Raw genomic sequence first — 72,089 nt, forward strand, 5'->3', positions numbered from 1 at the left:
TGCTCCTGCCAGGCCATTGGCACAGGTTTTCAGAACCCTACCAGGTACACTGTCGGGGTCTGTCACCTTGTGAGGGTTCACCCACTTGACATCAGCCTTTGAGACAGAGATCACAGGGTCACCAGATGCAGCAGGAACTCACATAATGTAGTTTTATTTTACATTTCAAAGCATGTATATAAACCATTGAGCTCACCTAGGAGGGATGAATCACTTCCATTCATGATGCTAGGTTTCACTCTGTAGGAAGTAATCGCCTGCAAACCCTGCCAGAACATGCATGCATCTGATTGTCTCTGACCTCAATTGGAATAGTTTTTTTGCTTTTAAGATAGCCTGCCATACGTCGTACCTGGACTTCTTGTATAGATCTGGATCACTAGTCTTGAATGCCATAGATCTAGCCCTCAGCAGACTACTGACCTCCTGGTTCATACATGGCTTTGGATTTGGGTATGTTCCATATGTCCTCGAAGGCACACACTCATCCACACAGACTTGATGGAGTCGGGGACAACTGTAGTCTCAAAGGTGTATCCGTAAATATTGTCCAGTCCACTGACTCAAAACAGTCCTGTAAGCACACATCCACCTTGCTTGATCATTCCTTCTTGGCCCTCACCACTGTTGGTGCAGTCTTTAGGCTCTGCTTAAACACTGGGAGTAGAAGTACAGGCAAGTGATCAGACTTTTTGAAGTGTGGGCATGGGAAGGCACGGTAAGCATTCTTGACAGTGGTTAATGGTGGTCAAGAATGTTGTGTATTTAATATATCAGTAATATTTGAGTAATATTGTAAATATATTGTTTGATTAAGCATTCTTCATTGCTTACATAATTCATTATAGATTATATGTAAAAGTATGTGAATGGCATATGTCATTACTTCACCATGTCATACGTGCATGCCTCACTGAAGTAAAAATAAAGTAGACACACTCATCCCAGTTCCAGTGTTTTCCTTTCAATTAGTCTCTAGAGTTAAAATAAATCCGAGATGACTACCTACCTGTTGAAGAACAGTGAGTCACTCGAGTTTAAAAAATCGCAGCTTGTTTTTTCCCTTCAGAAGGGAAGAAAGAGATATTAGAATTTTTAAAAAGCACAGATCATTTTTATCTTTGGAAGGTGCGAGAAAATCAATTGAGTTAAAAAGAAAGACAGAAATCAGATGAAATTCATGGGTTCATAAACAGTGAGTACTGAGTGATAATAATGCATTTTTTTAAAATGCAGAAATGGCTGGCTACATGGGAAAGATAGGTGCATTCAATTGCACAACAAGTATCTGGCTGAATTATACTGAATGAGTTAAGCAGCATTTTAAAGCAAATACAACAACCAATGAGAAAAGAGTGCCAATTTTGCTGAGTGTAATTGGTGCAAGAGCATACAGTTTGCTTAGAGGTTTAACTGCTCCAACCAAACCAGCTGAAATGAGCTTTGATGATATTGTGAATGTAAGGCAGAAACACTTTAGAACCAAAACCATGGGTTATTGCAAAATGCTTTAGATTTCATTAGCGAATCAAAAGGAAGAGGAGACCATTTCAGTTTACTTGGCTGAACTGAATAAATTGTTTGAGAATTGTTAGTTCAGTGACGGGCTTAATGCTGCAGTGAGCATTTGTTTAGCTTGTGGAATCTTACAAGAAAGTATTCAAAAAAGGCTGCTGACTGAAGCACATTTAAAAGAGCCGTTGAAATCGCTGTATCGGTTGAAACAACAGAAACTCAATTGAGTTGCAGTCAAGAATGAAAGTGAATATGAACAGAATTGCAACATCTAGACAAAGGCCTGCCTGGCTGAACCAATTGTGTAACTGTTCTGACAGGAGCTCACATACACCAGACCAATGCAAGTTTAAAGGTGAAATTTGCAGAAAATGGAACAAAGTAGGACACATACAAAGAGCACGTTGGGCAGACAAAAATAAATGGACTACACAGGGAAGAGAAAAAGATAAAATGTCAAGCTGCAGTTTTAAAAAAGAGCACTAATCAGCATGCTGTTGATGAAAAATCTGATAATGATGAGAAAGACACAGTACTGGGTACCCTTAAGAATTCAATGTGAAAACTAACAATACACAAGCAATATGGCTTGAACTAGAACAGAACAGCAAATTAACTAAGCTGCAATTGAACACTGGCTTAGCTGTTTCAGTCATTCCACAAAATGAGTTTGAACGGCATTTGAAATGAATCCTAAAATGAAAAGATAGCTAAGGACTTATACTGGAGAAAATATAACTCCTGTGGGAATGACATTCATGACAGAGAAATGCAACAACCAACAAGCCACAATGGACTTGTATGTGGTAAAAACAGGAGGGCAGCATTGTTGATTTGTGATTAGCTGAGACAACTCCAACTTAATTGCTGTAGAGTCGATAGAAAGCGAATTAAAAAAAGGTACCAGATGATGCCACAACGTGTTCAAGGATGGCACTGCAAAACTCAAAACTCTAGATGACATCATTGCTACTGGTGAGGATGACAAGGAAATTTCTCAAAAATCTCAACACAGTGTTAAAAAGTTCAGAAAATTATGAGCTCAGAACATGTTGCGACAAGTGTAAATTCTTTAAACCAAGCCTCACTTACTGTGGTCACTCCATTGTTGTATAATAATTACACAAGTATTCTGAGAAAATTCAAGATGTGGTGGATGCCCTAAGGCTGAAGAATGTGTCACAGTTGTGGTCCTTTTTGGGATTTGTCAATTACTATAACAGGTTCCTGTCAAATCTGGCTACTGTGCTTCACCACTTGAACTCACTGCTACACGTCAGGAAGAAATGGCAATTGTCAAAGCAGTGTGAGGTGGCTTTCCAAAAGGCAGAGGAAATTGTGATGTCAGACACTCTACTCACACATTCTGATCCACTCATTCAGTGAAGCTTACCTATGGTGCCTCACATTAAGGTATCGGTGCGGTCATGTCACATGATGTGAGTGATGGAAGTGAACGACCCACAGTCTTGCCATTGCAGAGAAGAATTACATACAGATTGGCAGAGAGGCCTCTGGTCTGGAGTGTAAAACTTTTTAACCAATACCTGCATGGCAGAGAGATTAACCTTATTACTGATCATCAGCCACTAGTGTCCATTTTCAATCGACAGAAGGGCGTTTCACTAACAGCAGCAGCACAAATGCAGAGATGGGCGCTGTTTCTTAGTGGTCACAAATACAAAACTGAATTCAAAAGGACAACTAATCATGGAAGTTCCGATGGGAAAGGAGATACCTGTAAAATTTACAAAAGAGGACACTCCTTTTGAAGTATTCTCCCTAATGCTAATCAAATGTCTCCATAATACAACAGACATGATTCAAAGGGAAACCAGAAAAGACTCCACAATATCTCAGGTTTACACAGCAACCCAAAATGGCTGGAATGTGGAGCAGAAATTCCAGATCCCACATTCTTATCAGCACCAGCACGAACTTGCTCTTGATGGGGGTTGCCTTAGGTGGGGATTGAGAGATGTTTTACCATCCAAACTGAGAGCTAGAGTGTTGGAGGAGCTACATGCTGGTCATCTAGGTATGGTCAAAGTGAAAGCATTGGCTTAAGCTTCATCTGGTGGCCTGGGATAGATCAGCAGATCGAGCAGCTGACCATGCATTGTTTGGGATGCCAACACGTCCAGAAGACAGTGACTCAAATAACCATGTGTTACCATGCATGTGGTTTACAGCAGAGCATCTCTAAACCCCAACATGTTGAACCTTGAAATGATGGACTACAGCAGTGGAAGGCCATGAACATACAATCAGTGGCCACTTTATTACTTCCTGTGCCTAATAAAGTTGTCACTGATTGCATATATAGAACAAATCAGAACTCATTGGTGAAGAGAATTAGAGATTTTCACAGTCCTTAAAATCGTGTTCCTAATTCCACCCTCAATTATCCTTGCTCTGATTTCGGGATAGTGCCCCCTTGTATTTGTTTCCTCGTTGGAAGAAATCGTTTCTCTGTATCTACTCTATCGAATTCCTTTAATATTTTAAACACTGTGATTATATCAATCTTCCAAACCCATGGGAGTACAAACCACTGCCTGCAGCAATTTTATGCTGAATTGTTTCACTAAAACATAAATCAGATTTACATGAGATAAAAAAAGAAGTATAGCAAAGAAATGCATTTATGTAGTGTTTTTAAGAACATTCCAAAGAGCTTTACAGCCAATAAAGAACTTTTGAAGCAGTGTCACTTTCATAATGCATGAAATGTAGCAACTGTGGATTTAGACAGAGCAAGCTCTCACAAATAGCAATATGATAATGATCATATAATCTCTTATAGTGCCATTGATTTAGGCATAAATGTTGTCCCAAAAAATCTGAGATCAGTTTGTTGACTCCAATGGAGCCTAATGAAATCTTTTTTCATCAATATGACTGAATGTTTGATTTAGCATTGTTCCAGAAAGATGAACCTTCCAACAATGCAACATTCCTCACTGCAGTGTAAGAATAAAATCAGATGATTTTGTGCTCTAGTTTCTGTTTTTGAACCAGCAACATGCTAACACAGGAAGAAGACCATAAGAAACAGGAGCAGAATTAGGCCATTCAGCCCATCGAGTCTGCTCCAAAGTGTGCTACCTATCAGGCCATGGCAGCAAAGAATGATTCAGCAGCCTGAGCAGTGTAGATAAAAGCAATAAAATGAAATGAAGATAGTTTGTGCTAATGGGTAAAACTATGGCAAGCATATACTATATGTCAGCAAATGGGAGGTCATCCACTTTGGTTGTAAAAATGTTGGAAATCCAAAAATTGTTTGGATCTAAGTAGAATTGGAGATCCACCTGCAAAGATACAAGAAATAATCAGCCAGAATATTGGAGTATCTAAAGGACTTGAATTCATGTTGTAGAATGTTATAATAGGGCGGCGTGATAATGTAGCAGATACCACAACAGTTTACAATACCAATGAATTGGGTCCAATTCCTGGTGCTGCCTGTAAGGAGTCTGCATGTTCTCCCCATGTCCACATGGATTTCCTCCTGGTGATCTGGTTTCCTCCCATATTCCAAAGACATATGGGGTTAGGGTTAGTCAGTTGTGTTGCATGCATATGTTGGTGCTCCTCCAAGTGGACCACAACCTCAATGATCCAGAGAGCTGTACTGGCTGGATCCAAGGCTTTGTGCTTTGACTCTCGGTAGGGTCACTCATGCCAAACAGGTCAAAGGGTAGAGGCCAAACTAAGAGTGGTCCATAAGTCCTTAGGGTTCAGGGGTTCAGCTCAGGGTTAACAACCCTGACCAGTCAAACAAAACTGCTACTGATACAGCAATGAAGAATCCTTGTACATCTAAGTGTGGCGGTATTCCTGAGCCTCCACCCAGGACTTGCATGACAGCCAGTAAACCAAAAGTAAGCTACTGACATGATGAAGGAATCCCTAAACATCGCAAGAGATGGAGGACCTTCATTGCTGCTCTAAATACTAGCAGCATAATGGGCAAAAGAAGGATATGTTTGTGCTGGTTGCATGGGGACACTTGCAGGTTGCCCCCAGCACATCCGCAGACTGTGTTGGTCGTTGATGCAAACAATGTATTTCACTGTATGTTTCAACGTACATGCGACAAATAAAGCTAATCTTCAATCTTTGGGTGTAAATCGATGGGACTAGGCGGTATAACAGTTCGACATGGACTAGATGGGCTGAAGGGCCTGGTTCTGTGCTAGTGTTCTATGACTCCAAGACTCAATTGTAGCATTCCAGAAGAATTCTATACATGCTTTAGAAAAGATAGTTTAGCCCGTGGGGGAGAGTCACACAGGTTATGCAGATTGACAACCAGACTATCATACGGGGTGGCGGGGGGGGGGTGCACAGGGAGCGGGCCCAAATGCAAGACACAGATACTGAGGTACCAGGAACAGGACTAGGTGTGTCAAGCAAGCAAGGGAAGTGGAGAAGAAACGACGCTGGACAAAACACAGGCCCTGGACGAGGCTAGGATACAGGGCTTGGGCTAGGACTAGACTAGGAAAGCGGGACCTGGATGAGGAACTAGGAAGCTGGAACCTGGACAAGGACTCTGAGCCAGAGACTGGACAGGGACCCGGAACCTGGGTCTTGACTCGGGCTTGGAACCTGGATCTAGGAGAGGACAAGACATGGCTACAGGAAGGGAATTGGGACTCCTGGACAGATGAGGGAACTCCAGCACAGGACGAGGGAACCCCAGCACTGGGCTGTGCGAGGCACATGGACAGGATGAGAACACGAAGCCTTGACTTGGTTGAGGGAGACAGGAACGCAGAGCCTTGTTCGAGGGAGAACAGGAACATGGAACACAGAGCCAGGACCCCTCCTTGGGAACAGGACTTGGGGCTGGGGCTCTACACAGAGTCAGGATCCCTCCTAGGGAGCAAGACGTAGGGCCGGGACTCATAGACAGAACACAGAGACAGAACTCCACTCAAGGTAGCGGCAAACGGCCAGACCTACCCAGCGGAGATGAGGGCACAAAGAGACGGTTTCCCAACTCAAGGTAGCGGCAAATGGCCAGACCTACCTAGTGCAGGCATGGACACAGAGACAGATCTCAACTCAAGGTAGCGGCAAATGGCCAGACCTACCTAGTGAAGGCGTGGACACAGAGACAGTTCCCAACTCAAGGTAGCGGCAAACAGCCAGACATACCTAGTGGAGGCGTGGACACAAGCGAGGTTGCAGTCCAGGCTTCAGGCAAAGGTTTCAGGCGAGGCTTCAGGCGAAGGTAGCAGGCGAGCCTTCAGGCAAAGGTAGCAGACAAGGGCTACAGAAGGAAGGGGAAGGGAAGGGAACAGTCCTGCCAATGAAGTTGAACCCAGGAGCTATTTATGTAGCCAGCCCAAAATGAGAATCATGTGCCTCAATTAAGGCACACAACAGGACAAGGGAAAATTGGAAAACCTGGAATACGGATCAACGGACCAGACTGTGAATTGGAATGCAGACTTCACGGACCAGACCATGACACAGACTCTGAACATAAAAATGTAACTACAGGAAACTATTACACAAATGAGGATTGTATTCCTTGGATTTAGCATGTTGAAGATAATCATTTTTAAGTGAACATGACATCATGGAGAACTGATAAAGTAAACAGAGAGAAACAAATTCCTTACTTCCTCTGCTTGTGGTGTCTACAAGCAGACACACAATCTCAAAATGAAAGCCATATTTTTCAGAAGTTAGGAAAATTTTCTGCGCACATGCGATGGTATAAATCTGAAACGTTCTTCTGACAACGGTGATGATGCCAGATCATTTATTTATTTTGTATCTGAGACTGAGAGAACTTTGTCCTGAATGGATACAAGATAAATTGCTAAATAAAACTGGGTCACAGATCAGCCATGATCTTATTGCATGATAAAATAAGGCTGAGGTGCAGAATAGTCTTCGCCTGTTCCAAGGTTCTCTCAATAGATTATGTTAAACCAATGGCCTCATCATTGTATTTTGTGGGAGAATTCTCTCAAGTCTTATTCTTCGCATAATGCAAAGCAGGGCTTTAGAAGAATGAGGGGGGATCTCATTGAAACCAATTGACTACTGTAAGGCCTACAATGAGAGGATGTTTTCAATAGTGTGCGGTCAAGCACCAGATTGCACAGCTTCAGAATACAAGGACATTCTTTTAGAACAGAGATGAGAAGGAATTTATTTTACCAGAGGGTTGTGAATTTATGGATTTCATTGCCACAAATGGCTGTGGAGGCCAAGTCATTGGGTATTTTTAAAGTAGAAGTTGATAGGTTCTTGATTAGCAAGGGCTTCAAAGGTTACAGGCAGAAGGAAGGAGAATAGGGGTAAGAGGGAAAATAAATCAGCCTGATCAAATGGTGGAGCAGACTTGATGGGATGAATGCCTAATTCTGTTCATGTGTCTATAGTCTTATTATAGAATGGACAACCAAAGTAATTCATCACAAATTTTAGTTCCTGTTTCATCTTCATTTGAAAGAATTATCTCAGGACAGGCCAAGAATTTAGATCTTTTCAGGCATACCAGCTGCTTTTCCAACCAGAGAAGCCACGAAGGCCTTGAGAGATCACATCAGTCTCTCAGGCTACCCATAATTGCCATGGACGACACAGTCTGACAGCTACAAAAGTTGGTTAACAAGCCAAGAGAAGTTGATTGCCTTTACTGCTCAAGTTGATGCACTGCCCAATTTACCACACGACCATTTGAAATTGATAGTGAAAGCGTGATTTTCAATTTGTAAACAATTGTTTCCTCTTAACAAGTACCATCAGGGAACTCAGCATGATACGGCTATAAGGCAGGCCTTTCTACACAACTTGACAGGAATCATATTGATTCCCCCCTCCCATCTTACTTTAATGCAGACTTAGCCCTACTGCAGATTTATTGTGCTTGGCTTCTCTGAAGATCATCACCACTGTTCCCTCTAAGCTGTGCAGGTGTGTGGCAGTGCAGTAACTGAAATGTTCCCGCACACATAGCCTTTGTTGCCACGCAGCTGGAATTTTTAAAATATAATGTTAATATAGATTTGAAATCTCTGTTAATATAATTGTGAAATACACTGTAATTCATTATATGTTAATTAATATAATCCATAAATTTTCTAAATAATAATCATATCACAACCATTACTTTGGAACATTTTAGAACTTCAATGTATTTACATTGTCAGTGCTTCAAGTTACAACACTGCTATAAATTTTAACAATAAATACAGCATGGAAGTTGGTAGCTCATTGTTAACAAACTGCTGGCCTACTGCATGCTGGCACCATCTAGTCAAAACATTTTACTTTTGCAATTGTGCCTGTCTGTTGTTTTCATTGCCTAAAATTGTTTACTTTTATTGTGAGTTGTGGTTTGTGTTTATTTGATGAACATATTATAAAAAAAAGTTTAATGTGCCGCGCAATTTTCAGGCCGTGTAAAAATTTCCTGCTCGGAGTAATGGTTCGTCCACTAAAGGGAACATTGATTATCACCTTGTCATGGTAGAGAGCACTGTGAGTTTCTGAGATCCCGAGTGTGATGCCTTCTGGAGTTTAGCTCCTGGTAGGGTCATGCATGGTGGTAAGTTCAAGAGAGAGGTTCCAGACAGAGTGTAATCCAATCACAATGACAGTAACAACAGAGGAAGGCTACAGCAGTGAAGAGTCACTGTGCAGTGGCTGTCCCTGTACCAGTCTCCCCACATTAAACAAAGTCACGTACAGGAATTCTCCATTAAGGAAATCCACCCTACAACCCATTTGGAGAACATCATGCTCAATCCGGGTGATTGTGCTATTGCTGTGCTGTGCTGGGCTGGCCTGGCAGCATAGTGGCTAGCATAATCGCTTTGTAGCACCAGCGATCACTAGAAAGTGACTGTGGTAACCATTACGCTACCAGGCATAATTTGATTCGGGGATTTGATTGCTGCAGCTGTCTGTAAGGAATTTGTATGTTCTCCTTAAGATCATGTGGGTTTACTCCAGGTGCTCTAGTTTCCTCCACATACCAAAGATGTACAGTTAGGGTTAGTGAGTTGTGGCCATGCTACATTGGTGTTGGAAGCACGGTGACACTTGTGGGCTGCCCCCAGCTCGTTACAGAAAAATAATGCATTTCATTGTATGTTTCAATGTACATGTGACAAATAAAACAAATCTATCTATTTTTCTTTCTTTCTGTGATGAACCCCAAAAAACAAATAAAGTATCCACATGACTGGAATTTGCTCTCTGAAAGGGCAGTGGCCATAGAAACTCCCATTATACTGAAGAAGCACCTAGCTGTCAATTTGATTGGCTGGAGCCTACAGCACTAATGACTAATAAATAGGAAGTACAATCACCCATAAGTTCATGCTTGGCCAGTGTGCACACAATGAGCTGATGGGCCTTCTTCTGCTCTGTAAACTTGTCTGTCCAAACGATTCCCAGGAACAATCAAGTGAAGTGAAAAGCTCATGTCACTCTGCTCTGACATCATTTTACATGGAAATGCCTCATTGCATTTCTAAATTTGCCATGTTCTGTTAATTGGGTCAAAATTAGAAGACACTTAGCCCTTGACCATAAGGTGTTAGAGAGTGAAGCTTTCCAGAGCCAACTCACTTTAACAGGCCCTCATTAAGGCCAGAAGACAAAGCAAACCTTCATCCATGAGCCTGGGATGGATTTGAACCCGGAACGTAAAGGTCAGTATCCAACACACTGCATCATTCAGTTCTTCATCCACTTTGCATCCAATCAACTGAAGAAAGGAAGGCCATCATTCATTACAGCTTCATTAGCTCAGGAGGAGGCCATTTGGTCCATTATGCTCTTCCCTACTCCTAACCCATTACCTAATATATATTAACATTTACATTTTAATATATTCATGCAATAACTTTTTTTTACCAGTAGACGTCACCAATAATATTTGATTAAGAATCACAATTGTAATTTATATATTGCTCAAAAAATGTATCCCTCGTGTGCACCTTTTCAATATTACAATGTCAAACGTGCTGTGCATTAATATCTTATTTACTTTAAACGCATTAGCCTGCAGCTTCAGCCTTCTACTGGCAGGCGAGTGGTGTGTGCCTCAACAGAACAGCACAATGAAAGGTCATCATTTAATGTGAAAATAAAATCACACTTTGTAGACTAGCTCATTCAGAAAATGCCCTCGGCAAAGAGTGGCTCTTTACATTATAACAGTTCTTCTCTCTTTCCCCTTTGTAATCCAGCATTTGGCATTCCAATTGAGTACTATACTCAGAGACTCACATCTTCTGTGCTGAACTTCTGTGATAGTTTGCAGAACCTAGCCCTGTTTTTTATCACTCATTCTAACGAGGGCAATATCGATATAAATTCTAAATAATGAGAGAGATTTAACATATGCAGAATCTAAGCAGAATTATGGTTGATGTATCAACTAATTAAGAAAATCTCTTTGCTATTGTGCAAACTTTCTAGCGTGACACTGACATGCATAATCCTGATCTTGGCTTCATATTTTACACCAATTATGCATGTTCATACTGCTCGGTGTGCTGAATATTGTCAATCTATTATCTCCTTTGAGGCACCATGAAAGAATCCTCAGCTTTCTCTCTACAAATGGTTTTGTGCAGGGATAGAATTTCTGATTTCACACTCCTATCATGGAGCCTTGATCAACAGAAGATCTTGTTGACAGACCACAATTTTATGTCCATTAAAATTAAAGGACTGGGCTTGCTAGGCAGTGTGATGATTTCCTGATGTAACATGAATCTCCACCACATTAGGAAGGTGCAATGCAAACAGTCATCCTGCTGCAAGCTACGTACTTTTAAAAGAATTGCAAGTTTTCAAAAAGTGATGTTAATTTATTTTCAGGGTAACCTGCAAAGTGTGCAATGACAATATGTCAAGCAACTCCTCTACACAGCTGTTGGAATCCTGATTGAGCATTTCCAGAAACTTGTTAACAAATCTTCTGCTTTTCCTTTGCATTTTGTGGTGAGTTTCACAAGCCACTTGCAAACTTTAGCCTTTATGATTCTTGGAATTGGAATTGGCTTATTATCGTCACGTGTTGGGAGGTAAGCGAAAAGCTTTGTCTTGAATACTGTACATGCAGGTCAAATCATTACACAATGCATTGAGGTGGTACAAGGTAAAACACTATAAAAGTTCAAAAGTTCAAAGTAGATTTATTATCAATGTACATACTGTAAATGTCACTATATACAACCCTGAGATTCATCTTGTTGCGGGCATACACAGTAAATCCAAGAAACACAATAGAATCAATGAAAGACTGCACCCACTAGGATGGTAAAACAACCACTGTGCAAAAGACAACAAACTGTGCAAATACAGTCTAAAGCAAAAAAATATAGTGCAGGTTGAGTATCCCTTATCCCCAAAAATCCAAGATTTCAAAACCTTAGAAATCTAAAATTTTTTGAGTGCTGACATGCTGTCACAAATGGAAAATTCCACAAGGCACTGAGAAGGATCCTAAGCATCACGCAGGTCTCAACACTCCATAGACAGTTCTGAGAAGTAATCTCACATGTGTAATGGACAGAAGTTAATTAAAAATAGAAAAACACTGTATCAAGTGAAAAATGGAGATCTCGATTGTGTATTGAAAGAGTGGATTCATTAGTGCCAGAGTGAACAAATAGCAACTTAGCAGTATGCTGATCATGAAACAAGTCAAGATCTATGAACTGAAAATTGAAGATAATTGTTTATAGTCAGCAGTATGGTTGTAGAAACTTTTTTAAAAAAGCATGGCATTAAATTTTTAAAGACCTAGAGAAATTCATTGACGTATTTGCCAAGCATTTTTCACTGATGAAAATACAATAAGGAATGAGTCTATAATTCTGATTCTTTTTGTACCTTACTTAAAACCTAAAAAAAAGTAAACTACAAATACAGTGTACTGTGAACTTCTAATCAAATCACAGCATCATAGGTGGAGACTGAAATCCTGACGTTGTTTATTGTTTGTTCAAAAGTTGATTTAGGTATTCTCCCGATGCTGCTTTTGCTACCCTGCACACATTATATTTTCATTATATTAATGGTATGTAATAACTTTTACTGTTAAGTACATACATGTGATAAACAAGTGTAAGACAAAGACTGCTTACTGGCAGCACAGAAATTCAGAGCAGGAAATGATGGCGATCTCAAGGTACGTATCTCTTTATAAGGCCATAAGACGGTAAGACATAGAAGCAGAATTAGGCCATGTGGCCCATCAAGTCTGCTTCACCTTTTCATCGTGGCTGATCCCCAATCTCCTGCCTTCTCCCCATATCACTTCAGGCCCTGACCAATCAAGAATCCATTAGCTTCTTCCTTAAATGTTCATACAGACTTAGCCTCCACAGCTGCCTGTGGCAATGAATTCCAGAGATTCACCATTTCTGGCTAAAGAAATTCTTCCTCATCTTCATTCTAAAAGGATATTCGTCTATTCTGAGGTTGTGTCCTCTGGTCTTAGACTCTCCCACCATAGGAAACGTTCTCTTCACATCCACTCTATCAAGACCTTTCACTATTCAATAGGTTTCAATGAGGCAACCCTCATTGAATTCTTCTGAATTCTGGTGATACAGGCCCAAAGCCATTAAACGCTTTTCATATGACAAGCTGTTCAAACCTGGAATCTTTCTTGTGAACCTCCTTTGAACCCTCTCCAGTTTCAGCACATCCTTTCTAAGATAAGATTATATATTCCAAAATGTGAAGAAGATCCAAAATTTGAAACACTTCTAGCCCCAAGCATTTAGATGAGGGATACTCAATCTATAATAATAAATAAATAAGCAATAAATATTGAGAACGTGAGATGAAGAGTCCTTGAAAGTGAGACCATAGGTTGTGGGAACAGATCAGTGATGGGGCAAGTGAAGCTGTGTGAAGTTATCCCCTCGGGTTCAAAACCCTGTTTGTTGATGGTTAATAATTGTTCCTGAACTTGGTTGTATGGGTCCTGAGGCTTCTGTACCTTCTTCCTCATAGCAACAAATAGAAGAGAGTATGGCCTGGATAGTGAAGGTCCTCGGTGATGGATGATGCTCTCCTGCAACAGTACTCCGTGTACATGTGCTCAGTAGTGGGGAGGGCTTTACCCACGATGAACTGGGTTGAATCCACTACTTTTGTAGGATTTTCCATTCAAGTGCATTAGTGTTTCCATACCAGGCCATGATGCAACCAGTCAACATACTCTCCAAAAAAGTTTGTCAAAGTTTTAGATGTCATACCGTATCTTCACAAACTTCTAAGGAAGTAGAGGTGCTGCTGTGCTCTCTTCATAATGGCACCTATATGCTGGGCCCAGAACAGATCCTCTGAAATGATAACACCATTGAATTTAAAGTTGCTGACCCTCTTCCCCTCCGATCCCCTAAAAGGACTGGCTTGTGGACGACCAATTTCTTCCTCCTGAAGTCAATAATCGTCTCTTTGGTCTTGCTGACACTGAGTGAGAGATTTTTGTTATGGCATCACTCAACCAGATTTTTGAACTGCCTCCTGCCTATATGTTGATTCATCACCACCTTTGATTCAGCCTATGACAGTGATATCATGTGCAAACTTAAACATGGCATTGGAGTTGTGCTTAACCTCACAGTCATAAGTATAAAATGCATAGAGCAGTTGGCTATGCACACAACATTTTGGTACACTTGTGCTGATGGAAATTGTGGAGGAGATGTACTTGCTGGTGTTTGCAAGTGAGGAAATCAAGGATGCAACTGAACGAGAAGGTACTGTGGCCAAGATCTTGAAGCTTATTGAATAGTTTTGAGGGGAAGTTAGTTTTGAATGCCGAGCTGTAGTTCGATAAAGAACGTCCAGCTGTATGCATATTCACAGTCCAGATATTACCGGGTTGAATGGAGAGCCAATGAAATGGCTTCTGCTCGGGACCTGTTGTCTCAGCACACAAACTGAAGCAGATCCAAGTCACTTCTCTGCCATTTCTGACATCTTTCTCCCCTTTCTCAATCTATCCGTTTCCAAACCAGCTACCGACAGCTTTTATAAGCATACTGATTCCCAAGCCTATCTTCACTATACCCCATCCCACCCTGTCTCCTGTAAAAAATACTACTCCTGTCTCCACCTCAGCCTTTCCCAGGATATTTATTATTTATGAGTAGCAGCAGGGATAAAGCAGAGTGGATTGAAGAAGGCTACCTCCACCTGCAGAGAAGAACACAAGTTGCAAACATGACTATAAGGTAGTCACCGAAAACTTCAATAGGGAACTCAAAAGAAGCATCTTTGGATAAACTACAAGCCAGTGAGCCTTACTTCACTAGTAGGTAAATTAGTAGAGAAAATACAAAATGATGGGATTTCTGTACATCTGGAAAGTTAGGAGCTGATCAGGGATATTCATGGAGTTTATGTCTGTCTCACTAGTTTGATTGAGTGTTTCGAAGAGGTAGCTCAGAAGACTGACGAAGACAAGGCAGTTGATGCTATCTGTATTGGCTGTAGTGAAGAATTTGACAAGATCCTGTATAGTAGGCTGATCCAGAAGATTAAGGCACCTGGAATCCAAGCCAATCTGGCTAATAGGATCCAAAATTGGCTTGGTGATTGTGGTGAACCATATATATATGTTGTAACTGGGTTAACTGTCTGGACTCGCCCCTCTGCTGACTGCCCCTGTGGCTCCTCCCACAGAATCCTGTATAAAGGTGTTTCGCCTTTCCCCTCCCCCTCAGTCCGGGGGCAGACACTCACCGAGGAGGTCGTGGAGGTCGTATTGTACAGCGAATAAAAGCCTTTCAGTATTTTACCAGACATCAGTCTTTTGGAGTTATTGAAGGTGCTTCAGTGATAGGAGTCACAGAATGGTGGAATGACAGTTTACTGTTTGGACATTTATGATCAGTGCTGTGGGGCAGTTGTTACAGTGGGACCATTTTTGTCTGTGATTTGTAAACGACATGGACGTGAACTGATTTATTGAGCTACAGCATGGAACAGGCCCTTCTGCCACTTCGAGCCATGTTGCCCAGCAACCCCCAGTGTAACCCTGGCTAATTTACAATGACCAATCAACCTACTAACTGCAACAACCGGTGGGAGGAAACTGGAGCAGCTGGAGAAAACGCATGCATTCCGTCGGAAGGATGTACAGATTCTGTCATGCATTCTATGTACAGAATGTAGGAGGTGTGATTAGTATGTTTTTAGATTACACGGAAGTTGGTGCTATTCTGGGTAGCCAGGAAGATTCTCTTAGTCTATAGATCAGTGGAAAAGTTTTCCGGCTATAGACAGATGGAATTTTATCACAGCAAATATGAATCAATATACTTTGGTAAGTCAAATAGGAATAACATATATATAATAAATCATCGGACACTCAGGAAAATTGATGAACAGAAGAACTTTGTGTTTCATGTCCATTGTTTCCTGAAAATGACAATCAAGTTTGACAAGTTCTATCCCTACATTTAAAAGACATTTAGGCAGACACTAAGAGTTGCAATAATAAGCAATAAGAGCTGATTATAGACTACAGGAGGAAGAAACCAGAGGTCCATGAGCCATTCCTCATTTGGGGATCGGAGGTGGTGAGGAATAGTAACTTTAAATTCTTTTATTGTGTTTGCAGAGTTTGTCTCCTTTGCACAGTGATTGTTTATCAGTCTTTGTGTGCAACTTTTCATTGATTTCTTTGCCCTGCTGTGAATGCCTGCAAGAAAATGAAACTCAGGGTAGTATATGGTGACATGTACATACTTCGATAATAGATCTTTTGAACTTTGAACTTTGACACTCAAATAGGCCATGTGTAGAAGGATACAGGTCTAAAGTGGACAAATGGGATTGGTGTAGGTGGCTATCAGAGCATGGCAAGGATACAATAGCCTAAAGGCCCCATTCCTGTGCTTACAATGCCATGACTATATAGCATGGTCAGAATGAGTCAGTTTATCCAGCATCTTGTGTGCGTTGCTGCAATAAAATTCTCTTTCCTATAGCGATAGTGAAGATCCTGACCCATTCTGAGATGATACTCTATTCTAATAATGGACAAACAAGTTTCTACTCATAAGCTCAAGAGATTCTGCAGACGCTGGATATCCAGAGCAACACACACACACACACACACACAATGCTGGAGGAACTCAGCAAGTCGGGCAAGATCTATGCAAATGGATAAATAGTTGACATTTTGGACCAAGACCCTGCATCAGGACTGGAAAGGAAGGGGGAAGACACCAGAATAAAAAGGTGGGGGTGGAGTAAGAGGAAGGAGAACAAGCTAGAGGTGATAGGTGAAGCCAGGTGTGTGGGAAAGGTAAAGGACTGCAGAAGAAGGAATTTGGTAGGAGAGTGGATTATAGGAAAAAGGGAAGAAGGAGGGTTACTGGGAGAGATGATAGGCAGGTGAGGAGAAGAGGTAAGAGGCCAGAGTGAGGGATAGAAGAAGAGAGAAAGGGGAGGAAAAAAGAAAAAAACATTCCCAGGATGTTTTGAAGTTTCAATATACAAGTCACACAAGGCAAATAAAGCTAAATCCTTTCCAGTGTTCCTCTGCCCTAAGACCAGCATGACTCTTAAGATTGGATGCTTATTAAAAAATAAAAGCTGACGTAAATGATTCAGAAGGCAAGCATTAACTCTGACATTATCAATATCCATGCCTTAGAAAAAGAAGAAATTAAATTCTACTGATGACTAAAGGCACAGGGAGTGATCTCAACTCTGCAATGACAATATCATAAGCAGAGTAAAACTAACAACTGCAGGAACTCAGCAAGTAAAGCCACTAATGTGGAAGCAAGGGAATAGTTGACATTTTGGGTCATGACCCTGCAGTAGTTCTGGGAGTCTGGATAGCAGATAGCCAGTATAAAGTGATGAGAGGGAAGGTTGAGGTAAGTGATGGCATATGATTGGTGAAACCAGGTGAGGTGGGAGATGATGACACAAGATGCCAGGGGAGAAAGGTGAAGGGTGGAGTTAGGAGAAACAAGCTGATGAATGACAAGTACAGTAAGGAAAGAGGTTACTACAGATTCTAGCTTCTGTTGTCGCTTGCATCTCCAATGTTGTGAGCATGTTGTTATATGGCTCAAAGAACTAATAGTTTACAACAACAATACTTCACAAGCTGAAGATACTGGAAATCCAAAGCAGATGCTGGAAATCCAAAACAACACGTGCAAAATGCTGGAGGAACGCAGAGGTTTAAGCATCATCCATAGAGGGGAACAAAGAACCAAGATTTCAGGCTGAGACCCTAACATCAGGACTGGGGTGGCTCGATAAAGCAATGGTTAGAGTAACGCTATTGCAGCATTTCGGTTCTGCTGCGGTCTGTAAGGAGTGGGTGCATGAGTTTCCTCCCGGCGCTCCGTTTCCTCAAGCATTCCAAAGAGGTACAGGTTAATAGGTCAATTGGTCACATGGTAACTGAGTTTCAGAGGATCATCGGGCTGGAAGGGCCAGTTACTATAGTGTGTCCCTTAAATAAAAGTCGATGTAAGTGATTCAGGAGGCAAACATTAACTCTGACATTATCAATATCCATGCATTAGAGAAGAAATTAAGTTCTGTCGAAGATTAAAGACACAGAGAGTGATCTCAACTCCACAATGACAATATCCTACGCAAAATAAAACCAATGACTGGAGGAACTCAGCAAGATGAAGCTCAAAGAATTGCATCAAAAGACTAAACTTGCTGTGAATAGGAAGAGATAAAGAAGGCGCGTGTGTTAAACCTCACTAAATAAACAGCCCTGCTCCGTGCATCAGATGGGAAGTGTAAAAGGGGGTCATTTCAGGAAGGTGTTGGTGGAGCACATCAGAAAGAGTTGAGTGTGTTCTAATGTGGTGACAATTTAGGCGACAAACCAGCAGCCATGTGCTCGTTTGTGGAAGCCACATGTGCAATCTGAGACAGGAAGCAGGCTAAACAGTTTCCCAGGCCTGACTAATCAAAGATCCAGCTCTGAAACCACAGATCAGCACCGCTGTATGGCATTCGTCCTCTAAACCACCTTTAAAAGACATTTGCTTCATTGCTGCTGTTTTCTATTTATTTCAGATTCTGAAAATATGTAACTTCATGGGCACTAGCCTCCCCACCACTGAGGACATCTTCAAAATGATGTAAAAGGTGGCATTCATCATTAAGCACCACCACCCAGGACATGAACTCCTCTCATAACTGTCATCAGGGAGGAGGTACAGAAGCCTGAAGACACACACTCAACATTTTAGGAACAGCTTCTTCCCCTCCACCATCTGATTTCTGAACAGACAATGAACCCATGAAGACTATCTCAATATTTTTGTCGCTTTTTTTTGCACTGCTTTTTTTAATTTCTTAAATATATATTTTGCATTACAATTCATAGTATATACTTGCATTGCACTATTCTACTGACACAGTACAACAAATTTCACGACTTGCCAGTGATAATAAAGCTGATTCTTAATTGACTTGGCTCATAATTTAGAAAAATCAGATAAAATATGGTGGTATAGAGGACATGAGGTCTAACAGTAACTTTAGTATGCCTTGGCAAATAATTCAGTAACAGAAGATGAAGTCTCAACTTTGCAGCTAGGGAATTTAAACTCATTTAATCAATTAAATCCAGAGTGAAAAGCTAGCATCTAATGATGAGCATGAAAATGTTGGGCTGTCCTAAAAACCCATCTGGCTCATTAATAACATTGAGGGAATGAAATCTGCTGCCGTTACTTTTTATCTTACTCCAGCTCCATAACAATTTGGTTGACCTGCGGCAGCACATTAAAATGTCTACATAGATCAAGGGTTATTGGGTTTGCAAAGGGCATGCAACATAGAAACAGACCTTCTGGTCCAATTCAGAAACAGTAATTACCCTTCAACCACCATGCTCTTGAACTGGCATGGATAACTTTAATCACCTCAACTCTAAACTGATTCTAAACCAATGGACTCACTTAAAGGATGTACGACTCATGTTCTCAATATTATTTATTATCAATCTATTTTCTCAATTATCTCAATTATTAGCTATTAATTAGTTAATTGCCCAGTTTGTCTCTTTTTTATGCATTGGTTGCTTGTCAGTCTTTCTTTGTGCACAGTTTTTCATTGATTCTATTGTATTTTGGTGTTCTACTCTGAATGCCTAGAAAAAAATGAATCTTAAGATAGCATAGAGTTTGTACATTGTCTCTATGACCACGTGGGTTTCATCCAGGTGCTCCAGTTTCCTCCCATAGTCCGAAGATTTACAGGTTGGTAGGTTAATTGGTCATTGTTTATTGCCCTGTGATAAGGCTAGGATTAAATCAAGGGATTATTGGGCAGCGTGGCTCAATGGGCCAGAAGGGTCTATTCCGTGCTGTATCTCAATAAATAATCTGGTGACATGCAGTATACATACCACAATAATGAATTTACTTTGAACTTTGAATGAGTTCATGCTGTAGTTGTCCTCCACTGGACTCTATTCCTGTCAGAAACAGGTATCTTTATTTTAAAAAGTTTTTTTTGTCAGTTGGTTTATTTTTCTCGACGCCACCTCGTGCATATGCATTGTCCTTGGATTGTTTATCTTTTATGTCTAATTGCTTGTCTTTGAACTAGCTCTGGTTTTTCACTTTGTTTTGCAGGTGCCACATATGGGATCATGGGGACTGTTAAACTCTTTGTATTTATCACTCTTATTCAGTTTGGGATCATTTAATTAGCATGCTATTTTCAATGTCTGGAATTCCTAAGTGTTCCAGGGTGTATATGGTGGGGTGGGGGTGGGGGGTGTCATGTCAGCCTCTCTCTGTTGGGTCATTGTGATTCCTTGTCAGGTGAAACTCAAACCGAATTCCTCTGTGTATCAGGAGTGATTTCAGTTCGTCAAGATTCTCTGCAGTTTACCTGAGCTCTTGTTAGTTTTTTTCTTGTTAATTTCTGTAATAAATCTTTAGTTTTACTTTATTTGCGATTGTCTCTGTGATTTCTACACTTGAGTTTGCTAGTGACTGTCATACTTTGTTTTTCCTCATCTATGTTTCCCAACCTCCCCAGAAAGTACTCAGACTGTGGACTTCCATGAACTTTCGTTTTGAGCGTTATTTCTTTATTTTTTATTGTTTGCACGATTTGCTCTTTTTTTCACATTGGATGTTTGATTAATCTTTTTTTAAATGGGTTCTATTGGGTTTCTTTGTTTTTGTGGCTGCCCATTAGAAGACAAATTTCGAAGTTGTATATGGTATATATACTTTGGTAATAAATGTGCTTTGAACTTTGAACTTTTGAAATTTAATGCCAACCATTTCAACCACTTCCTATGGTAGTAAGTGAAGTGTGTTAGCAATAAAATGTCAACCTATCTAGGGCTGCCCATATCCGATGACTGAATAATAAAATAACTGGGTCTCCTTTCCGAATAAAAACCTGGCCGTGGTCCTCCAACTGTGTGAGAAAATGAATATCCCAGCTTTTAAACTGGGCCAATAACTCTGCCGTGGAAAGTATTTACTGCATTACACTATGAGGAGGCTCAATGAAATCTGTTCAAATATTTAGTGACATCTGAGGGACAATGTTCCCTCACCTAAGTATATTTCCCATCAATAAATCTGACATTCCTCATGCTGTCAGTAATAAAAAGCATATGGAAGCATTAAATCAAAAGCCAAACTATTAAACAACATTGACTTAAGAGCCACATATAGTGCTTTGTTCAAATAACCAATTAGATGTTTTGAATGCTGGAGCATTTTTCACCTTGTCACACATCTGTTGCAGATCTATGACAGAATGCTGTTTTATTGGCCCAGGCACTTCTGGGAGGAATTGTGTGTGTGCAGACTGCTGCCTATGTTTGTTTGCTTTGCGCTCTGGAACTTTCCAACTTTATGTCCTATTCTTTCCTGTTTCTCTGTTTATTAATGGGGTACCCCCATTAGTCCTGTCTTCTCCGAGGATCACTGCCTTGTCACGGAGGAGAGGCCTGTGAGTTCCTGAGATCCCAAGAGCGATGCCCCCTAGACCTTAGCTCCTGACAGGGTCACCCATGGCGGTAATGTCAAGGGGAAGGATCCGGACAAAGGGCGATCCAACTGAGAACACAGCGGTGGAGCTGGCAGAAGATGATGACGCATCGCAATGGCGGTGAAGGCGGAGGAAGGCTGCAGCAGTGAAGGGTCCCCAGTAGCCTTTCATTTTGTGCCACTGGACCCCGACCCCGATCTGTCAAGGACCATGTGGTGGCTGCCCATATATCAGCCTCGCCACGTTAAACAAAGTCATGCACGAATGTCCTCCATTAAGGGAGTAACCCTTTAGAAGAACATCATACTCAACTCAAGTGATCACTACTACTTCTGCTAGTCCTGTACTACTCTCTAGTTAACAATATACATTCATATGGTTGTAACTACTTCGGACTTTCTCTGTTCCAAATGCATTAGGCAACATAGTCCCCCTCCTCCTCCTCCCTACTGCTTTCTCGAATAATGATGGGCCAACAACCAAGTCCAGGCACTGCACAGAAGCAGTTTTATAAAAAAAAGCATTCTATCCAGGGTATTCCTCTAATTCGGCAACCACATGGCAAAATAACACAAACACTTAACACCTTCATCAGAAATTCCTTTCTCCACTAAAGAGCCTTCCCGGCACTTTAAATAAAACTGGGTGATGAATGCACTAAAGAGTGGAATGTTAAATTTCAGATAAACGTGTGAAGCAGTTGCTTGTGTAGTTTATCCTCTAGGTCTCCAAACTGGAAAATTATGGGGGTCTTTAACTATAAACCAACAGAATGTTTAAGAATATTTATAATTAATGTGGAAACCAAGGGAGTCAGGGAGAGAGAAAGCAAATAAAAATGTAAAAAGTCTGTTTTATCAAGCTCCATCATTTCAAGACACAGTGGTTTCACAGCTGTAATTATTATTTTCATTATCACCTGTTAATGGTGTAAAGACTAGGAGGTAACATCCTCACAAAGTTCCTCCAGAATCCCTTGTACCTCCGGAGACCACGCGAGATTTTGTCGAGTACCATTGACTTTATTCCTCCACGTGACTTCTCTTCATACTCCTTGGATTTACAAAAGGTGCATACCTTGCCAAGAAGCTAAGTGAAGGCAGAAGCTCACAAAAGTCAATAGCAAAGACAACTCCTTTTCCCTATTGCCTAGTATCACTAACTCCAGGAAAGGCAGAGCACGGCCAATTCCAGGAGAAAAACTTTGCAATTTGCAATGAACTGCATAAGTGAACCCCAATCAAATTTCAGGAGACCATGATATGTTCTCAGTAAGGATACATAACTCACAAGCATCTCAACTTACCAACATGTCCCATTTGGTAACAAAGGCCAACTCAGTCTGTTCCCTAAAGACCTCCGGTTAAAGTATTCAACAACTACATTCACTGCTTCCTTTTGTAGTGGGAGGATGCATTGAAGAAAAGACTAAAGGAGATAAGAAAATAATTTGTAAAATGGATGGGCAAAATTAAAATAATAAAATAAAAATGTTAGCTTCAATATTAACATTTATAAATCATTGAGACTATTTCATTGGTCAAAGTGCTCTGTTTCAAATCACAATAATCCTGCCAGCAGCCAAATAAAAATGATACGTTCTCCTGTGATGGGACTGCTAATAAATTGCTGAGGCTTTCCATGAATAATAATGTCTGAGAGTGGAGGAGAGAGAATCCTTTCTGGACCTGCTCCCAGTGGTATCTGACCTGATATCACAAGGCAATTTTACATTTTAAAGAAGCGCTGTGGCTCTTTTTTGCTCCCCTGCAGCTTGAGAATTCAGAATTGAGATTTAGGATGTTCATAGCAAACTCCCTTCTCCGATTGTTGTGCTTGTTCATAGTGAGAAGGCAGGCTCTGCCCCTCACTTGTCATACCTCCTGATAAATTGTAATTAGAAGGAGATGGGTAAATGTCAAATATTTGAAGAGTGGAAACCCTGCAAAACTCTCCTATCCTCTGCAGTCAAAATACACCACCCGTGAAACAACCTTCAATCTTTATTTTTCAGTTCATAGTTTAGGCCTCAACTCCGTGCTCGAAGACAGGCAACATGGATGTGTGACAAAGGACATCCCTGGATGTCAGGCTGGCCCAGGGCGGTGGCTCCATGGGATCAGGTGTCCATGCAAGAAAGGGGTGCAAGGGCCTGGAGTTCAAGGTCCTGTCATCAGCTAGTCCGGGAGTTAATACCAAAGATCAAAGCTCGAAGCGAGAAAAGGTGTGTCAAAAAGGCAATGTTATGTTAATCGTTGGGGATTTTAACATGAAAGTGGATTGGGAAAACTAGGTCAGTGCTGGACCTCAAGAGAGAAAATTTGTAGAACGTCTAAGGGATGGCTTTTTAGAACAGCTTGCTGTTGAGCCCACTAGGGGATCGGCTGTGCATTGGAAGGCTGGAAGGTTGGAAGGTTGAAAGTCAAAGCACAATGACTGAAGTCTGGAGCATGGAGGCTGAAGATTGGAGACTTGAGGCTTGAAGGCCTGGGGTTGGGAGGACCTTCCATGTGTTGTGATGATATTGGGTTCATTGTCTGCAAAGCCCTAAATTTAAAAGGAGATCTTAAGCAAATATGATATAGGTATTTACAGCTATGTGCACTAGGGAGATTATACTGTATCAGCCTACTCTTCAAGGACGAGCTTACTTCCCCGTTTACTCTCTGCAGTGAGGTCTAGCTGCCAGTACCCAGATGAGTTGTATGGACCACTTCTGCTTGTTGCTAATATTAAATTGCCTTGTTAATACATAGCTACAGGAATTAGTAGGAGGACAAGGTCATCTTAGCTCCTCAAGCCTGCTCTGACATGTAATAAGATCATGCAACACACACAAAATGCTGGTGGAACACAGCAGGCCAGGCAGCATCTATAAGAAGAAGTACAGTTGACGTTTTGGGTCGAGACCCTTCGTCAGGACTAATGGAAAAAAAAGCTAGTAAGAGATTTGAAAGTGGGAGGGGGAGGGGGAGACCCAAAATGATAGGAGAAGACAGGAGTGGGAGGGATGAAGCCAAGAGCTGGGAAGTTGATTGGTAAAAGGGATACAAGGCTGGAGAAGGCTGATGGCATGAACATTGATTTCTCTAACTTCCGTTAATGCCCCTCCTCCCCTTCTTACCCCCATCCTTATTTATTTATTTATTCTCTCTCTTTCCCTCTCATAATAACTCCTTGCCTGTTCTCCATCTTCCTCTGGTGCTCCCCTCCCCCTTTCTTTCTTCCAAGGCCTTCTGTCCCATGATACTTTCCCTTCTCCAGCCTTGTATCCCTTTTACCAATCAACTTCCCAGCCCTTAGCTCCATCCCTCCTCCTCCTGTCTTCTCCTATCATTTCAGGTCTCCCCCTCCCCCCTCCCACTTTCAAATCTCTTACCATCTCTTTTTTCGTTAGTCCTGACGAAGGGTCTCGACCCGAAATGTCGACTGTACCTCTTGCTATAGATGCTACCTGGCCTGCTGAGTTCCACCAGCATTTTGTGTGTGTGTTGCTTGAATTTCCAGCATCTGCAGATTTTCTCGTGTTTGTGTAGTAAGATCATAGCGGATTCTCACTGCAATGTTTTATGGGGCAAGTTTGTTAGACCGTTGCATAATACTATCATAAGCACAAGAGATTCTGCAGATGCTGGAAACTCAGGGTAACACACACAAGCTCATCAGGTCAGGCAGCATCTATAGAAAGGAACAAAGAGTAAAAGTTCCGGGCCGAGTCCTGATGAAGTCTTTATTCCTCACTACAGTTGCTGCCTGACCTGCTGAGTTTCTCCAGTATTTTGTGTGCATTACTCCACAATACAGCACTTGATAAACAATTGAGATAATGGTGATTGACAGAGGATATCTCATTCTTTTTATTATAGTTTCATATTTTGCCTGCACTGAATTTCCAGGTACAGATACCGAAAATATACATGTCCTGCCAAGTTTACAAACACCTGGCTTATGTACAGCCCAATTGTACAGTGGAGAGCTTGGGTGACTAGCAGAGTGGATTTGCTGGCTGCTGCAGGGTTGCAGGCATCTTTTCTGATATGTGGGAAGTTGGCTTTCAGGTGCATTTCTCACTTGCAAACTGTCTGGATTACAAACAGTTCACAGGAATTGTACCCTGGTATAACCTGGAGAGGACATGTAAATCAGTGTATCTTGGTATAATTTTGACGTGTGAGTTAAGATGACCCCACAATCTATAGACTCACCTTCAAGGATACTACAGTCATGTTTTCAGTATTATTTAGATTAGATTAGATTATGAGGACACTCAGTCCTCGTTTATTGTCATTTAGGAATGCATGCATTAAAAAATGATACAATGTTCCTCCGGTGTGATATCACAGAAACACAAGACAAACCAAGACTAAAACACACAAAAAACACATAATTATAACGTATAGTTACAACAGTGCAAAGCAATACCGTAATTTGATAAAGAGCAGACCATGGGCATGGTAAAAAAAAGTCTCAAAGTCCCGATAGCCCCAACATCTCACGCAGACGGTAGAAGGAAGAAACTCTCCCTGCCACGAGCTTCACCTTCAAGGATACTACAGTCATGTTTTCAGTATTATTTAGATTAGATTAGATTATGAGGACACTCAGTCCTCGTTTATTGTCATTTAGGAATGCATGCATTAAAAAATGATACAATGTTCCTCCGGTGTGATATCACAGAAACACAAGACAAACCAAGACTAAAACACACAAAAAACACATAATTATAACGTATAGTTACAACAGTGCAAAGCAATACCGTAATTTGATAAAGAGCAGACCATGGGCATGGTAAAAAAAAGTCTCAAAGTCCCGATAGCCCCAACATCTCACGCAGACGGTAGAAGGAAGAAACTCTCCCTGCCACGAGCTTCACCTTCAAGGATACTACAGTCATGTTTTCAGTATTATTTAGATTAGATTAGATTATGAGGACACTCAGTCCTCGTTTATTGTCATTTAGGAATGCATGCATTAAAAAATGATACAATGTTCCTCCGGTGTGATATCACAGAAACACAAGACAAACCAAGACTAAAACACACAAAAAACACATAATTATAACGTATAGTTACAACAGTGCAAAGCAATACCGTAATTTGATAAAGAGCAGACCATGGGCATGGTAAAAAAAAGTCTCAAAGTCCCGATAGCCCCAACATCTCACGCAGACGGTAGAAGGAAGAAACTCTCCCTGCCACGAGCTTCCAGCGCCCCAAACTTGCTGATGCAGCACCCTGGAAGCACCCGACCACAGTCCGACTCTGAGTCGGTCCGAAAACTTCGAGCCTCCGACCAGCTCTCCGACACTGAGCACCGAACACCATCTCTGCTGAGCGCTTCGACCCCGGCCCCGGCCGCCAGGCAACAGGCAAAGCTGAGGATTCGGGGCCTTCCCCTCCAGAGATTTTGGATCACACAGTAGGAGCGGCAGCGAAGCAGGCATTTCAGAAGTTTCACCAGATGTTCCTCCATGTTCTCACGTCTGCCTCCATCAGATCAGAATTGTGCACAGCCTCCTACTTGACAGATTACAGATATTTGTCACCAGAGAGGCTGCACGCACTACGTCGCGCCGCCATCTTCTCCTCCTCCCAACAGAAATAAATATTTCTGTATTTATTATTTACATGATTATGACCTATTCTGCATATTGGATGTTTGTCAGTCTTTGTAATGTATATTTTTTCATAAATTCTAATGTATTACTTAAGTTTCCTGTAAATGCCTGCAAGAGAGTGAATCTCAAGTTTGTAAACAATGACGTACTTTAATAATAATTTAGAGTGGCACAGTAGAGTAGTGGTTAGCACAACGCTTTACAGTACCAGTGACCCAGGTTCAATTCCCATCACTGTCTGTAAGGAGTTTGTATGTTCTCCCCGTGACCGCATGGGTTTCCTCCGGGTGCTCTGGTTTCCTCCCACATTCCAAAGACAGACCAGTTGATAGGTTAATTGGGCATTATAAACTGTCCCATGACTGGTTGCTGGGTGGTGCGGCTCGAAGGGCTGGAAGGGCCCATTCCCTGCTGTATCTCAATAAATAAATAAACTTACTTTGAACTTTGAAGATCAGACAAGGCAACTCTGTAGGGAAGGATAGAGTGAGAGTGTTATGTATTTGAATGGAGTGTTTTTTTTCCTTTCATGACAGTCAATTTTCATCACAGTTTGAGTATGTAAGTTAGAGACACTCCCTTAACTAGCCAGAATTTGGCAATGCATCAATGAAGTATAATCCAGAATCCCCTCACAGGGGAATGGAAGCAGGAGCTTTGTGAACAGAGGTTAAATTGTGCAACGCTGCTGTGTATAATTTTGTTTTAAATTTTAATAAAGCAGTTCCTTTAGCTCTCATACTTACAGTGTTGAGGTTGAATCAGCACCTACAAATTAGAATGGGAGAGAAAACCAAGGGAGAGGATAGAGAGGTATTGAAAAATAAAATTCTTCCTATCTCTTTGTGGCAAAGGTTGCTCTTGAAATGAATCTGAAAATGAAAACTTGTCAGTTTCTTTCTGTTAATCTAACAGTGCAGTGAATTTCATTAGCCTAGGTGCTACATTAAGGCTCATTGGATTCCTGTTATAACAGTGATAGTAACATAAAGGCAGATGGTCTGGGCCATTGGCTTATTAGTAAGTCCTTTCAGGATCCACCTGAAAAAAAAACCTTACAAGGTGTTTCTTTGCTGTTCTTTGTTGTTCTCTCTGTACAGTTGCACACCAATACATGTTAGATAGTTCACCTCCGCTTGCAGCGCTTAAGACTGAAATTAGTACTGTCATTGACAGAACATAATGCAGTCAATCCTGTCTAACTTGAAATGTCCTTGTAGGTCCATGATGGAACAGCCACATGTTCATAGAACTGACCTGACACACAGCAATTCTGAATCCAATTTGAAGTTGAATTCTCATGGGCATTAGTGGGTTCTTTCTTTGCTTTATCTTGAATTGGATGTAAAATACCAGGAACTTTTGGTTCATTTCTATATTAAGAAGATAGCAGATAGCTGAGTGCACATTCCACGTGTAAGGGGTTTCTTCTTTTATGTTACTGTGTAGGCTAATTAAAATGGCTTCTTTGTTATGTTAACTGCTGAGAAAGTTCTCCCGCTAGGAGCTTGTTTGGGTTATGTTATCGATAAGAGAGCGAACGAACCAATTGGGATAGACGTTATTCTTTCTGGTGTGTCTGTAAGTTATTCTGATGCGCGGGTTTTTGGGCAGAAGGCGCGATGGAGAGAAAGAGAATGGACAAGGTGCTATGAGCTGGCTAACAGGATCAGACCCCGAGCAGGAGTCCGAGGTCCAGGGTCTTTGGCGAGGAGAGGAGACTGAGACAGACTCGTGTGGAGTGTCTGGTCGACCACCGTGGTTGGTCCCAGGTGGCAGGTCGAGGTGGTCAGAGGGGATCGAATGGTGAAGAGAGGATCGTTACTAGAGCTCCAACTATTGTGCATGAAGAGATTGAACTTTGATAAGTGTGGTGCCTTTTATTTTCCTTTTATATTTTATCTCTATTAATTATACAGTTCCTGGAATACCTATAAGCTCTAATTCATTTAATTGTATATGGTATATTGTCTGTTATTTGTTGGGGTGGGGTACATCACACAGCATCCACACAAACTTAATTACCCAGTTTGGCGGTGCCAAGGGCTGTTTCCCTAGACAACAGCGAGCTGAGCAACCCTGAGGGTGGCCAGGGGGCTACACACGTCTTGTTGAATAATGGCTGTTACCTAAACTTCTAAGTAAATTTTATTTATCAAAGTAGATGCACATGACCATATACAGCCCTGAGATTCATTTTCTTGTGGGAATAGTTAAAAAATCTATATAATAATAATCTTAACAGAATCCATGAAAACCCACCCAACCTTGGCATTCAACCAGAGTGCAGAAGACAACAAAATGTGCAAATGCAAAAAGAAGAGACAATAATAATAAATAAATAAACAATAAATATCAGAAACATGAGATGAAGAGTCATTGAAAGTGAATCCGTTGATTATGGGAATAATTCATTGATGGGGCAATGGGAGTGAGGCTCTCAGTATAAGAGCCTGATGGCGAAGGGGTAGTGACTGTTGCTGAACCTGGTGGTGTGAGCCCTAAGGCTCTTGTACCTTCTTCCTGATGGCAGTAGCGAGAAGAGAGCATGCCCTCGGAGGTGGGGGTCCCTGATGATAGATGCTGCTTTCCTGCAATACCATTTCATGTAGATGTGCACAATGGCTGGAAGGGTTTTACTTGTGACGGACTGGGCTGTATCCACTACATTTTGTAAGATTTTCCATTCAAGAACATGCAGCCAGTCAATATAATCTCCACTACACATCTATAGAAGTTTGTCAAAGTTCTAGATGCCATGCCAAATTTCTGCAAACTCTGGAAATGGTGCATTTACAGCTTGAGAGGTCATGGTGACGAATATATCACAGTGCAGGCCATCCTGGAGACCTGAAAATCCTTGCTTGGGTCTGGTAAAAAAACAAAGCAACACCTATAGAAAAAACATTGAACGATCTAAATATTTTATCCTATCTGAAGTGTGACATTCCTGCTCTTTTGTTGTTTTTAAGTCCAACCCTCATAATACACTGAAGACTTACTGATTTCCAAATGGGAATAGGAGCTAGGGGAGCCATATGCTCCCTCATGTCCATTCTGCTATTCCATAAGAGTATGGCTAAGATCCTGTGCATCATTTCTATGTTCTAATTTATTTATCCCATGATTCCTTGTGTCTATTAATCTCAGTATTAAATATTCCCAATGATTGAACATCTTGAGGATAGAGAATTACATAAAAGATCTGCACACCCCAAAGCCACCTCTTTGCTTCAGAGCAGCTTTGGTCTCCTTCCAGTTCTGACAAAGGATCATCAACCTTTCTTTCTCTTCCCACAAATTCAGCCTGAGTACTTACAACTTTTTCTGTTTTTATCTGCTTGTTAGTACATGACTCTTTGCATGATTGATGTCTTGCACGCAGGCTTATTATAGCCAAAGATTTTTGTGTCTGGCAGCTGTCTGTCCCTCATCTCAGAACTCAACAATGGTGAAAGTTTAGTGAGGGTACACTAGTGGGATGATGCATGAAAAATGTCTGAGTTTATTAAGCATATCCCAGTTAAAGAAGAGCAGGGGATTTTTTTTTCTCTCTCCACTATCCTGCCCAAGATTTATCCCTCAATCAAAACCTCGAAAGAACAATATCCATTCATTACGTTATGATAATTCTGGGAACTTGCTCTATGCCGCATTACCAACATCATATAAAAAACTATATTTTAAAAATGATTCACGTATTGCCTGTAAAGCATTTTGAAGGAAGTGTGAAATGTGCTATGAGGGGTATGGCTAAGGTAAATATAAGCCAGCTTTTTCTGCTGAGATTGTGTGAGACTGGAACTGGAAGACATGGGTTAAGGGGGAAAGGTGAACTGCTTAAGGAGAACATGAGGGGGAACTTCATTTCTCAGAGGGTGGTGAGAGTGTGGAACGAGCTGCCAGCGGTGGATGAGTTCAAGTTCAACTCTTTAGAGAAATTTGGATAGGTACGTGGATGGGAGGGGGATGGAAGCCTGTGGTCTGGGTGCAGGTTGATGGGACTAGGCCGGGGTCCCAGCCTTTTTAATGCTGTGGACCAATACCATTATGCAAGGGGACCATGTTCCCCACTTTGGGGACACCTAGACTAAGCAGAATAATCTTTTGACATGGACTGGATGGCCCAAAAGGCCTGCTTCTATGCTGCAGTGTTCTATGGCTCTATGACTCTAAAATTTAAAAAACATATTTTTTTTCTAATCAAAAATTCCAGTGATGCAAAATGAGACATTATACTTTGTCATTGCAGAAATGAACATAAAGGATTCATCGTGCTGTGTAAAAATAACAGTTTCCCAGCCCCCCTCCTGGCAACCAAACAGACCCAAGATCGTATAAAAGCTGCCCATAAAGTTGATATTATTAAAAACCAGATACCCTGCAGTGACTTCAGTGCAATAACCTAACCTCAGATTTCATATGACAATTTAAAATGGATCATGTTTAGCTAGTGCACTTCATGATGACCTGCTCCAAATTCCACAACAAAATCAGTGCCTTGTAATCGTTTCCTGTTCGTCCAATGCATTGTAAAAACAACAATAATAAATGGAAGTATCCTAATCACTCCCAGTTACCAATGATTCTGCACATAAAATATTGGAATGTTGCAATTAGTTTGTTCACTATTCACCCACTGCCGGTGATTTATTGGTTTCCAGTCCAAACCTCAAACTGATGCATGGCTGTGAACTGACTCCTTGTGGTTTGTTCATCTTAATAAAAACAGAATTAATGTTTGATTTACAAAGCAACATCTGTCCCTCTACATTGCGAGAAGAAATTCAGTATCTGAACTGTGGATTTCCTGAAATCTCCATCTAGACTTTATTGCTGCGAGCTGTAATTCATTGGCTGTGTATTTTTAGATTCTGTGAAGTTTCAGAAATCAAGGATCTCCTGGAGTGGTTGGGTGTGTACAGTCAGCTCATTCTGAGAAGACCATTAATGTCACCATGAAACTTAAATGAAGCTGTGGCACTGCTCACTGTAAAAGCAATCCTGAACTAAATTAAAATTCTGATTCAACCTTAAATGTGAGGAAAGAATTGTGACTGTCCCTCGTCTCACTCTGTTCTTTCAGTCTTTCTGTTCTGCTTACACTGCAGCTTCAGCATCATTGTGAGGTAATTAAGGAGGATTCAGTGTCAGAACATGAAGCCAGGTGACATGCGAAGACAATAGGCCAAATCAAACAGATGGCTGCTCGCTGTTCAGCTGGCTTTGGGCTGCTGTGCGTGCACAATTGAACCCAGTGGTCAGAAGCTGGAACATCTGGCCTCCTGCCCTGTTGCTGGACTTACAATTGAGTTTAGTGGAGGAGACAGTACAGAAGGTCTTCACATCTGGACCTCAGTTTTATGCCACAGAGGCTTCACATATGGATAATGACATCATTAGGGTCAGCATTTCTCTGGAAGAAGGCAAATTCTTGAAATATTTCATTTTATTTTAATATTATTAATTGTTTTTAATTTTTAATGTAAAAATTGTTATATATACTTAATTTATTTAGGTCAATTTGAACTATTTATAAATGTCCCTGACAATTAGAGACATTTTAAAAGCTGTAATAGCAGGCTAGACCACACAGTGGTAAAAAGTGGCAGAGCTAGTGCCACACAGTGCCCGAAACACAAGTTCATTCCTGACCTTGGGTGATGTCCTTGCATTGCTCTATTCCCTCTATACCCATAACTGTGTGGCCAATTATAGCTCAAATGCCATCTGTAAATTTGCTGATGATACAACCATTGTTGGTAGAATCTCAGATGGAGATGAGAGGGTGTACAGGAGCGAGATATACAGCTAGCTGAGTGGTAGCTCAGCTACAAGCTGGCATCAATGTCAGTAAGATGAAAGAGCTAACTGTGGACTTCAGGAAGGGTAGGACACAGGAATGTGAACCAATCCTTATGGAAGGATCAGAAGTGGAGAGTGTGAGCAATTTCAAGTTCTTGGGTGTCAAGGTCTCAGGATCTAGCCTGGTCCCAACATATCAAAGCAGCTTTAAGGAAGGCAAGACAGCAGCTACGTTTCATTAGGAGTTTGAAGCGATATGGTTTGTCACCTAAAACTCTCGAAAATCTCTATAGATGTACCACAGAGAGCATTCTGACAGGCTGCATCACCTCATGGTTCTTCCTCCCCTTCCCCCACTTTCTTACTCTGACTCTTCATCTCTTTCTCCAGTCCTAATGAAGGGTCTCAGCCCAACAGATCAACTGTACTCTTTTCCATAGATGCTGCCTGGCCTGCAGAGTTCCTCCAGCATTTTGTGTGTGTTGCTTGGATTTTCAGCATCTGCAGGTTTTACCTTGTGTGTGTTTTGGTTGCATCACTGTCTGGTATGGGGCTGGGGAGGTGGTGGCTACTGCACAGGACTGAAAGAAGGTAAGGAAAGTTGTAAAATTAGTCATCTCCATTTTGGGCACTAGCCTCTGTAGTATCCAAGGGGTGGCGCCTCAGAAATCTGGCATCCATTATTAACGACTCCATTCACTCAGGACATGCCCTCTTCTCATTGTTACCATCAGGAAGGAGGTACAGGCGCCTGAAAGCACACACTCAGCAATTCAGGAACAGCTTCTTCCCCTCTGCCATCCAATTCCTAAATGGATATTGAACCCATGAACACCACCTCACTCGTTTTTTACATATATCAGAATCAAAATCAGAATCAGGTTTATTATCACCGACATGTGACGTGAAATTTGTTAACTTAGCAGCAGCAGTTCAATGCAATACATAATCTAGAAGGGAGAGAAAAAAAAATAAATAAAATAAAACATAATCATAATAAACAAGTAAATCAATTACATATATTGAATAGATTATTAAAAATGTGCAAAAACAGAAATACTGTATTTTAAAAAAGTGAGGTAGTGTCCAAAGCTTCAAAGTCCATTTAGGAATCGGATGGCAGAGGGGAAGAAGCTGTTCCTGAATCACTGAGTGTGTGCCTTCTGGCTTCTGTATCTTCTGCTTGATGGTAACGGTAAGAAAAGGGCATGCCCTGGATGCTGGAGGTCCTTAATAATGGATGCTGCCTTTCTGAGACACCGCTCCCTAAAGATGTCCTGGGTACTTTGTAGGCTAGTGCCCAAGATGGAACTGTCCAGTTTTACAACCTTCTGCAGCTTCTTTTGGTCCTGTGCAGTAGCCCCTCCATACCAGACAGTGACGCAGCCTGTCAGAATGCTCTCCACGGTACAACTATAGAAGTTTTTGAGTGTATTTGTTGACGTCCCAAATCGCTTCAAACTCCTAGTAAAGTATAACTGCTGTCTTGCCTTCTTTATGACTACATCAATGTGTTGGAACCAGGTTAGCTCTTCAGAGATCTTGACACCCAGGAACTTGAAGCTGCTCACTCTCTCCACTTCTGATCCCTCTATGAGGATTGGTATGTGTTCCTTCGTCTTACCCTTCCTGAAGTCCAGAATCAGCTCTTTCGTCTTACTGACGTTATTATTACTGATTTGCACTATTTTTAATCTAAGTATTTAATGTACATATATATATTTACTGTAATTGATTTACTTCGTTTTTTCTTTCTATATTGTCATGCATTGACCCGGCTGGTGGTGTAATGGCATCAGCGTCGGACTTCGGGACAAAAGGTCCTGAATTTGAATCCAGCCAGCTCCCCTGCTTGCTTTCCATCCGTGCTGGGTTATGAGCTGGTGACCTCTTTGGAAACTCACCCAGCAGAAGGCAATAGCAAAACACTGCTGTAACTTGCCTCATACGCGGTTCCCCACTACGTCAGAGAGACATGGAGGGAAATCGTCTGCTACCCGGAGAAACTCCAGATGTGACGTACCTTTCCTATTTTTTTATCATACATTGCATTGAATTGCTGCTGCTAAGTTAACAAATTTCACGACACATGCTGGTGATAATAACCTGATTCTGATTCTGATTCAGATTTTTTTCCCGCCATTTTACAATAGAGAACAGACAGAATACTGGGCAAGATTCCAGAGCAAAGCTTATCTTTCACCTTAAAGTGTTGATCTATTTCCAGTCACTACTGGAGTTGCCCACCAATTTATATTCACGTCCATCTTTCTGCGATACATTCTAGCCTGCGGTACCAATTATGACCCTGATTCTTGACTGGTCAGGGCATGAAGGGATATGGGGAGAAGGCAGGAGATCGGGACAGAGAGGGAAATTGGATCAGCCTTGATGAAATGGTGGAACAGATTGTTATAGGCCAAATGGTCCAATTCTGCTCCTATATCTTTAGGTCTTATGGTCTTATAGTCTCCCTGACTTCCTTACATAGGCAGTTTAAGGAGCCTTGGATCATTTTTATGCCCATACTTAAATATATGAGAGAATTAAATTTTTTCAAATGAGAAAAACATAGAACAAACAACTGGATGACATAAGTGATGAAGATCCAAATAGCTTCTAACGGTTGGGTCACAATTTGAATGCTTTTAATGTTAAAGTGCCTCCTTCTGTGTAAGTTAGTTTAAATCACCATGTCACAGGGAAACATCCATAGAGGTGATCACATTCGAATTTCTTTAATATAGGATGAGAGGCCAAATGAACACTTTGTTTAAAAATTAACATCAAGTGATCATCTCTTGATGACTTAATGCCATAATAGAGCATATTTACTCAATAAGGCATGTAGATCAGAAAGCTTGACTCAATGGTTAAAATTGTGCCAAATGAAAATTTTGTCCTTCCCAGTTCTTCCTCTCTCCTGAAAACAGTCATATAATTGGCATGTTCCCCACTGCATCTCCACACACCTCCACTCACCATCACTTCTGCCACAGGGCATTACTCATTGGTCTATTCCACACAACTAGTTGGTCGACGAACAGCAATAAGCTATTAGACTGAGAGAAATAAGCTTTGTGCTTGTTACAATTCCTCAATGCCTCTGTTTCTGGGTGGGTGGCCAGTGATGACTGGCTTTATGAACTTCAGTTCGGAATGTTGTTTGCTTACTTTTATTGTTTGCATAATTTATTTTTTCTCTCTTTCTCTGCACAATGGGTGTTTGATGGCCCCCTTTTGTTTTTAATGGGTTCTATTTGGTTTCTTTTTTTGTGTGGTGGCCTGTAAGGAGACGAATCTCAAGGTTGTATAAAGTATACATAGTTTGATAATAAATGTACTTTGAACTTTTGACTTTGGAACAGGGACCCCAGCCAACTTTCCTCACCCAAATGTAGCGGCCAATCATATTGGCCAGCTAATAACTGACTGCTTGTGGTAAACCTTGTATATAGGTTGTAACTGGGTTACCTGTCTGGACACGCCCCTCTGCTGACTGCTCCTGTGGCTCCTCCCACAGACCCCTGAATAAAGGCAATTGTGCCATTGCTCCTCCCTAAGTCCAGGACAGACACAGCATGGACGAAGACCCATTTCACTGTTAATAAAAGTCTTTCAGTACTTACCCTACTTCCAGTCTTTTGGAGTAATTGATAGTGCATCACTGCTCCAGATCGCCCTTTCGTAGCTCCGAAGTAAACTGCCAGCTGTCAACCATCTACAGCCCAACACGTCTCAGAATTGTTTATCCATTGAGGCCAGAAGTCCCAGATGCCCTGCCAGAGATGTGCTGAAGATCACAGACCTGCCAAAGATCTACTGCTGGCAGGGCAGGCAGCCTGCTCTCTCAGTGGACTTACCAGTAAGCACAGCAAAGGTTGAAAGTATGCTGAGTGGTTGTACTATGGTTTGGTATGGCAATTCAAATGCACAGGAACTGCAGAGGGTATTGAATTTTGCCCAATATACCACCAGCATATCCCTCACTACCATTAATACTATCAACAGGAGGCACTGCAGCAAAAAGGCAATATCTGTCATCACAATCCACAACTGGGGCCATATCATCTTTTCGCAGCTGCCATCAGGCAGGAAGTACAACAGCCTGAAGTCCCACAGCACTAGGTTCAAGAACAGCTACTTCCCTTCAAGCATTTATGTTTTTCTTGTGATTTTCTTGAGAATTTTATTTTCTTTATTTGATGTTATTTGCCTGTGACGCCATTGTAAGTCTCTCATTACATCTGTGCATACACATACTTGTCTACGTGACAACAAACTCAACTCTGGTGCTTTCTTTGAGGTTTGGAGGCCTGGAGATGGGGCGCCAGCCCATCATCAACTCCATTTCTTGGCGACCTCACCGGTTAAAGCATCGAGCAAGATTGAAATCAACAAGGATGAGAGGGGAAGGCAAGCAGATGTTCAGCATCCTCTGCCTGCGTCTGTTTGATCTCCTTCTCTACCCCCCTCAGGCTCGTTGGTCCCAGAGGAAGGTTCCTGCATTTGACCAGTCTCTCTCTCCCCCTCTCGCTTGATGCTGCTGGAGGGTGGTGCCGGAGTCTTAGGTCTTGGGTAAGGTTTAGTCGATGTAGCTTGTGGATTGGACCCTGCAGTTCATGTTATATATGATTCTGGTTTCTGGTTACTCCTTTTTTATTAATTGTTATCTTGTGCAATTTTGATCGGGCTGACTGGTTTTGGGGTCTGCAGTCAATGACTGACACAGTACTAAAGTGAACTGAGCTGAACTCAGCTGAACATTTCTAGATCATTTCAATGGCTCAGCTGGTTGATGTTTTATATTCTGTGTTTTCTCGCTCATTTTTTGCCATTTCCATTGACTTGTTCTTTTTAAATGCACATTGGGTGTCTGATGTTTTCTTTGAACAGATTCTTTGGTGTTTGTTTTTTTCGTAGTTGTCTGCGGGAAGACAAATCTCCGTTTTATATACTGCATACATACTTTGATTATGATTGTACTTTGAATCTTTGAATTTCAGTATTTCCTTCATTCAATCTCTATAATACTGGAATTAGCTAGTGATTTAAACAAACAATGAATAAGCTTTTTTCATGAAAGAGCTCATGAAGCCAGCCAGCATCTGCACAGTTGCTGTCTTCATTTGGCACTTTCTGTCCTGAAGACCCTAGAGCAATTGTACATTCCCTCGTGACTATGTAGGTTGCCTCTGGGTCCTCCTTTTTCTTCCCATATTCCAAAAGACGTATGGGTTAGTCAGTTAATTGGTTACATTGGCATAGGCCCTCTGGGCCAAAAGGGCCTGTTACTGTGCTCTATCATTAAAGAAAAATATGTATATAATAGTACTCAGTCGATAATCAACTGACAGGGTTCTTGTAGGGGGCAACAGAATTAAGGAAAAAATTATTTTCCATGAATTGCTATTAGAAATGTTACACACTTCCTAATCAGCCCTGATTTTAGAGAGGTGAAAGAGTCTTTGTGAAGAGTGCAGTTGAGTTTCAATGTTTTAATAATTTGTTGGCATCATTTAAATTTTATTTGATATTTAAAATGTGACGAGAATACACATAGATTAAGATGTTAGCTGTCCTGTGCTGGCACCAGTGGGATCAGCAGTTGGTCTGCCACCTGTCTTCAGGAGAGAGAGAGATAAGGAAAACAATGAAGCAGCATTTGGAGATGTTAATGAAGGGACGGGAGAGAGTAACGGAACGAGAGCTGTCAAGATCGGCTCCCCCTTTGAACCCTGAACTGTTTGAAGTGATGGACAGACGATACCCCAGCAGGGGGATAAAAAGGGACAGGTTCGCTAAGGCAAGACACACACAACACCTGAGTTAATGAGACCCTGGAAGCGGTGCGTCTCTCACAAGTCGGTGGGAAGTTTTGGAAGGCCGGTTGCGGGACCAGGCCATAGACGCACGGGGTGGAAAGGCACGATCGGTGGGAACCTGGTGTGTGTCCACCCTTTCCTGGGTGCCGGGTTCACCGCAGAGAAACGATCGTATCTGGAAACGGAGGGGTCACGGTCGGTGACCTCAGATGACATCACCAAGGGCTCGCACGAAAGCTGACTGCGAAGGTCTGTGTGTGGAAGCCATTTGAATATTCATTCGTTTTTGCTCTCTCTCTCCTTCCCCCCACTGTCCATCTCTCATGGCAGCGATTACTGCGAACTGAACTGAACTAAATTGAACTGAACTTTGCATCACTTTGAAACTGGTCGTTTACCCCTAGACAACGATAGAGCTTGATTAATCCTGTTATCTTAATTCTGTGTACATGTGTGTTTATCATTGCTGAACTGTTGCATTTATTATCCTTTTGATTGGAGTACTGTGTTGCTTGTTTCTTTAATAAAACTTTCTTAGTTCTAGTAATCCAGACTCCAACTGAGTGATCCATTTCTGCTGGTTTGGCAACCCAGTTACGGGGTACATAACATAGGTGGGGTTCTCGTCCGCGATTTTGAACGCTAAATTTGGGATGGAGTAAATTGATTGGGTCAAAATTCCCGAAAGAAAGAAAAGACAAACAGCAGAAATGGAGGCTGAGGAATTTATAAAGGCGCCGACCTTGGAGGCATTAGAGGATGCCAGGAAATCGGAATTGGTAGCTGTGGCCAAACGGTTGAATCTTGCTAAGGGGAAGTCGACAATGAGGAGAGAGGAGATACACAGAGCTATCGTAGAGCACTATATATCTAAAGGTGTGTTTCCCCAAGGCGAGCTGGAGGTGGTGTCTATTGAAAAACCTGCTGGAGACGCGGTACAGGTGCAGCTTGAAAAACTGAGACTCGAGCACGAGTTCCGGGTACGGCAGTTGGAGAGAGAAGAGAAAGAGAGGCAATGGGAGCGAGAAGAGAGAGAGAGGCAGAGGGAAAGGGAATTTGAGCTGGAGAAGTTAAAGATAAGGGCCGAGCAGGGGCCCATGCCGAACCAAGGTGGAGGGTTCCGGGCGACCCAGGAGGTTAGGCTGGTTCCCCCATTTGACGATACCGACGTGGATCGGTACTTTCTCCATTTCGAAAAAGTTGCTACAAGTCAGGACTGGCCGAGGGATAACTGGGCTGTTTTGCTTCAGAGTGTACTGAAAGGGAAAGACCAACAAGCTTACTCAGCTTTGTCCGCGGAAGATGCCCAGAAGTATGAGGTGGTGAAAGAGGCCATCCTCAGGATTTATGAGTTGGTCCCGGAGGCATACCGGCAGAGGTTCCGGAATGCGAGGAAGCAGTGGGACCGCACGTATTTAGAGTCTGCCCGTGAGATGCAGACATATTGTGAGCATTGGTGCGCCTCGAAGGGGGTAGAGGGGGATTATGACAGACTGCTACAGCTGATCCTGATTGAGCAGTTTAAAGGTTGTGTCCCTGAGGGTATGAGACCCTACCTAGATGAGAAAGAGGCAGCCACGTTAGCCGCAGCTGCTAAGTTAGCGGATGAGTATGTGTTGACGCATAAAATGAAGTTTGCCCCGAGTAAAGGCTACCAGAAGAGTAGTCAGGACGGCGGGGAGAGTCCGCCAGAAAAGTCAGAAAGTAAGCCGGGGACTAGTGAGAAGGATAAGGTAGACCGGGAGCAGTCTGGTAGGAAGTCTCCTGGGGTCGTCTGTTATAATTGCGGGAAAGTCGGACACTTTGCGCCCAGGTGCTTTGCCCCAAAGAAGGAGACGGGAAAAGGAAAAACGGCGATTTTGACTGGCTGTATCGAGCTGGTAAACGAACCGCTAGGACAAGACAGGTCTGCCAAAGTTCAGGAAGGGCGCGAGAGGTTTATCTCGGCCAGATTGGTGTCGGTGAAGGAGGGGTTAAAACCATTTCCAGTGCGGATCTGGAGAGACACGGGAGCGTGTCAGTCACTAATACTGAAGAGTGTGTTAGAGTTTATCTCAGAGACCCAGACTGGGGAGGTCAAGGTCAAAGGTATTGGAGAAGGGACAGAAGCCTTCCCTTTGCACCAGATACACTTACAAAGCAACCTGGTCTCTGGACTAGTCACGATCGGGGTGAGGTCCGAATTACCGGTGAAAGGCATGGAAGTCTTTCTCGGTAATGACCTCGCCGGGAGAATCATGTTCCCAGCAGTGAGATTGACAGGTCAGCCTGCCAGCATTGAGGCCCCGCCCATGGACTCATAGGTTCATCACGGGACTGCGGTAGAAAATTTAGCTGAGACGTTTCTGCCAGCCTTGTACGAGAAGGGGGTAGAAAGTGAAAAGAAGGAGTGTAGTGAAACAAGAGGTAGTGAGGGAGCTGAGACAGACTTAGCATTAGCTAGGAAAGAATTTGTGCAGGCGCAGGGACGAGACGAGGGGCTGATGGTTTTGGCAGAGACAGCTCTCTCGACACAGAATTAACAAGGGAACCAGTAGGCTATTGTGTGGAGGAGGAAGTGCTAAGGAAGAAAGGGAAACCAAGTACCGTACCTGCAGATGAGGAATGGGGGGTGGTGCAAAAGAGTTATGGGGATGAGATTTTTAACCTGGCCCACAAGGTACCCCCCGGTGGACATTTTGCGGTGCTGGAGGAAACAATTGGTGGAATCATGAAAGAGGTTTACCGGCTGCCCAGGAGGAAGGATGTTATTGATTATGACCGACGCGAACTGAGACGGTCACAGGTTTTTGATATGCTAACAAACCTAGTCGGTGTTAGCGCGGAAATCAATGAAGCTAGGGTCCCCTGTTAAGAGAAAAAAACCATTTTGAAAAGATGAGTATGGTATCGACCAGATGGGAGAAGGCTATTGTTGTGGCTCTGCTGATAAGGTCTCTCCCTTAATCCCCGAACAAAGTGACTCTTTAGGAGAAGTAATTAAACGACTCGCACACGTGTGTTTGATTGTCCCGAGGCGATGCAAAGAACTGGGACGTTGGGTGGTGTCTGTTTCACTAGGCTAGCCTAGCGAGCACCATCCTATAGAATGAGTAATTCAGTGACTAAAGGGCTGACGAACACAGAGGTGTGTATTGGCGATGTAATACGGCTGTCTGAAGCCAGCTTGATAGTGAACCTTGAAAAAAATGAGTTCGGCCACGCGAAGGTCACTTACCTGGGAATTGTGGTGACACAGGGGCAGCTGGCGGCGATGCAAGCTAAAGTGCGGGCTATCTCTGACATCCCAACCCCAACAGACAAGAGGGCCCTCAGAAGGCTCTTGGAGATGGTGAGATACTGTAGGAAGTTTTGCAATAACTCTGCGGTTACTACCCCTCCCCCTCCTACTAAGCCCTTGCGAGAGAAAACTAAGTCGGAATGGGACCACCCTTGTTATCGTGGTCAGGGACGAAACCCAATGAGAGGTTACATTGATCACAATTCATCAGCGTTTTTGGCCACTATGAAGTTTGCTAAGTTGGAGCCTGGTCTAAGGGATTATTAATAACGCATATAAAAGGAACAGAAAATGTGATGGCTGACTGTCTGTCAGGTGTTGACAACTTCAAATTCGCTGTATTAGCCAAAGAGCTGATAAAGATGTATATTTGTGTGTATCAAATAATGTATTCATGTTTGTAATTTTTACCCCTGTAAAAATCCTTAAAGGGGGGAAGTGTGACGAGAATACACATAGATTAAGATGTTAGCTGACCTGTGCTGGCACCAGTGGGATCAGCAGTTGGTCTGCCACCTGTCTTCAGGAGAGAGAGAGATAAGGAAAACAATGAAGCAGCATTTGGAGATGTTAATGAAGGGACGGGAGAGAGTAACGGAACGAGAGCTGTCAAGATCGGCTCCCCCTTTGAACCCTGAACTGTTTGAAGTGATGGACAGGCGATACCCCAGCAGGGGGATAAAAAGGGACAGGTTCGCTAAGGCAAGACACACACGACACCTGAGTTAACGAGACCCTGGAAGCGGTGCGTCTCTCACAAGTCGGTGGGAAGTTTTGGAAGGCCGGTTGCGGGACCAGGCCATAGACGCACAGGGTGGAAAGGCACGATCGGCGGGAACCTGGTGTGTGTCCACCCTTGCCTGGGTGCCGGGTTCACCGCAGAGAAACGATCGTATCTGGAAACGGAGGGGTCACGGTCGGTGACCTCAGATGATATCACAAAGGGCTCGCACGAAAGCTGACTGCGAAGGTCTGTGTGTGGAAGCCGTTTGAATATTCATTCGTTTTTGCTCTCTCTCTCCTTCCCCCCACTGTCCATCTCTCACGGCAGCGATTACTGCGAACTGAACTGAACTAAATTGAACTGAACTTTGCATCACTTTGAAACTGGTCGTTTACCCCTAGACAACGATAGAGCTTGATTAATCCTGTTATCTTAATTCTGTGTACATGTGTGTTTATCATTGCTGAACTGTTGCATTTATTATCCTTTTGATTGGAGTACTGTGTTGCTTGTTTCTTTAATAAAACTTCCTTAGTTCTAGTAATCCAGACTCCAACTGAGTGATCCATTTCTGCTGGTTTGGCAACCCAGTTACGGGGTACGTAACAAAAACTACTCAACTCATTGTAATGTCTGAGTGTTCTCAGGCCTGGTCTTAGGCTATGCTGCCTGAAGTCTTCTTGGCAATGGGAGTTTGGCCCACTTCCCACACAGTGCAGAAGGTCATCTCAATCACTCCTCTACCTCCAGGACCAGTAAGCATAGATGGTACGTCTGCGGTGGTACGGTGGTCTAGTGGTTGGCACAATACTTTACAATACAGCAGATCCAGGTCCAATTCCCACCACTGTCTGTAAGGAGTTTGTACATTCTCCCCCGACTGCTTGGGTTTCCTCTGGGTGCTCCAGTTTCCTCCCACAATCCAAAGACGTACTAGTTGGTAGGTTAATTGGTCACTGTAAGTTGTCCCATAATTAGGTGAGGGTTAAATCGGGGGTTGTTGGGCAGCACGGCTCGAAGGACTGGAAGGGTCTGTTCCCTGTTGTATCCTAATAAATAAATAAGTAAATAAGCAATTCTGACCAAAACAAACAGCTGGTCAATCAACTATAGACAATAGACAATAGACAATAGACAGTAGGTGCAGGAGTAGGCCATTTGGCCCTTCGAGCCAGAACTGCCATTCACTGTGATCATGACTGATCATCCACAATCAATATCCAGTTCCTGCCTTATCCCCATAACCTTTGATTCCGCTATCTTTAAGAGTTCTATCCATCTCTTTCTTGAAAGCATCCAGAGATTTGGCCTCCACAGCTTTCTGGGGCAGAGCATTCCATACATCCACCACTCTCTGGGTGAAAAAGTTTTTCCTCAACTCCGTTCTAAGTGGCCTACCCCTAATTCTTAAACTGTGGCCTCTGGTTCTGGACTCACCCATCAGCGGGAACGTGCTTCCTGCCTCCAGCGTGTCCAATCCCTTAATAATCTTATATGTTTCAATCAGATCCCCTCTCAGCCTTCTAAATTCCAGAGTATACAAGCCCAATCTTTCAATATATGACAGTCCCGCCATCCTGGGAATTAACCTTGTGAACCTACGCTGCACTCCCTCAATAGCAAGAATGTCCTTCCTCAAATTTGGAGACCAAAACTGCACACAGTACTCCAGGTGTGGTCTCACCGGGGCCCTGTTCAGCTGCAGAAGGACCTCTTTGCTCTTATACTCAATTTTTTTTGTTATGAAGGCCAGCATGCCATCAGCTTTCTTCACAGCCTGCTGTACTTGCATGCTTGCTTTCAGTGACTGATGCACAAGAACACCTAGATCTTGTTGTACTTCCTCTTTTCCTAACTTGACTCCATTTAGATAATAATCTGCCTTCCTGTTCTTACCACCAAAGTGGATAACCTCACATTTATCCACATTAAACTGCATCTGCCATGCATCTGCCCACTCACCCAGCCTGTCCAAGTCACCCTGCATTCTCATAACATCTTCCTCACATTTCACACTGCCACCCTGCTTTGTGTCATCAGCAAATTTGCTAAGACTACACACTTCCAGTATTCTGGGTTCAGTCATCAAGTAGGTACTGTTTGTGTGGGGTTTGCACGTTCTTCCCGAGACCTTGCAGATGCTTGGGTTCCCTCCCACATCCCAGAGACATGCTGCCACCGAACTAAAACTGCAACTTGCCCCAGTTTGGATGAATAGGGTGGTGTTGTAACAACAAGCTTACACTCAAATCGGTAAGACCTAGGAACTGATTGTGAACTTCAGGATGGGGAAGTCAAGAGAACACATACCTGTCCTCTCCAAGGGGTCAGTGGGGGACAGGGTGAGCAGCTTCAATCTTCTGGACGTTAACATCTCAGAAGATCTATCCTGTGCCCATACTGATGCAATCACCAAGAAGACATGTCAGCATCTATACTTCATTACGAGCTTGAGAAGATTCTCTACGTCACCAAACACTTCAGAAAATTTCTACAGATATACTGTGGGGGGCATTCTGACTGGTGGCATCACCACCTGGTATAGAGACTCCAAAGCGCCAGGATCGGAAAAAGCCTCAGAGGGGTGTAGATTCATCCAGTTCCATCATGGACACCAACCTCACCACCATCAAGGACACCTTCAGGAAGACGCCATCCATCATGAATGATCCTCACCATCACATGCCCTTTTCTCATTACAGCCACTAGGGAGGAGGCATAGGTATAGGAGACTGAAGATGTATACTCTGTGTTTTAGGAGCAGTTTCTTCCGCTCCACCATTAGATTTCTGAATGATCCATGAACCCATGTGTTGTTGCATGAATGAAATCACCGGACAGAGTTACTGGTAGATACAAAGCAGCTTCTTTATTCAACAAAACCAGGTACAGTAGGCATCATCATACCGAGACGCTTTCGGTGGAAAGGTCTGCTGGCCCAGTGTGGGGCTCAATATTTATTTGCTAAACACAAAAAGGGCAATTCATATTTACAAGGTATAGACAGTGCTTTCTTTTGAGGCTACATACAAACTTCACACCTTGTGATTACATCCATCCCACCGGCGCCAGCAGTGCCTGGACTGGTGTTCAAGGCTTTTAGGAAGTGCATTGTTACAAACTCAATCCACAGTACATTGTCGAGGAACAGAAGACTGGTGGCCAAAGCCATTTGCTAAGTGTAAATGACCTAAACCCAGAAGTTACTCTAACACCATGAACACCGATGTTCTTTTCTCTGCACTATTTGTTTATTTTATATTTCCTATTGTAACCTATAGTATTTTTTAATGTATTCTACTGTACTGCTGCCACGATATAACTGATTTCACCACACATGTCAGTGATAATAAACATGATTCTGTTTCTGGATGGCAGGAGGATCAGGGAAACTACAATAAGGTTACGGAGAAATAAATAGGAGAATAGAACGGATGGAATTGTTTTGAGAGGCAGCTCAGACCTGATGTGCCAATGATCTCCTTCTCTATCATAGGGAGAAAAAGAATGGGCCTATAACTAGCCAACTGTGTTTGATTGTTGAAGATACAGTTGAGGGGACATCCAGGAAGATTCACTGAGTGGGATATCAAACACAAGCTCACTCATCCACGGCTGATGATTATGGCCCAGCTATCAGTGCCGTCCACATCAGCTGATGACCATTTAACGCACTCGTAGCACGTTCCCTTCCTGACATATTGGAAGTGTCACCTCTCTTCAAATTGTCAGGATAATATCTGTCTGAAGACATCATTCAAAGAAAATTGAGCATTAAACGATTGCTCACTGGGTCTCTCGCTATTTAATGGCTGGACTGTCCTGGCCCCAGTAAACGGCCTGCATTCTCTGTCCGCAGTGCATGTGCACAGTTCACTTTTCGGGATGCAGAGGAGTCAAAAGGCTGACCCTCTACACCTGAGAAGTGTCCCAGGGCAGCGCGGGCTCTGATCAATGATTTGCCCTCTCACTGAAACCCCTCTCCCCATGCCAGAATACCCACTGGCCTTCCACAGCTCCCCAGCTTGTCAAACTCTTTTAAGATCATAAGATGTAGGAGTAGAATCAGGCCATTCAGCTGACTGAGTCTGTTCCGCCATTCAATCATAGCTGATTACTTTTTTAAGCGGTCCTCCTGCCTTTTCCAGATAACCCTTATCCCCCTTACTAGTTAAGAACCTGTCAATTTCTGCTTTAAAAACGTGGCTCCCCAGCTGTCAGTGGTAATGAATAGCACTGATCCGCTACCCTCTCTCTGAAGCAATTCCTCCTTCTCTCAGTTTTACGTTCTCATCTCAGGTCCACTCTGTCCGGGATTTTCAGAATTCAGTAGGTTCCAATTAGATTCCCCCCTCCCCCCCATCACATACAGGCCCAAAGCCATCAAACACTCCTCACATGTAAAGTTTTGCATTCTGGGGTTATTCTTGTATACCTGTATACTCTGGAATTTAGAAGGCTGAGAGGGGATCTGATTGAAACATATAAGATTATTAAGGGAATGGACATGCTGGAGGCAGGAAGCATGTTCCTGCTGATGGGTGAGTCCAGAACCAGAGGCCACAGTTTAAGAATTAGGGGTAGGCCATTTAGAACGGAGTTGAGGAAAAACTTTTTCACCCAGAGAGTGGTGCGTGTATGGAACGCTCTGCCCCAGAGGGCTGTGGAGGCCAAGTCTCTGGATGCTTTCAAAAAAGAGATGAGCTCTTAAAGATAGTGGAATCAAAGGTTATGGGGATAAGGGAGGAACTGGATACTGATAGTGGATGATCAGCCATGATCACAGTGAATGGTGGTGCTGGCTCGAAGGGCCGAATGGCCTACTCCTGCACCTATTGTCTATTGTCTATTGTCTATTGTGAACCTTCTCTGGTCTCTCTCCAGGGACATCACATTGTTACTCAGACACAGGGGCATATAATTGTTCCTAATATTTTAAGCTGTTGTTTGGTATCTCTGCTAATCAGAGAGATTTAAACTGGCAGATGGGTTCTAATAAAAAAGACTGAATCAAAAAGCAAAGCTTTGATAGTAAGTCAAGTGGGGCGGTATCAGAATTAAGATGAGTGAAGACTTCATTCTATCCGAGTCTTCCTTGGCCTCAAGCTGGTCTCTGCATGCAGCGCTTCCCAACTAACTCCTCAGCACTTCCCGCTCCATCGCCATGTTCCGTAGCAAGTCCTGCACCAGATTGGGAAGGATGGATGCATCTCCAATAGCTTCACTGCCCAGCTGCCTGTTAGCTGAACAGACTCCAGTCACAGTCAGATTCAACATGAGCTGACAACATGCAACATTCCTGCGCCTGCAGCATGCTACTACCCACACTGGACCCGCTACAATTCGCCCACAGGCACAACCAATCAACAGATGACGCAATAACCACAGCTCTAGGCACCATCCTCACACACCTGGAGAGGAGGAATGCTTATGTGAGAATGCTGTTCTGGGTCTACAGTTCAGCATTCAACACCATGATTCCCTCCAGGCTTGACAAACAGCTCAGAGACCTCAGCCTTCACCCTGCCTTGCGCAGCTGGATCCTGGACTTCCTGTCAGATTGCCAGCAGGTGGTAAGAATGGACTCTCTCACCTCTGCCCCTCTGACCCTCCACACAGGAGCCCCTCAGGGATGTGTCCTAAGCCCCCTCCTTTACTCTCTGTATACCCATGACTGTGTGGCCACCCACAGCTCCAAGCTGCTAATTAAATTTGCTGACGACACTACGCTGATTGGCCTAATCGCAAATAATAATGAGAAGTCATTACCCTGACACAGTGGTGTCAAGAAAACAACCTCTCCCTCAATGTCGGAAAAACAAAGGAGCTGGTTGTGGACTGCAGGAGGAATGGAGACAGGCTAACCCCTGCAGACATCAATGGATCTGGGGTTGAGAGGGTGAACAGCTTTACGTTCCTTGGTATACACATCACCGAGGATTTCATGTGGTCTGTATGTACCGGCTGTGTGGAGAATAAAACACCAGAGCACCTCTTTCACTTCACGTGGTTGAAGAAGTTCAGCACGAGTCCCCATATCCTAAGGACTTTCTACAGGGGCACAATTGACAGCATCCTCTCTGGCTATATCACTGCCTGGTATGGGAACTGTACTTCCCTCAATCGCAGGACTCTGCAGAGAGTGGTAAGGACAGCCCAACGCATCTGCGGAAGTAAACTTCCCACTATTCAGGACACTTACAGCAGCAGGTGCGTAAGGAAGGATCATGGGGACCTGAGTCAACCCAACCACACACTGTTCCAGCTGCTACCATTGAGAAGATGGCACTGCAGCATAAAAGCCAGGACCAACAGGCTCCAGGACAGCTTCTTCCACCAGGCTATCAGACTGATTAAATCACGCTGATACAATTGTATTTCTAAGCTACATTGACCGTTCTGTTGTATAGCTTACTGTACATACTATCTATTACAAATTACTATAATTTGCACATTGAACATTCAGACAGAGACATAACGAAAAGATTTTTACTCCTCATGTATGCGAAGGATGTAAGAAATAAAGTCAATTCAATTCACAACTAGCATAATTGACTAGAAAGTCCGCCCTCATTATGAGTGCGAAATGTGCTATATAGTCACAATTTAGCTTTATACTTTACACCATTACCACCACCACTGTCTACATCCCTTCCTTGCCCTACACCTACCATTCACACCTCCATATACCAACTGCTATTGTCTCAATCTTCACCTCCCCCGACCTCCGCTTTCCATCAACTCCCTCAGGCATCTTCATTACTGAGCAGGTGAGAGTGGCTCTGGGAAAACTCAGACATGGCAAAGCATAGGACAGGATGGTGTGAACCCCAAGGTCCTAAAGGAGTGTGCTGAACAGTTGTGTGGAGTTCTCCAGCACATTTTTAATCAGAGTCTCAGTCTGGAAAGGGTCCTGACTGTGTGGAAATCATCACGGGTCCCAGTACCCAAGAAGGGCCAACCAAAAGTCTTGAATGACTACTGTCCTGTGGCCTTGACCTCATAAATCATGAAGACCCTAGAGAGACTGGTCCTGGCTCATCTCCGACCCATGGTCAGATCAGCCCTCGATCCCCTGCAATTTGCCTACCAGGAGCACATCGAAGTCGACAACACTGTCATCTACCTGCTGAACAAAACCTACTCCCATTTGGATAAACAGGGCAGCACTGTGGGGATTGTGTTTTTATTTTGATTTCTCAAGTGCCTTCAATACCATACAGCCCTCACTGCTGGGGGAAAAGCCCTGTGTAATGCAAATTGGCACTTCCATTGTATCCTGGATAATAGACTCCCTGACTGGCAGGCCACAGTATGTGCAGACATGGTTATAAGCAGCACTGGGGCCCCACAGGAGATTGCATTGGCTCCCTTCCTGTTTTCCCTGTATAGCTCGGACTTTAGATACAACACTGAGTCATGTCATCTGCTGAAGTTCTCTGATGACAATAGTTGGGTGTATAAAGGGAAGACGGAAGGATGAACACAGGGCCCTGTTGGAGGACTTTGTCAAATGGCGTCAGCTGAATCATCAGCAACTCAACATCAGTAAGACAAAGGAGATAGGTGATGGACATTAGGAAAACTAAGCCTGCACTGCCCCCCTGTTACTATTGATGGTGAGGACATGGATGTGGTGAGGACCTACAAGTACCTGGAGGTATACCTGGATGACAGACTTGAGTGGAACACTAGGACAGAGTTTGTGTACACGAAGGCCAGAGTTGCCTCTACTTCCTGAGGAGACTGAGGCCCTTTGGAGTATGCAGGCCTCTCCTTCACATGTTCTACCAATCTGTTGTCACCAGTACAATCTTCTATGTAATGGTGTGCTGGGGCAATGGCATCAACATGTGTGATGCCAACAGGCTCAATAAACTGATTAGAAAGGCTAGCTCTGTTATAGGAGTCACACTGAAGACACACAGGAGGCTGTGGTAGAACAAAGGACCCTATGGAAAATCCTGGCAACTCTGGACAATGTTCCTCACCCTCTGCATGCCACCTTGGCTAAACAGAGGAGCACTAATAGTAATAGACCAAGACAACTGTGCTGCTCCAAAGAGCGCTATATGAGGCCATTCTTATCCTCAGCTATTAAGGGGTCAACCTATATCTGGGGAAGTGATGACACACTCCTGTTAGACCATTTGTGGAAACTTATTTTTTATTCTTTCTACTTTCCTTCTAATATTAATATCTGTGCACTTGTAATGCACAGATGGTAACACTGTCATTTCCTCTGGGATCGAAAATATATCTGTCTATCTTACAGTAGGTGAACTTCAGAAGCAGCGGACTATAGAATGACATGGTAATATATCAGGTTTGTTTACTTATTTATTGAGATACAGCACAGAATAGGCCCTTCTGGCCCTTCAAGCCACACCGCCCAGGAACCCCCAATTTAATCCGAGCCTAATCACGGGGCATTCTACATGACCAATTAGCCTACCAACTAGTAAAATTTTGGACATGGGAGAAAACCAGACCACCAGGAGGAAGTCCACACAGTCACTGGGAGAACACACAAACTCCTTACAGGCCGGGGCGGGAATTGAACCCTGGTCACTGGAACTGCAAAGCATTGTGCTAACCACTACGTTACCATGTCGCCACTGATAGTTCATTGCGAGCAACTGATAAGTTCCAAGCAATATTCTTTGAACAAAAGAACAATTTAAATGTTAACAGAAAATAAAGAATGGTTCATAACTATCTGAGTTTTGAAAGTATTTCCCCAATTTAGTTTCATTTGTTTTAACAGTCCTTGCAACTGTGTTGAGATGAACAATTGAATGAAGTGTTGCCGGGTGTCCCAGAGTCCTGTATTATTCAACAGGTGGTGTCAATGGGTCCTGGGGCTTCTGCTTGCTTACCAAAGCCAGCTATTTCATAGCAATCCCAGTTGGCTTTTGTTTAAGGCTTTCACTGCTGCCTTATAAATTATCTGAATAAAAGCTAATAACACCTTTAAAGATTGTGAGCAGATAGGGTGACTTTGAAACATGGCATGAATGCATACAGAAAGCAAAAGGTTTAATTTAATTTTATATATAAAGGGAAACCAAGAAGGGAAGTTGTCAAAAACTATTTACTTCTCTGCATAAAACGATACCAAGAACCCCAGAGGATTGTCAGGACATCTCAGTTCTGCCAACGCACACGCTCATTACTGCAAAGCCTAAGGTTTCAGGCCCTTTGAGATCAGATCATCAGGGAACTAGAATACAGGTTCCTATGACGACTGCTGGGTGGATTATGTCACTGCCCTGAGCAGTGCTTTTGGAACTTAAAGATCAAACGGTAAGGGCAACTGCTGCTCCAAACACAGGCAGCTGTTTAGATGCCATTTCTAATGAGCTGGATTTATGTTAACAGGACCAAAAGCTGCATCAACGGCAGAGAAAATTGAAAGGCTGATTTTTTTTTGCCCTGTCAACTACTAATAAGTACTTTTTATAATCTCCATGTGTACATTGAAGCAGTCAGCACCCTAGAGTCCTAACCTCCGTGTTATCCACAGAAAATATTAATCACAGAAGGAAAGTCAATCTGATGGTATCTTAAGTGAGAAGAAAGATATTTGAGGAAAGTATCGAAAAGGATTCATTTTAACAAGGAACTCACTCTGTCAGATACATTCCTCAGAAGAAATGCACTGCACAAAAGTGCTTACTCTACAAAATCAACTTTGCAAATCCTTGACTGCTACTCAATGAATATAAGTGTCCATGGGCTATTTAAACAGGACTCTCTGTACTAGAGCACAAAACACGGTCTACGGTAATTCTTCAACATCTTCATGCCTCTGTGGAAACAAGTATGCTTGAAGAACCTTGAATTATTTAAAATGGCATTAATCAATCCATTTCCCAGTCTCTCTTAACAACTCACCGCTACAGCTGAAAATGAGGTCCAGCAAACTACTCTCACACAGTGGCTTGTGTTGTTCTGAATTTCCACCTGTGGGATGTGGCTGGTGCATATCTTTGATTTATCTTTGATCCTTCCTCCTTCCCATTCAATGTCCTTCTGTTCATCGTACTGTGAAATATAATGTTAGCTTCTCAGTAGACAATCACAGCTGTCATTTGTTGGGCAAAAGCTCTATCATGGGCACTAGTCTCCCCGCCATCAAGGACACCTCCAACATCCCTTCTTCTCATTACTACCATCAGAGAGGAGATACGGGAGCCTGAAGACATGCTCTTAATGTTTTAGGAACAGCTTCTTCCTCTCTGCTATCAGATTTCTGAGCAGACAATAAACCCATCTCTCTATCTCGCTGCTTCTGCTCTACCTACTTAATTTTTTCACATCTATTTCTTATTGTAAATTAAGGTATATTTTATATGTTGCACTGTAATGATGCCACAAAACAACAAAGATCAGAACATATTTCAGTGATAGCAAACCTGATAAAGCTGATTCTAACTACAACGAATGTACGGATGGAGTGAGTTGTGCCTGTTTTGTTCCACCTTACAGTAAGAGAGAATATGGTCTGAACGGAGAGACGTAAGATGAAAAAGCATAGAGCATGCCATAAAAGTTGGAAAATATCAATTTTGAACAGTTACTGGAATATGAGTAGAGAAAAAATAGGTCAATCCTTCCACAAAATTGTGTGTCTATTTCCCATTTTTTGTGTAGCCATTTTCTTCTTGACTACTCCAACATTAAAGCAGAAAATATACTGGAGGAATTCAGGAGGCCAAGCAGCATTCATGGAGAGGAATAAGCTATTCCAATAAAGAGTCTCAGCATGAAACATCAACTGTTTAGTCCCTTCTGCCTGACCTGCTAAGCTCCTCCGGCTTTTTGTGTGTGTTGCTCTGGATTTCCAGCACCTACAGAATCCCTTGTGCTTACGCCAATGTTAGCTCCCTCTGCTGGGGGCTTCAGCTGGATCGTCACACTTTTTTATAATTTTACATCAATCACAGAGGCACATTGGTGAAATTCATCCCAGAACGTCAAGAAATAAAATTGATGTCTCCGGATGTTTTCTCAATTTGCTCGCTCTCATTTGTGGTTCTCCTCAAAATCACACATCATCCAGAACTGGAAATATTCAGCAAGCTCTTTATCACTGAGACATATAGTACTGTGCAAAAGTCTTTGGCACATGTATATAGCAAGGGTACCAAAGACCTCTGCACAGAACTGCAGTAATTTTATGTATTGCACTGAATGGTTGCCGCAAAAAAAAATTCATGACATATGTGAGTAATGATAAACCTGATTCCGATACGGGTCTCTATTGTGGACTGAGGGTGAAAAGGGGGCAGAGAGAGGGGAATCATGGTTAGGAAAGGAGAAGGGAGAGGGGAGGGAGTAGGAAGCATTAGGTACTGGTCAATAAACCAATTGTTTGGAATCAAATGACCTTGCCTGGTGTCTCTTGGCTGGGTGTGTCTGCACCCCGCTACCCTCCCCCACCCCTGGCACTTCTTCTCTGTCATCCGACCCACACCCCTCCCGCAGCGCTCCACCCTCGCCATTCCTTTGCTCCTGTCAGATATGCAAACTCACTGTCCATTCCACGTTGACAAGTACAGCACTGCGCAGAAGTTTCTTCAGATACTCTTTTAAAGCACAAAAGGGAGGCAAGAACAGTTATCGGACTGCTGGAAAACAATGCCAGAGAAGTAGTAATGGGGGCCAATGAAATAGCGAACAAACTGAATAAGCATTTTGTATTAGTCTACCAGTATGATAAAAGTTCCAGGTGTCAGGGAGGATGAAGTATGTGAAGTTACCATAACTAGAGAGAAGGTTCTTGGGAAACTGAAAAATCTGAAGGTAGGTAAGTCACCTGGACCAGATGGTGTGCACCCCACAGTTCTGAAGGAGGCGGCTGAAGAGATTGTGGAGGCATTAGTCATGAGTCTCAAGAATCACTAGATTCTGGATTGGTTCTGGAAGAGTGGAAAATTGTATTTGTCACTCCACTCTTCAAGAAGGGAGAGAGGCAGAAGAAAGGAAACTATATTTGGTTAGTCTGACCTCAGTGGGACAGAAGATGTTGGAGTTGGTTATTAAGGATGAGGTCTCAGGGTACTTGGAGGCACATGATCAAATAGGGTGTAGTCAGCATAGTTTCCTCAAGGGAAAATCTTACCTGACAGATCTGTTGGAATTCTTTGAACAAGCAGAATCGGCTGGTGTTGTGCACTTGGATTTTCAGAAGGCCTTTGACAAGGTCTCACACATGAGGCTGCTTAACAAGGTCATGGTATTATAGGAAAGATGCTAGCATGGATAAAGCAGTAGCTGATTGGCAGGAGGCAAAGAATGGAAATAAAGGGAGGCTTTTCTGGTTGGCTACCAGTGACTAGTGACGTTCCACACGGGTCTGTGTTGGAACTGATTCTTTTTGCATTATTTGTTAATAATTTTGATGATGCAATTGATGGCTTTGTTGCAAAGTTTGCAGACGATATGAAGATGGGTGGAGGGGCATGTAGTTCTGAAGAAGTAGAGAGGCTACAGAAGGACAGACAGATTAGCAGAATGGGCAAAGAAGTGGCAGATGGAATACAGTGTCGGGAAGTGTATGGTCATGCACTTTGGTAGAAGAAGTGAAAGGGTTGACTGTTTTCTAAATGGAGAGAAAATACAAAAAAAGATACATTCCAAAATCTAGTGAATCTTGAAGAATCATGACTAATGCCACCACGATCTCTTCAGCACCTCCTTCAGAACTCTGGGATGTCCACCATCTGGCCTAGGCGACTTATCTACCTTCAAGTGCCAATGGACTTGGGAGTCCTTGAGCAGAATTTCCTAAAGGTTAACTTCCTAAAGGTTAATCTGTAGTGAGGAAGGTAAATGCAATGTTAGCATTCATTTCCAGAGGACTGGAATATAAAAGCCAGGATATAATGTTGAGACTTTATAAACACTGGTGAGGCCTCTCTTGGAGTATTCAGAGCAAGTTTGGTCCCCTTACCTCACAAAGGATGTGCTGAGAGTGGAGAAGGCTCAAAGGTGGTTCACAAAAAAGATTCCAGGATTGAACAGCTTGTCATATGAAGAGCGTTTGATGGCTCTGGGCCTGTACTCACTAGAATTCAGAAGAATGAGGGGTGACCTTATTGAAACCTATCGAACGGTAAAGATCTTGATATGGTGGAAGTGGAGAGAATGTTTCCTACGGTGGGAGTGCCTAGGATCAGAGGACACGGCCTCAGAATAGAGGGATGTCCTTTCAGAACGGGGACGAGGAGGAATTTCTTTAGCCAGAGAATGGTGAATCTGTGGAATTCTTTGTCACAGGCAGCTGGCAATTGTGAAGGTCAAGACCGTATGTATACGAGGGGTGATTGATTGGTGCGTGGCCTAAGGTAGAAGGAGATGAGTTATACAGCCCTCATTACATGCATGTGCAGTTCACCTCTTTGAGTGCTTATGCAGAAAGTTTGAAGTGAATAACTCATCTCCTTCTACTTTAGGCCACAAATTTATCAATTACCCCTCATATTTAAGGCAGAGGTTGATAGATTCTTGACTGGTCAGGCCATGAAGGAATACGGGGAGATGGAAGGAGATTGGGGCTGAGAGCAACATTGGATCAGCATTGATGAAATGGCAAAGCTTTTGCCCAGTAATGTAAGGGAATACCTATGCTGGTTTCAACCCAAGATGTTGACAATTCCTTGCCTTCCTGAAGATGCTGCTTGTCCCTAAGAGTTCTTCCAGCCCTTCATCAAGTCCATATATTGTATCTACTTACCTGACAATGTGAAAAGTCAGTGTTTCAAGAATCTGACTCACAACCAACTTCTCAAGAGCAATTAGAAGCATGCAGTAAATAATGGCCAGATGCCCAGAACCAATGCAAAAATAAAATTACTTGAGTGGAAAGCTATATGATATATTTAACCCATTTCTTTTAGCTGAGTATAATCTAATCTGTTGTACTTAAGTAAAAAAAGATGTGGCTTTAAACTCCATTCCAGATGTAAGCTGTTCCCAGGTTAGATATTCTCATGCACAGAGCAATGCACAGTAAAGTGGTACCAGCTTCTCACAGGGCCACAGGGAGTGATTTTCTGACATGCACAATGTGCAAACAGTTTTGTGTGTGTGTGTTTCCCAAGTCCAGGCTTTTCAGTGGAGTAAGGCACAATTCACAGTAGAAACAGGTGCATACAAATGCAATCTCTGGCCATGGCATGGCTCATGTAGAAGCAGCTTTTAACCAGAACTGTGCTTTAGTGTGGTGGGTCACAGATGGAAGTGGCACCTCAAGAATGATCAGCTGGAGGTGGGAGCAAGCATTGCTGATCTACAGTATGCAGTGGACCATCCTGCACTGAAACGACTGTAACATCACAGTGCCATGTATTGATCAAGGCTCTAAATATTTAAAATTGTGAGAATCGTATTGCGCATATAGAGTAGGTACTCAGAGACTTTTTCCCAGGGTGAAAATATTAAATACTACAGAGCCGCCACTGCCTGTAAGGAGCTTGTACGTTGTCACTGTGACCACATGGGTTCAATATACCAGTTCACGAGGAATTCTGCAGATGCTGGAAATTCAAGCAACACACATCAAAGTTGCTGGTGAACGCAGCAGGCCAGGCAGCATCTCTAGGAAGAGGTACAGTCGACGTTTCGGGCTGAGACCCTTCGTCAAGACTAACAGTTGGTCCTGACGAAGGGTCTCGGCCTGAAACATCGACTGTACCTCTTCCCAGAGATGCTGCCTGGCCTGCTGCATTCACCAGCAACTTTGATGTGTGTCAATATACCAGCTGCTAGGTTAATTGGTCACTGTAAATTGTCCCTTGGATAGGCTAGGATTAAATCAGGGAATTACTGGGCAGAGTGGCTTGAAGGGTCAGAAGAACCTATTCTGTGCTGTATCTCGATAAGACTGTAAGACCTTAAGATCATAAGATATAGGAGCAGAATTAGGCCATTTGGCCCATCAAGTTTGCTCTGCTATTTCATCGTGGCTGATCCAATTTTCCTCTCAGCCCCAAATTCCTGCTTTCTCCCCATATCCCTTCATGCCCTGACCAATCAAGAATTTATCAACCTCTGCCTTAAATATACATAATGACTTGGCCTCCACAGCTGCCTGTGGCAACAAATTCCACAGTTTCATCACTCACTGGCTAAAGAAGTTTCTCCTCATCTCCATCTGAAAAGAACACCCCTCTCTTCTGAGGCTGTACCCTCTGGTCTTAGGCTCGCCCACCACAGGAAACATCGTCTCTACATCCACTCTATTGTATAAATACAAAGATGACAAGTTTAAGATGAGAGATGGAAGGTATAAAGGAGATGTGCACAAGGTCACAGAATCATAGTCATAAAGCATTACAGTGCAGGAACAGGCCATTCAGCCCATCAATTCTGTGACAGCCTGTTTTTTGCCTCATCCCATCTACCTGTACCTGGACCATAGCCCACTGTACCTCTCACCCATAAACCTACCCAAACCTCTCTTAAATGTTACAGTTGAATTTGCATCCGCCACTTACGTTGGCAGCTCGTTCCACACTCACACCACCATCTAAGTGAAGCAGTTCCCCCTCAGATTCCCCTTTAGCACTTCACCTTTCACCCTAAACCTATGACCTGTGCAGGGGAGATGGTAGAGGTAGGTATGACAGAACTGTTTAAGAGGCATTTAGACAGACACATTCACAGGCAAGGAATAGAGGGATAAGTGCTACGTGCAGGCAAATGGGATAAGGGAAGAGTGGAGCTGGAGATGGATACTAGGAGGTGATAGGTATCAAAATCACAGGGCTGTAGATTTTGACTCTGACCTTCATGGATAAGGCAGTCAAAGCATGAAGTATAAACTTCAGCGAGGACAAAGAATGCAGCTCAGGTGTTGTACTTTTCGATTGCAGAGTTTCAGGGAAACTGAGGTTACTGGAACGATTTTCCTGTGAGTAAATCATAGCTGCGGTATTTCCGATTAGTGAGCAGACAGATTTTGCATGATGCTTTAGTGCTAACATCACAAAGGGTTATTTACACACAAAGAGAGTGTCTGAGAGCCAATGAAAAACCTGCCAAAATTTAAGGAGACAAGCATCCATCCCTGCAGGAAGCAAGTCATTCAGAAACACACGCAAAATTGTTCTAATCCCAATTAACCTGATATTTTGAGTTGTACGAATCAATTCATAGCCCACAGAGTTAAGTGACAGGTCAGTGACCTTTCATCAAAAGCCCCGCTGATGTAATCAGCATTTCTGCAGTGGATAAACAGGTGCCCTCACATTTCATTCCTCGTGCACAATACTGATTGCAGCATTCACATGCACACCAACAAAATGTTTACACTTCAGATAGCAATCTACTAATTTTAAAGCATTTTGGAATGCGCAAGGTCCTGTTAAGGTGCCATATAAATGTTTACTAAATTAATCTTTCTATTGTTTATACAGTAGATCCTCCCACCTAATATCCTGATAGGAAGCTGTACATAAATAATCCATGTGCCCCAAAGACATTTCTTCCTAAATCTTGCAAATCTAAATAAATTTCAATATCACAATCGCAAATCAAATGAAAGCAAGAATTCAAATGACTCTCTTCTTACAAATTAAGTTGCCGGGAAACCCCATGTCTATGCATTGAAACTGTCAGATATCACTTGCAGCAAATGTATAAGCTGATCTCCAGAGTTGAATTCCTCGCATTCATTCTCTGTATATTAAAAGCTCAATGCACCAGCCAGGGGAAGAGGATAATAGGAAGCCTGACGTTGCAGATAATTCCTTTCCTCTATTCCTATTGTCCCAAGTGCCTTTATGCCTTGTGTGAGATAAGGTCGCTGAGGATGCCGAAATTCGCAGCGTTACACTATAAGGCAATCTTCTTTTGTGCTGCTGACGCTGCCCTCTTCCCCCCACTGTCTTTCAATTATTGTAAAGAAAATTCGAGGTCAGCTCCTTATGTTTGGTGTTTTGTGAACGTTGCCCAGGGAATCATCCTCTTGGGAATGTCAGTCACTTTGCACGGAATTGCCAACTCATTTTGCACATGTCACTGCAATGCTGAGGAGTTACTTAAATCCTCACTGCTTGTCAGAGATACTGTGGTGCACATCTTGGCAGGCCCTTACATACTCCTCAACCTCTATGGCCTGACACACAAATGTACATTATCAAATAAGTCCCCAGGTTTAAATCGATAACCTTTTCATATCTTCAAAGCACAAATGTAAATGAAGAGCCCAGGGTGTAGGCTTCTCCTGAAGGCTCTGGCGCAGTTCCACAGACACTGGCCATTCTTTACGTGGGGAGTGAGTGAACGCCAGCAGAGTTCGCACCACCAACGACTCTCACTTTGTGCAAGACCAAGGTAAAATAAAAACAGAGATTGACTGAAAAGCTCAGTAGGTCAGGCAGCGTATGTATAGAGAGGAACAAGTTCAAAGTGCAAAAGTAAACTTATTATCAAAGTATGTGTATCCCACCATATACTACATTGAGATTTATTTTTGCAGGCGTTAACAGTAGAACAGAAAAGTACAATAGAATCAATGAAAAACTACTCACAAAGACTGACGAACAACCAATGTGCAATAAGAAAACTAACTAACTGAGCAATAAGTAAATTATAGATTGAGAACATGAGTTGTAGGGTCCTTGAGAGAAGCCAAGGGCAGCGGGTGAACCGGCGTTCAGCTCGCTACTTCATGTCAGTCAGGAGCCCCCAGTTGAGCCTGCTCTGTCTGCCTGCGCCTGACGCATCTCCCTCTCTTCTCGCTGTTACCATTGGGCAGAGTTTGTTAGAGTCTTGGGTCCACGCCACCAGGTTGCCCTGCAGCTGTTGGGCTCCTGGACCTGTTGAACTCCCCTCAGTGCTGAACGGGCTCTGTGGCCGTGGACTTGTTAGAGTGAGTTCTTTTTGGGTAGGTGACTCGTTTACACTTAAATGACTTTGGCCACCAGACTTCTATTTGGCAAAGTACTGTGGATTGAGCCCACAACAATGCGCCTCTTAAAAAGGTGTGAATACCAGATGCTTCTGGCACCGTAGTTTGACCAGATGCTGTAGTTTCGAAGACAGTATTATCTATACTTTATAAATATTAATTGTCTTCTATGTTAGCACATAAAATGCCAAATAAATGTATTGTGGATTTAACTTGCATTCCTAAAGGCTGTGGATACCAACCCAGACATGTTGGCGTCGAAAGGAAAGGATGAAGTCCGGAGGTGTGATGTTTGTATGTAGCTTCAAAAGGAAGCATTGTCTATGCATTGTCTATAACTTAACTAGCAATTACCTTTGTGTTTAGCATATAAATATCAAGCCCACATTGGGCTAGCAGACCTTTCTACCGAAAGCGTCTCTGTCCATATGATGCCTGCTGTTGTGTCAAATAAAGAAGCTGCTTTGTATCTACCAGTGACTCTGTTTCTTCGGTAATTTCATTCACGCTACAACAGACTCACTTTTGAGGACTCTTCGGTCGATGTCCTGTGTGTTATTTGTTTACGTTTTTAATTGTTTGCACGGTTTGTTACTTTACTGCACATTGGACGCTTGACGGCATTTGTTTGGTTTGGGTTTTCGGGGATTTGATTGTGCTTTTGTTTTGTGGCTGCTTGAAAGAAGATGAATCCCAAAGTTGCCCCAGACAGTTCTTCCAAGTGAGGCGACACCTCACCTGTGAGTCGGCTGGGGTGATATACTGCATCCGGTGCTCCCAATGTGGCCTTCTATATATTGGCGAGACCTGACGCAGACTGGGAAATCGTTTCACTGAAAACTTACACTCTGTCCACCAGTGAAAGCAGGATCTCCCAGTGGCCACACATTTTAATTCCACATCCCATTCCCATTCTGATATGTCTATCCACGGCCTCCTCTACTCTAAAGATGAAGCCACAGGTTGGAGGAACAATAACTTATATTCTGTCTGGGTAGCCTCCAACCTGATGGCATGAACATTGACTTCTCTAACTTCCGTTAATGCCCCACCTCCCCTTCATACCCCATCCGTTACTTATTTATATACACACATTCTTTTTTTCTCTCTCTCTCTCCTTTTTCTCCCTCTGTCCCCCTCACTATACCCCTTGCCCATCCTCTGGTTCCCCCCCCACTTTTCTTTCTCCCTAGGCCTCCTGTCCCATGATCCTCTCATATCCCTTTTGCCAATCACCTGTCCAGCTCTTGGCTCCATCCCTCCCCCTCCTGTCTTCTCCTATCATTTCGGATCTCTCCCTCCCCCTCCCACTTTCAAATCTCTTACTAGCTCTTCTTTCAGTTAGTCCTGACAAAAAGTCTTGGCCCGAAACGTTGACTGTACCTCTTCCTAGAGATGCTGCCTGGCCTGCTGTGTTCACCAACAATTTTTATGTGTGTTCCTAAAGTTGTATATAGTTTAATAAATGTAATTTGAACTTTGAAGCCTTATGGTTGAAGGGTAATAACTGTTCCTGTACCTGGTGGTGTAGGATCTATGGGTCCTGTGCCTTCTTCCTGATAGCAGCTGGGAGAAGAAATCAGAGGTCACAGATATTAAATCTGAGACCAGAAACTTGTCAAAAGAGATAGGCTTTAAGCAGCATCTAAGGCAAGGGTTCCCAACCTGGGAACTCCACAGGGCCCTTGGTCAATGGTATTTGGTCCATGGCATAAAAAGGGTTGGGAACTCCTGATCTAATGGGAGGATGTGAGTTAACTGGATGCTGGAAATAGATTCCAGAGCTTAGAGCCCTGGCACTCGAGGTACAGTCACCACTGATGTGGTGGTTTTATTCATGGACAAACAGAAGACTGCAGGTAAGTAGAAATTGTCATGAATTATATAGCTGGAGGGATTTACAGAGCTTGGGAGGGTGAGGACATGTTGGGTGAGACTTTTAGACCAAAAGGATGAAACTATTAAAAAGGATAGAAGGGTGAGAATATTTAAAATAAAACAGTAGAGGGTTGGATTGTGGGCATGCTATGTTGGAGCTAGAATGTTTGGTGACACATGTCGGCTGTCCCCACATGCCCTTTGGTGTGATGTTTGTTTATGTAAATGACACATTTCACTGTATATTTCAATATACATGTGATAAATAAATTAGAATCTTGGAGAGAGCACAGGAAAAAGTGCTTGAAAGGATCACGTTCTCAAGTTTCCCGATGATGCGACAGTGGAGGGGCTCATTACCAACAGTGATGAGACAGTCTACAGAGCTTGAGGCCTGGTGCCAGGTGTGGTAAACCATGTATATACGTTGTAACTCAGTTACCTGTCTGGACACACCCCTCTGCTGACTGCCCCTGTGGCTCCTCCCACAGAGTCCTGTATAAAGGTGTTCGCCTTGCCCCTCCCCCTCAGTCCGGGGGCAGACACTCACTGTGGAGGTCGTATTGTACAGCGAATAAAAGCCTTTCAGTATTTTACCAAACCTCAGTCTTTTGGAGTAATTGAAGATGCTTCAATTTTATTCGCTGTACATTTTAAAACATGGAACAGACCCTGAGACCAGACAAATTAGACCTCGATCTGCAAATGCCTGACGCTGGAAATGCTTTCGAACTCTGGCTGGCCTGCTTCGAAGCGTATCTAGAGGAGATTAAAGCGACCGACCCTGTAGCGAAGTGCAGAGTTCTACTCTCCAGGGTCAGTCCACGGGTTTATTCGCTGATCAGAGACCAGCCGAACTACGACGGCGCAATGAACGCACTCAAAAGACAATACCTGCGGCCGATAAACAGCGTCTATGCTCGGCATCGCTTAGCGACACGGCAACAACGGTCCGGGGAATCGAGTGCTGAGTTTGTCCAGGCCCTACAGACACTCGTGCGGGCCTGCAATTGCCAGGAGCTGACGGCGGCGCAGCATGCAGAACTCCTAGTGAGAGACGCCTTCGTCACGGGGACCAGGTCAGTGTACGTGCGCCAGCGGCTGCTGGAAAAAGCCGATCTTACCCTAAGTTTGGCGATCGAGCTGGCTGATACGTTGGAGGCTGCTCTGCATAATTCCGAGGCTCTCCAGGCACGCGATCCCCCGATGGCCTCGTGGGCGCCGCAGACCCCGCAACCCGCCGGCGAATCGACCTCAGCTGCAGCCAGTCGTGAGTCCGCGAAGTGCTACTTCTGCAGACTGGAGAAGCACCCCTGGAAACGCTGCGCGGCCCGACAAGCAACCTGTTCCAGCTGCGGGAAGAAGGGCCACTTCGCCAAGGTCTATAACTCAAAACCGCGAGCGGGATCGAGCAGCGCCGCATGCGAGACGTGGGGGTCCCCATCTTCCCTGCACGCCGCCACCACGTGCGAGACATGGGGGCAGCCATCTTGGTCGGCGCCACCTCCCACTGCCTACGACCAACGGGTGCTCACAGGCCACCCCACCACGCCGGACCAAGACAGCGACCCCACCCTGGCTTCCGTGACCCTTGACCAAAGCGCTCCCCACCAGCTCGCAAGGTCAATGATGGACATCCTGGTGGAGGGGCACAGGACAAGCTGCCTGTTTGACACAGGCAGCAAGGAGAGTTTTATCTACCCGGCCACGGTGCAGCATTGTGGACTCATGATACGGCCGGTAAGTCAGAGGGTCACCATGGCCTCAGGGTCGCATACAACAGACATCCGGGGGGGTTGTGCAGCGACGCTAGTGGTGCAGGGCACAGAATATTGGGACTTTACGTTACTGATCTTGCCTCAACTGTGTGCCCCTGTGCTGTTGGGGTTGGACTTCCAGAGCCACCTGAAAAGTGTGACAATGAAGTATGATGGGCCCCTCCCGCCAATTACTGTCATAAATCCCCTGTTTTGTAGAGATATGTCACGTACCCCACTACTGACCACACACACACACCGACCCGCACATCCCACCCAACATCATGCCAACTGCCACACTACCGACACCACTTGCGGCCTCTCCACCCTCAGGATCCCTCCCCCACCGCTGTTCGCCAACCTGACCCCCGACTGTAAACCCGTGGCAACTAAAAGCAGGAGGTACAGCGCGGGGGACAGAGTTTTCATTAAGTCGGAGGTGCAGCGGTTGCTCAGGGAGGGGGTCATTGAGGCAAGCACAAGTCCTTGGAGGGCGCAGGTGGTGGTTGTTCAGAACGGGGAGAAGAATAGGATGGTCGTGGACTATAGCCAGACCATCAATAGGTTCACGCAGCTCGACGCGTACCCTCTACCCCGCATCGCGGATATGGTCAATCAGATAGCACAGTACAAGGGGTACTCGACCATAGACCTAAAATCCGCTTACCATCAGCTCCCCATCCGCCGGGAGGACCGCCCTTACACTGCCTTCGAGGCGGACGGCAGGCTTTATCAATTCCTGCGCGTCCCCTTTGGTGTCACGAATGGTGTATCTGTCTTCCAGAGGGCAATGGACCAGATGGTGGACCGGTGCCAACTGAAGGCTATGTTCCCATATCTGGATAACATCACCATCTGCGGTCATGACCAGCAGGATCACGACAACAACCACCAAAAATTTCTCCAAGCGGCCAAATCTTTCAACCTCACCTATAACAAGGACAAGTGTGTGTTTGGGACCACCCGACTTGCTATCCTTGGGTGTGTCATGGAGAATGGAGTCATTGGCCCTGACCCCGACCGTATGCACCCCCTGTTGGAACTCCCTCTTCCCAATACCCTCAGAGCCCTCAAAAGGTGCCTGGGCTTCTTTTCATATTACTCCCAATGGGTCTCTAACTATGCAGACAAGGCCCGCCCCCTGGTCAAGTCCACCACATTCCCCCTCTCTGCTGAGGCCCACACGGCCTTCAACCGCATAAAAGGGGACATTGCCAAAGCAGTAACGCATGCGGTGGATGAGGTCATTCCCTTCCAAGTAGAGAGTGACGCCTCCAACTTTGCGCTGGCTGCTACCCTCAACCAGGCAGGAAGACCAGTGGCGTTCTTCTCCCGTACCCTTCAAGGCCCTGAAATTCGGCACTCTGCGGTAGAGAAAGAGGCCCAGGCCATAGTGGAAGCTATAAGGCACTGGAGGCACTATCTTGCCAGCAAAAGGTTCACCCTGCTAACTGACCAGCGCTCAGTCGCGTTCATGTTTAATAATCAGCAGCGGAGCAAAATCAAAAATGATAAAATTCTGAGGTGGAGAATCGAACTCTCCACCTACAACAATGACATCATGTACAGGCCTGGGAAGCTCAACGAGCCCTCCGATGCCCTATCCCGGGGAACATGTGCCAGCGCGCAGATCGACCGGCTATACGCCCTACATGTAGACCTTTGCCACCCGGGAGTCACCCGGCTTTTCCACTTCGTGAAAGCCCGGAACCTGCCTTACTCCCCTGAGGAGATCAGGATGATGACCAGGGACTGCCAAGTCTGTGCAGAGTGCAAACCGCACTTCTACCGACCCGAAAAGGCACCACTCATCAAGGCCACCCGCCCCTTTGAGCGACTGAGTGTTGACTTTAAGGGCCCCCTTCCCTCCACCGACCGCAATGTGTACTTTCTTAACGTAATTGACGAGTACTCGCGGTTCCCCTTCACCATCCCCTGCCCCGACACCTCTACCACGTCAGTTATAAAAGCCCTGCGCAAGCTCTTCACTCTGTTCGGATACCCATGCTATATCCACAGTGACAGAGGGTCCTCGTTTATGAGTGACGAGCTGCGCCAATATCTACTGGCTAGGGGAATTGCAACTAGTAGGACCATGAGCTATAATCCCCGGGGGAATGGACAGGTGGAGAAGGAGAATGCCACAGTGTGGAAAGCCACACTCTTAGCCCTCAGGTCAAAGGGACTGCCGGTCTCCCGCTGGCAGGAGGCCCTTCCCGAGGCACTCCACTCCATCTGCTCCCTGTTATGCACGGCCACCAATGCCACCCCACATGAGCGGCTCTTTTCTTTTCCCAGAAAATCAACCACTGGAACCACCCTACCAACATGGCTGACGTCCCCGGGGCCAGTGCTGCTCCGGAAACATGCGAGGAGCAATAAATACTCCCCAATGGTCGAGAGGGTTCACTTACTTCATGCGAACCCCCAGTATGCCTACGTGGTTTTACCTGATGGGCGGGAGGACACGGTCTCCATCCGCAACCTGGTGCCCGCAGGAGCTCCGGGCCCCTACCCTGAACACTCCGTGGTGACTATTGACCCCGTACCCACCAATGTATGTACCTACAAGACACCGTGCACCCCAAACCCTATACAGACACCACACGACACTCCCATACCGGGCGCGACGCACACGCACGGGGGATTACCGATGCCTAACGTGCTGGCACCTGAAGTCAGGCCGGAGCCAGCACAACCGCCATCGCCGGTGCTACGTAGATCACAGCGACGGACTCGACCGCCTGATAGACTTAACCTGTAAATATACTTCTTGTAAATATTGTCAGTCACTTCACCCCGCAGGACTCTTTTTTAAAAAAAGGAGGGGTGAATGTGGTAAACCATGTATATATGTTGTAACTCGGTTGCCTGTCTGGACACACCCCTCTGCTGACTGCCCCTGTGGCTCCTCCCACGGAGTCCTGTATAAAGGTGTTCGCCTTGCCCCTCCCCCTCAGTCCGGGGGCAGACACTCACTGTGGAGGTCGTATTGTACAGCGAATAAAAGCCTTTCAGCATTTTAACAAACCTCAGTCTTTTGGAGTAATTGAAGGTGCTTCACCAGGCCAATAACCTCTTCCTGAATGCGAACAAGACAAAGGAGGTGGTTATTGACTTCAAGGAAACTCGCACCGCTCACACTCCTCTTGACATTGGAGGCACAGTAGTTTTAAACTCCTGGGAGTGAATATCTCGCACCAGCTCTCATGATCCCAGAATACATTCCACACAATCAGGAAAGGCCACGAAGGCCTTTACTTTCTGGGGAGGCTGGACTGTTGCATATCTATACTCACGGCAGTCTGCAGATGTGCAGCAAAGAGCATTCTAACAAGCTGCATCACTGCATGGTACAGAAACTGCACTGTGGCGGACAGGAAGGTGTTACAATGGGTAGGCAAAACTGCCCAAAGCATCAACAGCACCAGCCTACCTGCCATCAAGGACATATATACAGAAAGGTGCCAGAAACATGATGAAGGATGTTACCCTACTACCATGCTCATGGACTGTTTGTCCCCCTTCCATCAGGGAGGCGGCTACATAACACCTATTCCAGGATCATTAGACTCAAAAACAGTTCATTCCCCCAAGCAGTAAGGCTGATCAACACCTCCACCCACTAACCCATCACTCCATACACCTAATCACCACTACTTTATCATTTCCTGTAAGTCACCTTATGTATAAGACCTAGTGTCACTTTATGGATATACAATTAATCTATATATTTATATAAGCATATAAACTAGTGCCAAACTGTATCAGTCTCTGCCGTATCTTTGGGTTGATTAGGTGTATGGAGAGGGCGAGCTTGCTGCATGGGTAACAACTTGCTCTCCATATTGTACAGGCCTGGCTTGTGTAGCTAAGGATACGTCCACACTACGCCAGATAATTTTGAAAACACCGGTTTTGAGTAAAAACGACAGGCGTACACACTAAGCGTTTTTCAAAATATCTCTGTCCACACTAACAGGGATATTTGGGCGAATCTCCTCTACTGGGCACGCGCAGGACACACAGAAATCAAGCAAAGAGGAAACGGTATACTTAGTCCAGTTACAGAGTAGAAAAACTTAAAAGGAATTGCTCTTGGCTCTCACGCAGGAGGTCTTAAAACTAAAACAAAAACAAATACTGGAGCGTATGGAGGCAACTGACGGGGAGTTCACGGACAGTATGATACGGCTGATGACGAACATTGAAAAACTGACTAACTCTGTTGCATTAATAAAGTACCTTGTTAAATGTATAAAACATGTCTGCATCAGTGTTATCTTGTATTTCCATACAATGTTACATTAGGCTGTTACACATCTATTGTCAGAGAAGTACTTGCATAAATAGGTAAACCACCTTCATACAAGCAAGGACAGAAAACAGGGCAAAATGAGTATATTTATTCATTCAGTAAGCTATGGGTCAAAATATTTGGTGAGTACATTTCTAACTCTTCTGGCTTCAGTCTTGTTGCTGTCTGTTCTGAAATTGTTAGGTTCTGCGAAGCACAGAATCAAATATCGCTGTGATGATTGTGCGCTCTAGTATCAATTATTTGGCGACAATAAAGTAGTAATAATAATAATAATAAGAAGAAAACAATGAAATGCCGGGCTGCTGCCATCTGTTCCGGCACGTCATGACAGCGGTTTTAAAAAGCTCCGGTTACCCCGTACACACTGCAACGGATATTAGGCGTTTTCAGATTTAGTCACTCTGGAGACCGTTTCTGAAAATCTCCATTTTCGGGGGATGAAAACGCTGTTTCAGTGTGGATGGAAGGACAAAACGAAGAGAAAAAGCTTTGTTTTCAAAATTATCCGGTGTAGTGTGGATGTGGTGTAAGTAGCTAGGATGCAATATCCATGGTCGACCCTGACCTACAGAGGCCTCACTTATACAAGCTATTTTCATCTTTATATTTATTGTGTTTTTTATTATTATTGTGTTCTTTAAGTTGTGTTTTTTTTGCTGCATCAGATCTGGAGTAACAATTATGTCATTCTCCTTTACACTTGTGTCCTGGAAATGACATTACATAAACTTGAACATTATGTCAGCTCTGCAGTTAGATTAGTGCTTTTCCCTTTCGGTAAGGCTTGCTTTGTTAGAAGTTCCACTTTGTTATTTACCATACTAAAGAGGGATACAGGGAAGACCCTGCTGTGTGTCTGGAGGAGATGTGAGCCGAAGATAACAAACGAAACTTGAAACTACAACAGAGCAGAGAGAGAGAGAAAAATGAATTATAGAAATTATAGGCTTGAAATGGGTGATCGTTGATCTCAGATTTGGTCTTGAAGGCTATAATATAAATCTTGGGCTAATTATGTGCTGTTCCTCAAGCTTCTTCTTGAGTCCAGAGGCTGTAATCTGGACCATCTGAGGTTGATGAGATCAGTTTTTTCTCTTTCCATTATGCCAATGACAAAGAAAATCATCCTGATCTCACTGAGGCAGCAGATAAACAAGTGGACATCAACAAGGGTGAAGGAGTCTAAAGTTTGACTTAACAGAGTGGATTTTAAGGAGATAAGGGAGATGGAAAGGTGGGAGAGTTTATTAAGGAAAAGACAGAAAATGGAACAGATACCTGTTGGAATGGCTGCCAGTGGACTGGCTTTGGAAAAGAGTTTATGGTCCCTTGGGAATGAGGGTGACTCACTTCAAGTCTTGTACAGTTTTTGATGAAACCACAGTGGGACTTGCAGACTCTTCTTTGTGTGGGGTAGAAGGTTTTGAAAGGAAGGAGCTAGAATCTGTTGCTAATTTGGCTCTTTCCACCATCGAGATACTGTAACGCAAAACCCTGCAGATGCGGGAAATGTGAAAAAAAAACTGAAAATGGCAGAAGCATTATTATCATTGACTTATATGACATGAAATTTGATGTTTTGTCTCCAAACTGTACCAGAGACATAAAATTACTACAACTTGCAAAAATAAATAAATAATCCAAAAAAAATGATGACCATTCACAAAATCTGTTGGTGAAGGGGTAGAAGCTCTCCCAAAAATAATTCTGGGAGTGAAAGGGTTATTATATGAGAAGCGTTTGATGGCTCCGGGCCTGTATTTGCTGGAGTTTAGAAGAATGAAGGGGGATCTCATTGAAACCTATCGACTATTGAAAGGCCGAGATAGAGTGGATGTGAACAAAATGTTTCCTATAGTGGAATAGCCTAGGATCAGAGGGCACAACCTCAGAATAGAGGTACGTCCCTTTAGAACAGAGAAGAGGAGGAATTTCTTTAGCCAGAGGCAGGTGAATCTGTGGAATTCCTGGCCATAGATGGTTGTGGAGAGCAAGTCATTGGGTAGATTTAAAGCAGAGGGTGATAGGAAAGGTGTCAAAGGTTACAGGGAAAATGCAAGAGAATGAGATTGAGAGTGATAATAAATCAGCCATGATGTAACGGCAGTATAGACTCGATTGGGCCAAATGGCCTAATTCAACTCCTATGTCTTGTGGTCTTCAGTAGACCAGATAGCATCTGTGGTGAGAGAAACAGAGTTGACATTATGGGTCAAAGACCCCTTGTAAGAACTGAAAAAGTGAGAAGGCAAATACAATCTAAATTCCAATGGTGTGTGAGTGGGTGAAGGGAATGAAGGAATTTAAATAGGGTGGAGACTGGGATTGTGCAGGTGTAACACAATGCTTTTAGTACTGTCTGGATAATAAGTGAATAAGAACAGATAGAGAGAAAGAGAATAAAGAACAAGAAAACAGCACAAGCACTTTGAGTGGCTGGAATTCTTAAACCAAGGAGAATTCTAGAAGTAGGCATTAGAGATGCCAACATTCATGGACAGGGTGTCAGGGAATTGTCAGACATGGGTTAGGAGTGACAGAGTAGGGATAGCAGATGTTAACGCAAACGCGTACCAGCCAGTCTTCAAAATGTAAATGAAAAGTCTTCAAAATGTAAAGTACTCATTTAAATGTAAAGTAGAAACAGTAATCTACTAAGCACAGGCTGCTGGCCCACAGCAGGAGGCTAGCTCCTCAAGATACAGTTTGCAAAGTGATGCCGCCATGAGACGCTCTTATCTGTATCAGCCGAGTGTAACACAGTGGGTCTATGTTAATTGGTCTATATCAAACAAGGCAACTACAGCTTAAGTTAATTTACACCCTTCTTCCAAAGATCAAGGAGGGCTGCCAGACCAGACTAAACTTGGCTATTCAGCTTATCAAACGTGGTCATAGGGATACCTCTCTCCAGCAATAACCAGGGCATTTGTACACTCAGAGTGTCAGCCCTCATAACACTAACCTTGTGCATCTGTGTTCTCTATCTTCAGAAGTTTTTAGACCATCTGTGTGAATTAGTTTGGCCCAGCAAAGGTCTTTTCAGAGATCATTCAGAGGTGCCTTATCAAATTCAATGTGCTTTTACTGTAAATATGCACTTCAAAGGAGCCATTTATCAGATGCAAAATGTAAAAGAAAGTGATTTCATTGTAGCTTTTGAAAACTACCTATGGGCACCATTGTCCTCAAGAGTATAAAATCTTGATGTACTTTGAGTTTGGGAAACTCTACTGAGAGGGTCTCCAAGAGAATGTTTGTCATAATTAACAAATCTTCATCAACTCTTCCCGGGGACACACCTGGAGACAAACATCAGGTGCTGCTGGCAGATCATCAATTCGGTGAAAGATGCTCTGTGGTCAGCCCAAAACTTGATGGTCTACAGCCCCTCAACTATATTGTCTAATATGAAC

This window comes from Mobula hypostoma, chromosome 24, assembly GCF_963921235.1.
Source record: "Mobula hypostoma chromosome 24, sMobHyp1.1, whole genome shotgun sequence".
Classification (NCBI taxonomy): Eukaryota; Metazoa; Chordata; class Chondrichthyes; order Myliobatiformes; family Myliobatidae; genus Mobula; species Mobula hypostoma.